A 72,089-nucleotide genomic window follows, 5' to 3' on the forward strand; every position below is an offset into this window, starting at 1 on the left:
ACATGGTCAAGTCCAAAGTCAAGGGTAAGAGGAATGTACTCCACCTATGATAAGGCCATGGCATGTGCACGTGTGGATGCAGGGAACAGTGAAGAATAAGAACTATAATGAGATCTAACCCATTAATCAATCTTTTATTTTTATCTTGACTGTCTCTTGTCCTTAAGGCAGAGATTACAAATGTCACCGTCCCCACCTCCTACCTCCATGACAGTTGTGGTGCACAGGGTCCAGCATGCTTGATGGAGGATCTGGAACACACTTCAGACCTTCTCTCAACACAGTGCTCCACAGTAAATTGATTGGATCTGGAGAAAGAAATAAACCACATTTTGAGTAAATCCTATCCCAAGAGGCTTCTTTGTCTTCAATCCAATGTCCTGTTCCCCATCATGCAAAACTCTCCTGGCTTGTCTTGACATGTCAAGGTGCTAAGATGAGAACAGCAGAGGCTGCTGATACAAAGGTGGATGAGAATTACCATTTGATCCATACGCATCATTTTTTTGTTTATTTGTTTCTTCTGGAATAAGGGAGGTCAAACATATTATCATGCACACAAACCATGAACCAAGGAAACACTGCCCTGAGCGCCATGATAAGTCTATTCTCAAAGAGGAGGTCTCTTAAAATCACCTTTCCTTATGAATGGGAGGGGTCAGACTCCATTTAGGATGGAATGGCTGACATACCATAAGTAAGACTGTGGTCCTAGGTCACACGCTCGTGCACACACAGACACACGCCCCCACGGTGCACACTCAGGAGAACATCTAGATTCAGGCACTCAGAGGTGATTCCTAGAAATCACTCATTCCTATTAAAGATTCTAGTCGTGGACAGAGTCCCTTGTTCCTTTGTCCCAATTTTTATTGCCACTCAGTGGGTATTATATACTAAGAAAATAACATACTTGCTAAAAAAATGAGAAATGTGTTTCCTGACTATTTGTTGTTACTGATCAGAAGTAAACCATTTCCTCAGATGCATGAATAGCTCTTAAAATATAACAGGAAACATTAATTAAGCAGAAGATGCCCCTCTGGGGTGTCCCTCTCCTCCTCAGCCATAGGACAACAGAAGCCAACAGGGCAGGATGGGTGTAGGGGACCTGCACCAGTGAAGGCAAAAGGCAGAGCTTTCCAGGGAGGAGAGCAGCAAGGTCATGTGTCTATGATCTACGGAAGGGGAGGTCAAGGATGCCTCAGAAGATAAGAAAATAAACCCATTTCTGGAATCTGTATCAGATGTGACAGTGACATATGGATTAATATGTTGGTCAGGGAGATATTTACTTTCCAGTCTCCCAGGAGAGCTTGCTTTGTTTTGCCTCTTCACTGTGGAAGGGTTGGCCCATTCCACTTGCCCTAAAGCATGACGGTCATCTCTCGGGAGGCAACTGTCACCTTCAAAGGAAGGCTAACATTGTAGGACTGAAACTTTGCTTGGAACATTATTAATGTCTCTAGGGCTAAAGCACCCCCCTTTCCAAGACAGATTGGATGACCCATCTAGACAGTGGGAGGAGGGAGCATGGAGCTGGTTCTTATTGCCAAACATTCAGTGAAGGAATCTTTAAGACAGACCAGCCAACCCAGCCCAAGTGCTAATTGGTTTGCAGTTCCCTAATTAGTTTGTCATCTACCTGGACAGCTTAGCAGTTGGCTGGAAGCCCAGATCCCGACCAGCCAAATTCACAGCTCCGGGACTTGGAAATGTAGCGGCAGTGACAATTCTGCACTCTGCCCACATGTGGGCTTGCCGCATCCCCCCGACCGCCGCACGTACACACCCTCTTGCTAAAACGTAACGGTGATAATGGATTCTCACAATGCTGTTAACAATCTCATTAGGCTGTTTGGTGTAAGGAGGAAGCAAGAGCCCTTCTAACTTCTCTCTAACACTTTGTGAACAAACTACAGAGCTGCTCAGACCCGTTTCCTCCTTAAGCAAAGGCTGCAGCTATGGTTGAAGGGGTCCAGGAGACTCAGAGCCCCCAAATGTCTCTTCCATCATGGCTGAGAGACTGTGTGCCACAAGCTATTAGCTCATCTGGATTAAGAACCACCTTCTCTCTCCTTCCCAAGTATTCACTACGAAGCCAAGACATTGCTTTCAGCCCCAGAATTTTACACTTGGGTAACATAATGGCCCTTGTCTGAAGGAAGAAAAAGATTGCATGTATGCCAAGCTCTGATATAATTTCTATCACAATATATCTTCAATGTATAAAAACATAAAGCTTTGTATTAACTGTTTATCCTCATGTCTCATATACAACTATAATACAAGACCCATTCACAACTGGAACAGAAACAAAACAACAATAGCCATTACATTTGAATTAAAATATTAATTCAATGTGCGTCTTGTGTTGTGCTCCTGAAACTAAATTGCCATTTGAAATCTAAACATGGCGCACTGATTGTTCTGTTTCGACAGCATCTTTTCTGTCCAGCAAGCTGATGTTACAATGCACTGTGTGATGAGTCAATATCCATCCCACTGTCTCACATCGTTTGCCTGTTTGAGCTGTTACTGAAGCTTTGTCCTTACAAATGGATTGAGGACATTAATTGACCTTCACTTGGAAATGGACACCTCAGTTATGCAGTTAAATCTCTTCTCATCTTTTTTTTTTTTTTTTGATATAAACACAAATGGGGGTACTGGGAAATAAAGGTGTCTAGTGTCTGGTAATATATAAGTAGAGAGCAGTTGTCTCTATGACCCAGAATATATTTGCACTGATGCTTTTTTACTATTATTATTAAAACAATAAAGACACCATTGGTCAAATAATTAACATTGCGGAAAATTGAACACCTGCCTTCTCTCTTTCCTAGGAGGCTCATTTACTCGGCTTGTAAACTGGCCCTCAGCAGTCTTCTGGATCCCCTTAAATATTAGTTTGAGTGTGTCTCAGACTAAAGTTACAATTCCAGCTACACTAGCGCAACTATGGTCTTGGCAAGATTTTTTTTTTTTTTTCAAACCGAATCTTTGCAAAGCCCTGTGTTTTTCTAATCTAGCCTAGGATAGACTAAAGTTACCAAGAAGGCAATACACTTTGAGAGTTTTGAAATGCCAAAATCTGTCAATACATCCCTGAAGAATTAGGCAGCCAACATCAGGATTTTCTTCAATGTACAGAAAAGTCTAGAGATGTTTCTCTAGAAGCTGTGTGTGTGCCCTGAACAAGGGCCAGGACTAGGGTGAGGCAAGTGAGGTACTCACCTCAGGTGTCAAATTTAAGGGGATACCGAGAAACGCAGTATTCAAGATAAATAATAATTTAATGCAATATCTTTTTAAGAAATCAGAATTAATCCAAACAAATCAACGATGAACAGAATATCAATATTTTAAATAAAGACCATTTCTCTGTTGAGTCATATGGAGCTTGAGGCAACAGGAAAAATGTGTGTCTCTATACACATGTTTTTACATATTTTATTAGTGGCTAATTTTTTTGCAGAACATTAAAATAGTTGGGAAAATATTGAAAATTGAAGTGTAAGTGGACTAAAAGTGACATTATTTTCAGTTTAAATGTTTTATTTATACCAAACAATAATTTATGATCAATTTACTTCAGCTTAAGTTAACTAAAAATTGTGTAAGATTGTCACTTGGTGAAGAAAATTCATCAACATGGCACTCTCTCAACTGAAAATGAGACAAGCAATGAAGTCAATTTTGAAAATATTGTTGATGTGTTTGCTTTCATTGAATCCAGGGCACACATACTTCCTTCTGTCTCGGGTTCCAATATGACTTGGCATGGCAGTCCTCTGGGCAAGGCAGAGGATAGATCTGAAGATTAATTAATGCTTGGAACAGAATAAGTATGTTTTAAGTGTTAGTTGTTATTGTTATCACAATCTCTTCTCCTGCGCTCCAAATCAGAAGCAGGACTTCCGGCTGACTCTGCCAAATACAGTTCTGAAGAACTGAGAGGAAGATGATGAAAGCAAGCTGGAAAATAATCCAAGGTTTTCAGAAGTCACCAAGTGCTGCTCCCACCTCGATGCTGTGTTATCTCCATGGTAACCTCAGAAGTAATGTTCCCCACTCCTCCCCTGCCCTCAGATTCTTCAACCCCACTCAGCCTTGTGGGCAGAGGAAAATCCAAATCTTATGGGGAAGAGGGGAAAGTGGAGATAACATGGTGTTGCAGAAGGCTTTGGGTGAGAGACCAGATGGTTTCCAAAATTCTATAACCCTACAGTCATCCTTCTGGAAATGGGGATGTGGAAACGCACTTCCTTAGCAGTGTTCTGTGTATTAAATGTCCCGATTTTTATAGGGTGTCTGAAGCAGTACCCAACACAGACTATGCCAAGAATAAATGTTTACAAATGCAAGAAAAAGGAAGGAAGGAATGTGTGCTGGTTTTCTACCACTGCATAACAAATTACTACAAGCTTTAATGTCTTAAAACAAGACTCATTTATCTCATGGTTTTGTAAGTTTGGAAGTCCAGGGGGGCTTGATTTGTTCTCTGCTGAACATCTCACAAGGTTGAAGTCAGTGTGTCAATTGGGCTGAGCTCTTATCCTGAGACTCTGGAATGAAACCACTTCCAAGTTATTTCAAGCTGGTTCCCTGCAAGGTCCCTTCTTTTTCACTTAATCTTTATAACAACATTATATGATAAGCCATGATCCCATTTTACAGATGAAGAAACTCTTCAGCAATTGAACAATTCCCCCAAGGTTTCAGTGTTTGTAAATCTAACTGATGACTCCAAGTTTTTGTTTGAAAATAAGAGAAAATACACGTTAATGTGGAAATCAGGCAGTAATTAAAGGCTTCATTTCTTTCTGGAAAATGATGTGGCCATTGGCAAGCTTACCAGAGACAGCTACACACCACATTAACCCTGCTTCCATATTTCCACTTGCCTTTTCAAAACCCTTTGGCAATCTCAGGTCTTAGGAATTTATACACAAAAAGCTATACAGTGCCCTAGTCCTTCCAACCACCTAGAAAGGAATGTACTGGGTAGACACCAGGCTGCCTGATGTGGACCTAGGTTAGTATAAGTTTCTAATGCCAACTGAAAGTTGCCTATTTGCATATAACTTTATTTTCTAGTCCTCCAGTTTGGAAGCTATAGTCCCAATGCCTAAATACTGGAAATTCAGGGATCTACAGAAGTTTTAAGGAGGGTGTTCTAAGAAAATTCAAGTGCACATTCACTAGGTCACATACTCTATTCCAGACTTTGTATGAGCCCCAGGTGATTTGTCTTTGACCACCACAGGCCTATGCTTAGCTCTCATTGAGACTGTGAGATTGTGAGGCTATACTTTTGTCCCTTTCCTAGAAGTTGAGACAAGAAAACATTCACTAATTCAACAAGACATCCCCCACCAAAGGCTTTCCCTAAAAGATAAAATTGAAGGATGGTGTAGTCATCAGTACCCTGGGTCCCTGTTTTCTAACTTGGGCCACATAATATAACCCGTGCTCAAAATTAAACTTGGTGTGAAACTTGGGGTCTCTTTAAACTATTTACTTGGGGCTTCCCTGGTGGCGCAGTGGTTAAGAATCCACCTGCCAATGCAGGGGACACAGGTTCGATCCCTGGTCTGGGAAGATCTCACATGCCTCAAAGCAACTAGATGCACCACAACTACTGAGCCTGTGCTCTAGAGCTCGCAAGCCACAACTACTGAGCCCGTGTGCCACAACTACTGAAGCCCTCGTGCCTAGAGCCCGTGCTCCGCAACAAGAGAAACCACCACAATGAGAAGCCCGCGCACCGCAACTAGAGAAAGCCCGTGAGCAGCAACAAAGACACAACACAGCCAAAACTAAATAAATAAATTCATTAAGAAAAAGAAAAAAACTGTTTACTTGTTTAATCTTTTGGTCTCTGTTTTATCCTTATTTCTCAGTGGAAATTCTTTTTGAGAAATTCTAGTCTCTTTTGAAGAACCAAATGGGAAATGGATTTTTCCCCTTTTTAAGTCAGGATAGACAGGGAAGCAATGTGACCCTAACTCATTAACTGGCTGTCTTTGGGAGAGGGCCAGTGGCCCAGAAGAGAAGCCAGACGGGGTCAGAGACCTCAAACTGACAGATGTGGCAGTGGAGGATTCCAGGAAGAAAGGTCAGAGGCTGGCCAGGAACTAGAGCCATTTGCCCAGATGCAGAACCCCAGAGGGGTGAAGGTAAAGGCTTGGGCAGTGTTTGGACTGAGTCATGGGGGAAACTGGTTAGCAGCTAGGGTCAAGTTTGGGACAATGGGGCACTGTCCAAGGAACTTGAGAAAAGAGAGGGAGGGCAGGCAAGAAGGCGTTGGTGGGACTCTGAGAAGTTAGTTGGATCATCTATATAAATGGCTTTACTTAACCCCTCTTGTGGTCCCCATCATGTATGCCTAAATGTGACAATATGCTGTCAAAGGATAATGGGGCAGCATATAGATCAACTCCATTGTATAAGGATCAGGGAGAAACAAACAAAACCATGAACTTAAAGAACAAAGAGAATTAGTAGGAATTGTCTGTGACGATTGCCCACTCTTCCTCAACTGTGTCATCACAATATCAAGTATCACGTGGGCAATTTACTGACCTATGAGCAAAAAATGGTGCCTGATGTGACGCAGTCTTCCATCTCTGACAGAGTCAATGCCCTCCCACTGAGAGAAGAGACAATGAAGACTTGACCCTGAACCCTTTCCTGAGCTTGGAAAGGGGTCTTGGACCAGTTTATTTTGACAAATTTTGCAAAATGCCTTTATCCGTGCTAATTTTTTAAAGACCCACTTAACTTGCAATCCATTTAAAATTTATTGAACAACACATCCTATTATGTTGGCAGAATTTCCTCTTTAAAACAATGTCCTCGCTTCAAATATTTTAATGATAACACCAAGTAAGTAACTACTAAAACAACTCACAAAATAATGCCTTCTTTGGACCAGACTGAACTAGGCAAAGAGGACATGGATGAAGAAGACATGCCAGAATTCCAACTAATAAATAGAGAAGGAAAGATGGAATTAGAAAATCACCCCTTGGCTACCACTACAATAATAATTGTTTCAGGCAAGGATCATTAATGGATGCTAAAATTAGTGGGTGTAAGTACTATGAGAAACAAGATATTTACATAGTCTCAGAGTATTTCCCCACAAGATACTAATTAATTACAAAAAGAATAATAGTAACTTTACAGTGGAGAAGCCTGGCAGACAGCACCTAAATAAAGCAATGAAAGTAAACATCACCAAAAAATGGGGGAGAGGGGGTGTCAAATCAACATCATTTGTCTCGTGATATGAAGCCCTAAGAAGTACATAACATCACTTCTGTGGTTTTCCTACCAAAACGGCATAGCCTGAATCTAATTATGAGGAAACCTCAGACAAACCCAAATTAAGGGGCATCCTACTGAATAACTAATTTGTACGGTTCCAATATGTCAAGATTATGAAAGACAAAGAAAAGCTAAGGAACTGTTCCAAATTAAAGGAGAACAAAGGGACAAGACAGATTAAAGGGACAGGACAACTAAATGCAACTACGCGCGCCCAGATTAGATCCTGAATTGGTCCCAGGATTTAGTGGGATGACTGTTGAACTTTGAATAAGGCTGCAGATTAGATGATAGTATTGAATGAATGACCATTTCCTGATTTTGATAAATGAACTATGTAAGAAAATGCCTTTGATCTTTGATAACTCACACTGAAGTATTTAGAGGCAAGGAGGTATCCTTCATTCAAACATTTCAGAATAAAGTGTATGTGTGTGTGTGTGCATGGATGGATAGATAGATAGATAGATAGATAGATAGATAGATAGATAGATAGACAGATAGATATAGAAAGGGAAATAGATAAATAGAAAGGTAGATAGGTAGATAGATAGGATAGAATGATTGATAGAATAATAAAGGAAATGTCAGTTTTTAACATTTGCAGATAATCTAGGTGAAGGTCATATGGAAATTACTTATACGCTTCTTTAAACTTTTCTGTAAGTCTGAAATCATTTCAAAACAAAAAGTGAAAATAAAAATAGAAAGTTTGTAAAAGAAGGCGTGGTCTCTGCCACCAAGTATCTCATAGCTTCATGGGGACAAATGGGCAAGTCATCATAAAGAGATAAACATAGTTCAGTAAACTACAGGGGGGGGCAAAGCGGATGGGATATAATTTCTGGAAGTAAAAGAGAATAGACATTTTCTAGAAAAGACACTAAGTTTCGGTTAGGCAAACTCATTGCCTTCCTAGCCCTTAAGAAAAATATTCAGGCTTATCATTTTGAAAAGCCAAGTCAGTTGCTCCATGTTGTTATAAGAAATGTTTTAGCTTACAGATCACTCTGCCCAAGAGTCCATCCATTTATCTATCCAGTAACATAGCCATTTATCCATCATTGGCTCCCCCAGACTGTAAACATTAATTAAGCCATTTTACACTCAACTTACAGCAGCACTGCGCACCTCTTTCTTTGTTAGCAAAGATCCAAGTATTTTTAAGAGCTCTCCTCTGTTAGTAGTTTTGAAGTATACCATAGGGATAAGTTTCCATGAAGGAGTCCTCAACCTCATTTAACTTTGTTCTAATAAATCCATTTGTGTGCCCCCTGTTTTCTAGGGAGAGAGAAGTAGGGGTCTATAGGTATTAAAGCAGGTGCCTCTGTAAATAAAGGAAAATATTTCCAAGTGATTTCACTGAGTGCACGGATGTAAAGGAGTATTAATACCCCTATCAGTGGGAGCAATGGATATTCAGAAGCCAAAGGAGGAGAGAAATTTTGGGAGGTGACACAGAGAGTTTCCCAGTTTCCTGGGCAGGAATAGAAAGCCCCCGGCAAGCTTGAGCCACGGAGTGCAGGAAAATTGAAGATATGTCTTCTTATCTTCAATCCAATACCACTGTTTTACCTTTTCCAGAATCATTGGCCTTGACTGAGTTAGTAAATTAATTAACTTCCAAATTCACAACTAGATGATGTGGCAAACAAGATTTGGAATCAAAGCAGAATCAGATGTTTCCTGATTTGCACTGACCCATCTCTAGTCAGTTCCAGGATGACACCCTTATTTTTATCCCTGATAACTTCCACAAAAATCATATATGACCAATGACTGCTGATCATGAGTGCTGCCATGTGACATGGCATGAATGTTTTACTTAAAATCAAATGCCTAAGAAAATATTCTTGTTTACTCATTCAGCATCCATTCATTCACTCAATAAGACTTCAGTGAATGTCTATTATGAACCAAGAGCCATGTTCTTTTACAAAAGGTGGTCAATTGCAGACTTGTTGACATGTCATCCTAAGTGAGGAAAAGCTGGACTGAGAGTCAGGAGGTCTGGTTTGGACTTCGGTTATGCCATTATGTACCTACATGTTCTTGGATAAATGGTGTCTCCTCTCTCAACCCTGGTTATCTCATCTGTAAGGTGAGATTTCTTTAACAGTAGCTCTTTGGTACCTTACAGTACTATGTTGTTAATGGCTAGCCTTGATGGTCCACCTAATGCCCCCCCCCCCAAAATATGACCTCAGACTGAAGAACTCATTCAAAGGGAAATATACTAAAGAGGAAAAAGGATGGTCACTGTCACAAGATTACCCAGTACAGGTAAGAGTATGGTTTTGCCAAAGGTGAGGAAAGATTCTCACAGAGGAGGTTATAAGAAAGATAAACTTTGGGAGAAGAGAGACTCTAATCCTGTCAGAGAGAAAGTTAAGATCTTTTCAGGTGAGAAAGTGGTTGTCTTTTCAGATATCTGGGCAAGACAGACACAGATAGGAGTGCAGACTGGAAACGAAACACAGACTATTGTTCACTAATTGCAATGGATGCAATTAGCCTTTAACATTTTTACAAGGGAAACTTTACCCCTTGTTTATAAACTAAAGAAAAATTTTGTTGACTTGGGAAAATGACTGAGGGATGACTTGTAAAGTATTTCCCAGGTCTAAAATGCTATGATACAATTCACCAAGCAACCATGTTGTTAACATTGGATTCATGGTTCCAGAGGGAAAAGTGTTTTCCTTAAAGACACTTAGGATGTTTAGACACCTGATCTGTCTCCTTTTCCAAATGTGACAAGACTTTGAGTTATTGCTTCATGAAGGGACTGGAAAACACCCTGAGAAGCTGTTTATTTCTTAACTGCTTTGCTGTAAGCTGCTGTCTTAAATTCTAAACAGCTTAATAAAACTTTCCAACAATTTCAGCGTTTTCTAAATTTAAGAGGCCATCTTTATGGTTTTTGGAAGAAAGGCCAGCAGTATTGTCACTAAACTATTTCAGGAGAAAACCTAATTTTAACAGATGAAATAATAAAAATTGAAGTGATGTAGTTTAAAACCCCCTAACTACTCAGTGTGCAAGTGACTAACACCCCATTACCTCACCCGGCTGATTCAGAAATATGAGTGTGTTAGACTGGAAGATTCATCTAAATGTCAACCTCAGCTGCTTTGCATCAAGAGAGAAACTTACTAAATCAGCTAACGCATTGAACCCAAGACTGTGGACATCTAGGGGCCCATATCGTTTTGGTCCAGAAAAGGACCTAGAGGAAAGCTCTCATATGAACTCTTTCATTCCTTAAAACTAGATGTTTGCTAAACAGACGTGGAGGCAAGTGTAGGGTTTCCCAACATCTATGGCAAAATCACTCCATTCTCATAACCATGCAAGGTAGACATTATGATTTCAAAAGACACAGGTTCAGAGGGTGAAGTGACTTATCTTCAGGCTCGGAACTTGCAGAGCTGGAACTTGAACCCAGGCTAGACTCCAACGTTCTTTTAGAGACCCAGGCTGCGGCCCCTTGGGGTGCTGCTGCCCTTTGTCTGGGCTTCACACTGAGACCTTGCCTCCGTCTAAGAGTACTATGCCCCTCACCTCTCCTCTAGTCATCCCTACTCCTTTCCTTGGCTTCTGGCAATCGTCCCATCTCCTTCTTCTTTGGGCTATAGTTTCTGCACCTATTCACTCGTTCTCGGCCTTGTGATAAGTCATGTGCAGAAAGCAGAAATGCACGCAAGCTTTAAATGGCTGATCTTGGCAACAAACCCATCACAGAATCAGCCCAGAAGCTATTCCTGTGCAAATTAACAGCTGAAGCAGACAGCCGAGCAAGCACTGTCCAGTGTGCTCACTTAGGGCGATCTTGATTTTCAGTAGATTTCTCCTTCCTGTTTCAAATGTCATTATTGGCACAGAAGGAAATAGGGCCATAAAGGTTTGCATTGTGATTAAGACTTGGCAGGGCTCAAATTCTTTGAGTTAAATATTTAAATGTCCCAGATTTCCCCTACTGTTTCAGAGCTGATGGCTCTTTTCCTCTGGATTAAAGGCCATAACAAGCACCTGGCAAGAAAGTATACCATTAGAGGGAAATAGGTCTTTCCCCCTTTTCTTTTCATAGGAGACAGTGCAGGTGCATCAGAACCCGTCCACTGAAGCATCAGCCATAGTTTCTAATGTCCCCAGTGTATGAGATAAAAACCCCCAAATTCAGGAGCAAGTCCTCCACACCACCATCTCCCTCATCTGCCCCCATCATAGCCTAAGCATTATAGATAAAGCCCTGTGGATTTTACCTCCCAAACCTTTCTCAAACTCACCTACCCTTCTCCATTTCTATTGCCACCATCCTATACCCAATCATCAGCATCTCTATACTGACTGACACAGTTATCTCCTAAATGGCCTCTTTGCCTTCACTTTGCTCCTATAATGATCCATTCACCACCCCACGGCTGGAGAGAGCTTCTCAAAATGCGCACTCCTCTCTTTGCCCTACCGATGTTGACATTTTAGTGATTCCACACTGATGGCAAGATGAAAACATAAACTCGGTGACACGGCCTGCCTGGACCCAAAACGTGCATCCCCTATCTGCCCCCTTAAGTCCATCGCACACTGCCTCGCTCATCTGTACTCTCTTAGCTCCTGCCACACCGTCCACCAAACTCTCCCTGACCCCAGGCCTTTACACAAGCTCTTTCCTCTGCCTGGAGTAACTACTGCCCACTTTGATGAGTTCTCAGCTCACCTGCCACCTCCTCAGAGAAGCTTCCCCTGGCCCTTCAGATGGGACCATGCTCTCAATTTTATTCGTTCATTGTGCTCCGGACCTCCTTGTCATTGCATCTATGACAGTTGCAGTTTTAGTTCTTTGTGGGATTATTTCCTCGATTTTTGTCTCCCCTTGTCAGACATTTGGGTTCAGAACCACGTCTGATTTCTACTAACCATTGAATCCCTAGTGCTGTGGAAGATTATGAGATACCTTAAAAATTAATCTCCTTATGGTATTTTTGAATATTTACTTGTATAAATGGATGCAAGGAGGAAAGCCTTGAAGAGTATTGCTAGTCCAATACCACTGTTTTTCACAACCTTAGTGATGTCTTAGTCAATGGGTTAATGAACACAAGATAGTTGAGCACACTTCAACTCATGACAAACAGTATTTAAATTGTAAGTAAATAAATGTAATTCTCTATAACACTCCAGCCAACATATAAATATCATTTTCAATAGCTAACACAGAGATCTGAAGGTTACAAGTCAATATTCTTTGCAGATACATTTCAAACAAATCCCTCAATGTTATAGGAAAGCTCTTGTGCTTTCTAGTACATTTGCTTAGACAAAAAACATTACAGTGACAGGATACAGAGTAAGTGTGGATTTAACTGCAAATACAAATTCAGTAACTGATATGGACACATTCTTTAATCTTCTTCCTTATCTTTCTAAAAACATTGAAAGGCTAACCCAATGTATTGCATTCTCAAAGCTATTGGTGTGTTAACCACTTCATCACAGAAAGTTTCTCCATTACACACCCCTTAAACGTGAAGCTTATGGGTTTCAACTACTCTTTTGACAAATATTGAATCAAATCATTTGGTTTTTTAATAATGTATGTCTATAGAAACCAATATAGTGTTGGCCATTTAGTTTGCACTTAATAAATATATGTTGAATGAATAAATGGCCAACTAAGCTGTAAAGTGGCCTGGGTGGGACAGGACCAGGCAGGTGATTACATAGATAGCCAAGCCGTTCCTCTGTAGCAGAGTTTCTCAACTTCCATGCTATTGACATTGGGGACTGGGTAATGCTCTTTGGTGCAGGGATTGTCCTATGCATTGTAGGATGTTTAGCAACTCCCTGAATCTCCACTTATTTGAGGCCAGTAGCACCCCACACCCCAGTGGTGGCAATCAAAACTGTCTCTAGACATTGCCAAATGTCCCCTGGGGGAGGGGGGCAAAATTGTCTCAAGTTGAGAGCCACTGATCTAGATTTACAAAGTGAAAATCAACTTGCTATTCACCATAGCTCAGCCAGAAGTGATTTTACAGTAATTACGTGGACAGCATTCACATAATCCTCGACCTTGTGAAGAGTAAGAGAACAGGACGTGTTCATGATTTGGCCTCTTGGCACAGTGGAAAATTCAGAGACTTTGGAATCAAGCGGGCTTTTGTTTGCATCCAGGGTCTACCTACGTACTGGCTCTGATAGTGGGCAACTCACTCAACCACCCCGAGCCACAGCACCCTTGTCTCTCAAATGGAGAGAACAACAGCAGAGTGGTTCCAAAGATTATATAAGCCAATGTGCACATGTGAAGCAGTTATAGTCTCTGATGCAAAGTATGGACACGGTAGTCCAGTGGTTGCCATCAATGTTATTTTGATAACACTGCCTCCTACCTCCACCTTCCTTTCCTTGCTTGAACCCCTCTCAAGGCTCACCTTTCCACTTCACCAGCATACATACGGCTTCAGCCCTTTATAATCTCTGCCTCTGACCCCCTGGACCATCATATTTATGCTTTCGGGAACATTGCACATTACTTTTCGGAGTATTTAAAGATAAGGCTGTGCAATAACATAGCTGTCTTTGGGGCCCTGGAACCTTTCCCTCTGCCACCACTATTGACTTGCCTCTGGTTGTAGTTTCTGACCAAGAGCTGTGTCGTTGGCGTGCCTTCTCGTGTTAAGAGGTCTTACGGTAACAGGTATCCTCAGTCTTGGCCCACAGCGCTGCAATTTAGCAGTTGGCAATAGGCTGTGGATGTCATTAAGCCAAGTGTCTCCTTCCCCAAACAACACACAGCCAGGCTTCTAGGTCACTGTTACGTGCACGGAGGTGTAGGCATGAAGAGGACCCACAGAATAAGCTCAGGATCTACAAGCTCGGGGAAGGGAGTGTCCTTTGACTAGGTTCTCAATGTAATGGGGTGATGGGGAGCACAGAGGCAGGCAACTTCATTGGGCCTGACCTAAGGAACCCACTCACTTCCACGCAGTCTATGCGCTCTTGCAATTGTGCCTAGAGAGAGCTCCACTGGCCCCTCCCATTGAACCATCTCATGGGGGTGAAGGAAGCATCTGTGATGGAAAAACCATAACACCTGTGTGCACTTACAGGTGCCAGAATGGTAGCAGCGGCCACAGTTCCATCAATACCCAAGACCTCTCTGAATGATAGGTTCTATCCATTTAGATTGTTGAGTCTGATTTTCCACTTTGTATATTTAGAGAAGGGGGCTGTCATGTTAATCATTGGTTTTCTAAATCAAACTTAATCTTACACATGAGTCACATTAATTTCCCTTCATCTCATGTGCTCTGAGGGGCAAGCCTAATTCCATTTAGAATCCACTAATTCATAATTCGTGAGTGTGTAGCAGGGGCAAGGCTATATGAGGAAAGCTTTGGGGGAAACTGATATTTTAGGAGACATTTAAATAAGTAATGCATAAACTATTCTTATTCTACTAAAGATGCTGTTTACATACAAGTAGGAAACTGTCCTCATCTCTTCATGAAAGAAAGCTATAGAGCAGCACTGCCCGTAGAAATATAATGTAAGCCACATATGTAATTTTATTTTATTTTACTTTTTAATTTTTTACTGAAGTATAGCTGATTTACAATGGTGTGTTAGTTTCTGGTGTACAGCAAAGTGATTCAGTTATACACATATACATATATATATATTTGGTATATTCTTTTCCTATTCTTTTCTATTATGGTTTATTACAGGGTATTGACTATAGTTCCCTGTGCTGTACAGTAGGACCTTGTTGTGTATCTATTTTATATGTAGTAGTTTATCTCTGTTAATCCCAAACTCCTAACTTATCCCTCCCCCACCACCCTTTCCCCTTTGGTAAGCATAAGTTTGTTTTCTATGTCTATGAGTCTGTTTCTGTTTTGTAAATAAGTTAATTTGTGTCATACTTTAGATTCCACATATAAGTGATACCATATGGTGTTTGTCTTTCTCTGTCTGACTTATTTAGTATGATAATCTCTAGGTTCAACCATGATGCTGCAAATGGCACTATTTCGTTCATTTTTATGTCTGAGTAGTATTCCACATCTTCTTTATCCATTCATCTGTTGATGGACATTTAGGTTCCTTCCATGTCTTGGCTATTGTAACACCTGTGTAATTTTAAATGTTATAGTAGCCACATTTAAAAAGTGAAAATAACAGGTAAAGTTAATTTTAATAGTATCATTTATTTAACCCACTAGATGCAAAATATAATCATATCAATATGACATCAATATAAACATTATTGATATATTTGACATTCCTTTTCTCATACTAAATCTTTGAAATCATTGTATGCATTTTGCTCTTACAGCCCATTTCAATACAGACTAGTGACATTTCAAGTGTCTCCTAGCCACATATGACTAGCAACTCTCATATTGGACAGCACAGTGCCCTAGAAGGATCCATCCCATTTCCTGTCTTCTTCCGCCTCTTCTTCCTCCTCCTCATTGCCTCATGAGTCATCAGTGTAATAGACCTTCTGGTTGCTATTGTTCATGCATTTCCAAAGATAACATATATTAACTTTGGTACGTGCATTCCCTCTCTAGAATCCTCAGTGGGAATTAGTCATAATGTATACTAGGTCCATATTTTTCAACTCCCAAATGTGAGGTCAGGGTCTGTCAAGTTCAAGTAAAATAAAGGGAACATAAGAGTGAATTTCTGAATTTAAGCATATTTTGCAAACTCTGGAAAGGGTAAATTGTTATAGTGTCTTTGGGATTTACAGAAGTTTAAGCTCTGCCACACTGAGTTCTCCCAAACCTTTGGATATGGACAGCCTGAAACTTTAGCCTAGATGAACTTTCACCTGAGGAGCTACATTCCCAGACATCATTCCCAAGTCCATTAGCATTGTCCACACTGGTCCAGCAGACCAAAGTATTAATCTATCTAGAAGGAGAAGAAGCTTGAACACCAAAAAACTGAGCAACAGAAAGCAGCTTAATTTTCTCACCTTCGTGAAGCTGATGAACACACTTCATTTAAGAAGTAGATTTTTTGATGCTTATTTCATCTGCAACTTTCTTGCGACCACCATACAAATGTAATTAAGCCACAGAGAAAAAAAATATCGCCAGGTGAAAGTTCAGATTAAGATTAGACTAGTGTTCAATCATTAGCAATAACGAGGAAGATCTGTGTGTACAGTAGGTTAAGATGTTCATGATGTTACCAGATAAGCAAATTATAGGTCACTGTGTATTGCATGATCCTTGGCAAAATGTATGTTTAAAGATGTAGATGAGGGCTTCCCTGGTGGCGCAGTGGTTGAGAATCAGCCTGCCAATGCAGGGGACACGGGTTCGAGCCCTGGTCTGGGAAGATCCCACATGCCGCGGAGCAACTGGACCCGTGAGCCACAACTACTGAGCCTGCGCGTCTGGAGCCTGTGCTCCGCAACAAGAGAGGCCGTGATAGTGACAGGCCCAGGCACCGCGATGAAGAGTGGCCCCCGCTTGCCGCAACTAGAGAAAGCCCTCGCACAGAAACGAAGACCCAACACAGCCAAAAATAAATAAATAAATTTAAAAAAGAAAAGATGACTACTGTCTAAAAAAAAAAAAAGATGTAGATGAGTTATGTAGATATAGACATGGGGATAGATGAAGATATGGCTATGTCTGTAAAGTCAGGGAGATGAGGCACCATAAACTGAGAGTGTTGCTATGGAGGGTAAAATTAAATGAGCAAGTGGGCACATTTACTTCTAACTTTGTTTAAATTTTAATATTGCAGCTAGTCGGTTATTTCTTAGAATTATTAACATTATCAATATTATAATATTATCAATCACCATTGGTAATAAAGGTAGTAAAGTACTAATATGATGAGAATAAGTCAATTCTGTTCTAAAAAAACTCAAGTGACAAGAGTCTCTGGTACTGAAACATTTACCCACTTGCCCTAACCTTGCCTTGACATTGACCCATCTGATGCTGACCTCAAGCGCTGGCTAATTCAGCGACTAGAAACTAGGTGATAATTAACATCTACTGATCATTCAGTAAGAGCTTCACTTGTCTTCTCTGAACTTGTTTAACAGTTTCATGGGGTAGGTATTACAATTCCATTTTACAGATGAACAAACCAAGATAGAGAAAGACTGAGTCGTGTCACCGAGGTCACACGTTGGCCAGAATTAGAAGCACCTTGTGGTCTGGCCCTTCAGTGATGGCAATGCTCTTGACTCTGGGATTCTCACACCATTCAAGGGCCTGTGAGCAGCAGTACCCCCCAGATGTTGAAACTTCCGCACATAAGCCACTTGAATTAGGTAAGATATATGTTTCATTTGGAAGAAGAAAATCTCTGCTCGAGCTCACCCGAGGATGGGTGGTTGCCAGAATCAACAGCCTCCTAAAATTGCCCGTAAAGCCAGGTGTCAACTTGCTGAAGTGCAAGCCAGAAAGAATAGGGCACCAAGGGAGGGTGGATGTGGGTGTTTTCAGCACGTTGTCAACATTCTAATGACTGCAAGTTTTGTTTTAAAGAGGATTTGAGCTGCAAAAGGTGTCACCACCAACAGGCTGCAGTTTTAATGATTTAGCTTTAATTGCAAAAGTGAACCTCATGCTTTTGAGAAGTGTGGATTCCATAAACAGATTGAGCGTGTTATCTTGAGTGCTGCGTGTCTAACAGTTGGTGGGGTTCGGTTTATGAACTGCTTGTTTAGCATTGATTTGGCTGAATTTTTAAAGTTATTATTATAATTACCCCCAAAGGGCTTCAAGTCACAATCAAACACCACCAAAGGCAATGACAGACGATGACAAATTATTAATGTCTTCTTTCTGTTCTTCACTAATTTCATAATGTTATCTGCGCAAGCATCACCAGCCAACATGTATCCACCCTGAACGAGCTTTGGTGTAATGTGTTTTTCCTACACTCCGACACAGATATGTTTTGAAAAACTTAAAATAAAAACCTATGCAGTGAGAAGAGGAGAAAGATGAATACGATGAACACAGAGGAATTTTAGAGCAGTGAAAATACTCTATATGGTATTATAATGTTGGGTATGTGTCATTATACATTTGTCCAAACCCATGGATTGTACAACTCTGAGAGTGAACCCTAATGGAAACTAGGGACTTCGGGTAATTATGATGGGTCAGTGTAGGTTCATCTCTGGTAAAAAAGAAGTGTCCAATTCTGGTGAGTGATATTGATCATGGGGGAGGCTATGCATGTGTAGGGGCAGGGGATATATGGGAAATCTCTGTGCCTTCCTCTTAATTTTGTTGTAAGCCTAAAACTTCTCTAAACAAAAAATGAAGTCTTTAAAAAAACCTATGTAGCTAAGAATTTTAAAAGATTACCCCCCAAACATTTTCTCCTTATTTGTAAGACTCAGCTATTTGTTAAGAGTAAAGTCAAGCTGGCCATTTTAATACCATTACCTCCCCTCCCCTATCACAGCACCCTTCCTGGCTCCAGATTAATTACAGCCCGGATCTAACCCTCAGGCTTGGAAAACACTCTGCTGATGAAGTTTTCAGCGATAATGGATGGTTTGTAAGTTTCTTGTACAAATCGCTTCATTTTAAGTACCCTGGTCTGCCTACAAGTACTCCAAACCCCATAACTGTTTCTTGATTAGTCTAAGATATTTCATTTTGACTGCAAATATGCTGCTTCCTTGATGTATTTGAACAGAACATCTGGTTGCATCTAAAATGTACCAGTTCCGTGATTTTTGTTAAGCGTGTCAACTTCCTCTCCACGTCCTTCTTTTTTCATCTGTAAAATGGGGATAATAATCCATATTCTGCAGAAACGTTGATACAATTACAGGGGATGATGGATATATTATGTGTTTAGCACAGGTCATAAATTGTTTCTTTCTTCTACTAGTTCACGCTTCAGAAAAATGGAAATTGATTCAAGAAGGAAGAAGTAGAGTATAAGAAGCAATGTTGGGCTTCCCTGGTGGCGCAGTGGTTGAGAATCTGCCTGCCAATGCAGGGGACATGGGTTCGAGCCCTGGTCTGGGAGGATCCCGCATGCCGCGGAGCAACTGGGCCCGTGAGCCACAACTACTGAGCCTGCGCGTCTGGAGCCTCTGCTCCACAGCAAGAGAGGCCGCGATAGTGACAGGCCCGCGCACCGCGATGAAGAGTGGCCCCCACTCGCCGCAACTGGAGAAAGCCCTCACGCAGAAACGAGGACCCAACACACCCAAAAATAAACATAATAAATAAAAAAAATTTAAAAAAAAAGTATCCCTGAGTATTAAAAAAAAAAAAAAAAAAAAAGAAGCAATGTTAAGAAAGAAACTGGTATGGTAAACTTAATGGAAATCTTTTAAAATTTGCTTTAAAATCTAATAATTGTAATAATAATGCCTTTTTTAGGGGATAGCTGATAATGGGGAGAAAGTAAAATACTGGGAACAAGTAGTATAGAAGATGAAGATGGAAAAACCCCAGTTAAAGAGTTTCACAGGTCTTTTTGATGCCAAGAAAGGAGATAAGTTGCCTAACATGAGACTTTAAGATAATTAGGCATGTTAAAAACTTTAAGGATAAATACTAAAATAATAAGCAACATATAACTTCCAAACGAGTAGCGAGAAAAAGGGGAAAAAGCTAGAATATTCTAAGAGAAAATAGAAAATCAAATGGGGGCAGAGGCACACAAAGAAAATGAATTATAAATAGAAAACGATAAAACAGGTTCAAATCTATCAGATTGATATAAATTTAAAACTCATCCCCTACACGCAAATAAACAATGTATGTAGTAAGTCTTAGAAATACTATTCAATGGTCAGGAAGGAGAAAAAATTGCAGAATACTAGCTGCCTTTGGTTTTGAGAAGGCATTTATCAAAGAAAACAAAGCTTAAAGGAGTAAAACAACTAGAAAGAATTCTTTCAGTCAGATACAGCAGCATGTGGAATTAGAGGATACCCACTAACACTTCACTGATACTTTCAGGTTGATAAATATGTGATCCAGCATTCCCATGGAACAGAAGTTTAGCTCTGCCTGTGAGTTAATTTCAGACCCATGCAGACAAGTCTGATGAATTGCTTGGAACCACCTCTTGGCTGACTATAAACACTGCTTGAAGGTAATAATTACAAATATAGAAAACCCTTAAAGAGAATTGCCACTTTTCCTAAGGCCCTCCAAGGAATCAAAACCCATTCAGAAGTCCCAGTGTTTAAATCCCAAGACCCAAGAGTATGCGGCTTCATACTTTGCTATTCCTAGAACTCACAGCTCTCTTCCACCAAGGTTCGTTGTTGATTGGGCCCAGAGGGTTAGACTCTTCTCACTTTTATGCTGGAAACATTTGTTTTTGGATTTTTTTTTGTTTTTTGTTTTTGCCTCCACTATTGCTCCCTGAAATTTGTTTCCTGGTGTTTCACCTGCCATTCATATCTCGTGACTCTTGACTCTCTCTTGAGGAGCATGCCAGATCTCTGAGAGCTGCCAACTCTAGGCGCGTTTGCTTCAGTCAGTGCACCCTCTTCCCTCTGTTATGTCCCACAAAATGCTTCTCCCTGATTGGAGGAGTTAGTCACAAATGCAGATGCTTTCAGGGGCCAGGCAGACAGAACAACTAGATAAGGGAGCCCGAGCGGGAAGCAGGGAAGGAGGTGGGCATCTGGTAGTTCATCTTAGAGTTTTATCACTAGGGAATACGGCATAAAATAAACAGGGGTAGGGCAGAGGGTTACAGGGGACACTGATTATCAAGATGACTGAGACTTCCCAAGAGACTACATCTAGCCAACCCCTTTTAATTCTCTTGGGCATATTCCTAGGGGTAGAATTGCTGAGTCACACGGTAAATCCACGTTTATCATTTTGTGGAACTGCAAGACTGTTTTTCAAAGCAGCTGCATCATTTTACATTCCCACCAGCAGTGTATAAGGGTTCCAATTTCTTTACATTCTCACCAACACTTGTTATTGAATGTCTTTTTGATTATAGCCAACCTAATTGGTGTGAAGTGGTATCTCAGTGTGGTTTTGATTTGCATTTCCCGGATGACTAATGATGTTGAGCATTTTTTCATGTGATAATGGCTCATGTAATTTTTAATATTGGATATAGATAGTTTCCACCAAAAGGGACAGTTCTCTCTTCAGGGGGGTCCCACGTGTCTGCTCAGGGGTATGCTATTCATCCAGGCTTTGAAACTCACTAGTTACTCATTACCACACATCTGGGCTGAAGAGAACAGATTCCTAAGAAAGAGGCAGAAAGCCAGAGATTTATGCTTCTGTCTCTCTTTTCTCCCTTTGCTGTCAAGGGCAGCTGGGTCTCTCCTGGAACAAATTCTGTCAGAGAAATTCTCCACCAGACCAGCAACTCAAGGGGACACATGAAGAACTTGTTGTTAAGAATTTGAGCCAAACCACCGGAGCTTCCTGTGCCAGGTAAGCATGAATAGGGGCCGAAATCACCCATTACTAACCCCTCACCCATGACTGCCTGAGAGGTATTTCTCAGGCTCTAACCATGAAACCTGTTTCCTCTCGCCCCTCCGAAGCTTAGCCCAGAGAGGCATGATAATATCACTCAGCAAATGGAAAATATTTACTTTATGCTTATTCTAAGAAATGTGATCCATCAAAAATGAGCTGACAAGCCCTTTCATTTCCAAGGACAGTGTCCACACATTCCAGGCTGCCTCTGGACCCGGAATCAGACAAATCCAAGCCAGAGGCCAGTGAGGGCCACACAGATATCTTTATGGGTGATACTGCAGCATGAACTTAAGACACCATCTGCAGACTCAGACACCTAGGTTTCAGCCCAGCTCCCTCACCCCCTGGCTGTGAGATGCTTACGCATCTCTTAATGCCATTTTCTCCACGATAAAACATCAATAATAATAGTCCCTTCTTCATAGGACTGTTTTGAGAATTAAACAAGGCCATAACTGCTTGGTTCTCAGCAAAGGGCCTGGAACATACCAATCAATAAAGAAAAATTAGATATTCATATGATTTGGTTGTCAACTCTGAAAGGGAAGGCCATTGCATTTCTCAGATCTGGTAAGTTTTGTCAAAGTTCTCATTAAAGCGGAAACATAGACTATTACATGTAGTTCGTTTTGACCAACTTACACAACTCATGAGTTAACGAATTCATACTTAGTAATCTGAAGGAATTGGTAAAATCTTTGTTTAATTCCAAAAGAAGCAACTGAACAACTATGGGGTTGGGAAGATGGATCTAAATAGTCCCCAAATCAACTCTGAAAAGGATTTAGAGTCTGTGTAAACCCCAAATTCAATAAGCTGCCCACAGTCTATGTGGCTTTGGTCTACACAGTGACTAGCTCTGGGTAGGGCTAATTTTGCTGTATATTTCCTTTGTTAGGTCACAACCAGAATAAAAATGAAGCCAAAGTTGCAGGGATCCCATTTATTGCAAACTAGATAGTGAAACCAAGTTTTTAAAGTATCAGGAAATCATGCTAAAAATGAAGCCAGGTGTAGCAAAAAGCAATTCATTTGGAAACAGAAAATGCAAAGAAATAATGTAACTAATCTCACTATTATTTTCCTGTTTCTGCTGTGACAAATTACTACAAATTTAGTGGCTTAAAACAATGCACATCTATGTCTTAGAATTCTGGATGTTAGAAGTCTGAAATGGGTTTATAGGCTAAAATCAAAGTATTGGCGGGGATGAACTCTTTCTGGAGCTTCTAAGGGGAAATCAGTCCCTTGTCTTTTCCAGCTTCCAGAGGCTGCTTGGGTTCGTTGGCTCCAGGCCTCCTCCCAGCTATCACATCACTGCAGCATCTGCTTTTGTCATCACATCCTCTTGTCTGACTCTGACCCTCCCGCCTCCCTCTCATGAGGACCCTTGTGATTACATATCCAGGATACTCTTCCATCTCAAGATCTTTAACATAATCACATCTGCAAAATCCCTCTTGTCATGTAATGTAACACATTCACAGGTCTTGGGGATTAGGATGGGGACATCTTTGTGGCACCAGAATTCTGCCTGCCATACTTCCCTACCTGAAGGATTATTATGTGAAAGAGTGATAAGGGCAGAACTAATACAAATGGGTGGAAGTGGCAAGGATGGGGAATTTGGCCCCAAACAGAAGAATCTCAGTAACAATAAGAGGTGAATTAAGATGATAGGAGCTTTTGTGGGGGATGTGGGCTCTTCTTTATTGATATTGGGTCCCCTCTTCTACACATTTATCCACTCAGCCCATGCTGGGGGGTTGGATCACCTGGCCTCTGAGTCTTTCCAACTCTATGTGTCTAGATCTTTGTGAGTGCCTCAACACATGTTGAGGATTTGGAAGGTGTATCAGTCAGGATAGGCTATGCTATGCTGGGTAACAAACAACTCCAAGAATCTCAGCGGCTTCAATCAACATATTCATTGTGGGACTGCAGGGGGCCTCTAATCATTGTAGCCTCCCAGGGACTATGAAGCAACCACCATCTCAAATGCAGCTAGCCACTCTGCCAGTGGGAAAGAGAGTTCTGGAGGGTCTAGAAAGAACAATTATGCCTGGCCCAAAGGTGGCACATGTCACTTACACAAACAACTCCTCAGCCAGAACTGGTTGCATGGCTCCAACTAACCAAAATGAAGACAAGAACATGCAATCTGGAAGGCAAAGAGCTAGAAATAGCTGGTGAGCAGAAACAATGACCACAACAGTAAACAAGCTCTTTTCTCCCTCCCCATCAATTCATGAGTTTTAGCCATAAACTGGATTCCTTGTAACCACTAAAGGGTTCCTCTAAAAGGAGCTACTGTCTGTCTCTTAGTTCTGGATTCACTGATGAGACAGGATTATCTTATGCATGCTCTTCGTTAATTTTATCTCCATGGTTAGAATTTGACTTTTAAAAGATTAATAATAAAATGATGATGATGATGATGAGGATGAGGATGAATGTTTCCTGAAAATTCATGATGTGCTGAATGGTGTGCTAAGCACTTTCCACATTTACTTTCCTGGATCTTAGGCAGGGGGCATAAACAAACCATGTTTCTTGTTTCATAGCATACCTCTATCATCAGACTCATGCAAAGAGTGCTCTGTTTTATTCATGTGTCCCCACTCCTCATTTTAGCAATCATAATGCCTTTGATATTATATCTCGATCTTGTGTATGTCTTTGCAAGATGTGTAATGTTATTGTTATGCAGGTATTTTTTAATGCATAAAAATTAAAGTACTGTGAACTTGGTTCTTGCTTTCATACAAGCAGCATCATTTTTATAAGATCTTTCTATGTTTGTAGGTATACACTCACACAGTTTATGGCTTATAAGAACCACATAGTATTCCATAGTACATGTCCACTATATTTTACTTAACTTTTCCCTCAGCAGTGGGACTCCCAGGTGGCCTGTAATACTTCCCTGATACTTTAATCTGAAGGTTGGCAAACTTTTTCTACAAAGATCCAGATAATAAATATTTTTGGCTTGGTGGTCCTTAAGGTCTTAGTTGCAAGTGTTCAACTCTGCTGCAGTAGCGTCAAAGCATCCATAGACAGTACACAAATAAATGGGTGTGGCCAAATTTGGCCCGAGGGCCATAGTTTGACAAGTCCTGCTTCAAACAAGGCTGTGATGAACATCTTCTGTATGTCCCCTTGTGGACTTGTGTCACATTTTCTCTCAAATATACTGTAAAAACGAGAGTGAGACTGCAGCCTAATGGAGTAGACAAAGAATTGCTGGAGTTTTATTCTGAATGGTTGCATCGGTCTATTCTTCTGACAACAGTTCATAGAAACAAAAGATGTTTACCCACATCCCTCCCAACATGACCCAGCTATCTTAATTTTTGTCGATATGATGGGGTAAAATAGTATCTTGTTGCTTTTTTCACTCATATTTCTCTGTTTAGTCATGACTTTCAATATCTCTTTATATATTCATTGGTCACTAGCACTGCCTTTTCTGTGTATTGCTTGTTCATGCCTTTTGCCTTTGTTCTCTATTTCTTGATGATGTGTGGGAGTTTCTTGTGTAGTCTACATATTAGCCCTTTCTCAGTTTTAAAACTTGCAAGCAATTTTCAAGTAATCTCTCCCAATCTGTTAACTGTCTGTTAATCATGTCAGTCATGTGTTATACTCAGGAATTCTTAATTTTGACAGTATATGATTTGGGCTTTTTGAGACTTGGTTAAGAAATCTGTCTACACTCCTAGGTCACAATAAGAGTATTTTCTGTGATTAACCTTAGAGTTTGGCCTTTTATCTTGTGGCCTTTAATCCATCTTGGGGACCCTTTTATTTATAGTGAAGGCATATCCACCCTAATCCATATAGTGAGTCAGGTTTTCCAGAACCATCAGTCAAACCTGATGGATAACACTTTACCCACTTGGGAGTTCCGTAGTGGCCTAGTGGTTAGGATTCTGGGCTTTCACTGCCGTGGCCCGGGTTCAATCCCTGGTTGGGGAACTGAGAGCTTTCTCTTCTGTCCCACCCATGTATGTATCCATTTTGGGGGCCTCCACCATATTGTTTTATTTCTATGGCTTGGTAATATATTTCAATATTTGGTACAGCATATCTCTCCTATTTGCTCTTCTTTTCCAAAACTCACTTAGCTGTATACGGACTTTTATATTTCCATATACAATTGTATGCATTCATCTTGTCTCTAGATCCTTAAAAATATCTAGCTGGAATTTTTATTGAGACTGCATTGAACTCACAGTTCAATTTGAAGATAATTGATATCTTTTCAATATTAACATATCTCCTTCGTAAGAATGGAATATCCCTCGAATCATCTTTTATATCCTTTAATAGAGTTTTAACATTTTCTCCAAATGTTCCATGCATTCTTTGTTAAGCTAATCTCTAGACACTTCAGAATTCTCATGCGTATTTGGAATAGACTCTTCTTTCTTCTTCTTTATTTTTTTTTCTTTTCATCTAGTTGATTTTTGCTGCTATAGAGAAAGGCTATTGTTTTTGTGGCTTGATTCTGCTTTCTTATATTGTAATCCTCACAAGCAGACTTACGAGAGGGATACTCTTATCCCATTTTGTAGGTGAAGTTAGGTAACTGGTCATTCAACTAATAAGGGGTGAAGCTAGTGGGTGATGATAAGCGGTATCTCCCATCACAGGGAGTTTTGACCGTGCCGGAGGGTAAGTAGCGACAGTATATTTAAAACTCCCTGGCATACGAAGAAGTGCTCAATTTACAAAATGGAAACTCCCTTTGCAAATAGTATGATTTGGCTATTCCTCTGCTGACGCCTGCTGACTCCCAGGAACATGACTAATGCAAAGCACGTGGTCCATGTCCCAGTCAATAACAGTGCAAAGAGAAGAGACTGCCTCCTTTCCCAATGGGCCATTCTAACACATACCTCCACCAAGTTAAAATCGGCCTGTCAAGGCAGCAGGATGCTCTGAATAGGGCTTCCCCAGACTCCCTGGCCGGGCTGGCACCTCCTGTCATTTCCCTTGTCATTTTTGCTGAAATCTAGTCCCAGCTGCCACACTAGCTCCCACTTGGAAGTCTCCTGTCTGGAGCCAGTGAGGTTTGTCTGCTTTCTTGGGTTTGGGTAATAAATTGGGATCGTGGGGTCAGGCAGCAGGGGACCTGGCACCCAGGGAGCCCCTGACACAGATTTTATTAGATTTCTCTTTGCAGGGCCCGGGATGCCATCCCAGCAGGGAGCCCACAATCGCTCAGTAACCAAGATTTTGTCATCTCTGGCTTGACAAGGTCATTTTTTACTAGAGAAGGAAAAATCCCACATTAATTATACAAGCAAACTGGGGCCAAGGCCGTTAGAGCTGGCCTCCCTCTTGTGTGAAGGGGGAGTAGGAGAGGAGGTTGGTTTCCTCTGTGAGTGGGGAGTGAAGCCAGGAGAGAGGAGGGTTTACGTGTGGAGGTTGGACTTCCGAGACCCTTCGTCTCTGAAATGTGTATGTGCTGTCTAATTCGAAATGTGTGTTTATCTAAAAGAGACTGCAAGACGACTGAACCACGGAGCAAGCACGATCAAACCCACACTCATTCATTCACTCAACATATGTTCATAAAGCACCTGCTAGTTGCCAAACACACAGCCAGGCATTGAGAAGGAAAAAAATGATAAAAGAAGCATACTTGCTGCCCTCTTAGCAGTTCTGTTAGTATCATAGAGGGCTGGTACCCCGGAGTCTTATGCCTACCTACCCAGACCTGGAAAGTCAAGGTGAGCACACCATCACTCTTCTTGAAAGTTAGGAAACTCTTGCGCCCTTCCTGGTAGACCCCTGTGACGGATGTGCAAATTCTGAACCATTAGGCATCATACCATTTTAGCTCGGGATCGCTGTAGGCATTGAGCTAGCAGTGGTAACAATGAACTCAAAGCCTAAATTCTTCCTGACAACTTGGTATCAACCGCTTGGCTCATAAAGATGGAAGCGTAAATGAAGGCTCTTCTTTCAGAGCTGGTGATGCCTTATCCAGAAGTCACAAAGATTCCGTCAATCTATGAACATTTACATTAAGCTTGTTGGAGTGCACTGGGCAGGTTTCCCATATCCCTGGCCTACATATCCTTGTTCACCATCTTACTCCACGATCTGCCTTGTAATTGGAGACAGTCATTCATCCCCCATCACTACCACTCTCTCTACTGAGCTGTCTGTTTTGAAGTCTCCGGGAAGCCCATGGTTTCTTGTGTGCAGATGCTCCAGTAGTTACAACATTTGTACAATGGGTATTTTCCACCTCCTGAAAGACTTCCCTTGACTACACTAGTTTACTTCATGTCCTTTCAGCAAAAGAACATTTCTTCTTCTGCCTGTGTCTATATCCCACTCCCTCCTCTCCTCCTCTGAGACTAGACCCACCATGCCCGCTACAACAGTCTCTAAAGCACTCTTGATACAAAGCAGCAAAACAGCTCTGGCAGAGAACGCATCTTCCCAAAAAAGCTTCCGGAACATCAGTGTGACTCCATGACTCTAGGACCTGGGTCGGTTTCCCAAGTCTGCCATGTTTGACCTGAGCGACAATCAGCTGGTAACTTCATCTCTCTGAACATTGTAATCTTTATCTGTAAATACAGATAGGAATAAAAAGCTCTCACGAGGAGAGGATCCGTGAAAGTTACTGACGATTCATTGTCTTTGACAGCACTGGCACTCTGGGAAGCCTCTTCCTATCTCACTTTCAGCAGATAACCTGAGCAATTGCTTTTACAAAATGACCAAGGCTATCTGGTATGAGTACAGCATCTCCCCTTTATTTCCTTCTAAGTGTTGATGGAGGTGCATTCAGTTAAAGGTCAGGAATCTGTGCACAGCTTAGATGGGTCCTTGGCTTCATGGTGTCTCAAAGTACAATCAAAAGTGTCAGCCAGGATTGAGATCTCATCTGGTGGCTGCAGCAGGGAAGGATCCACTTCCAACCTCATGTAATTAGTGGTAAAACTCAGTATAAGTTCTGGGTACATATCAACCAATGAACCATCTGGGAAAAGCATATAGAAAGCAGGATGACCAAAGAGGCGAACATTGTAAAGGTCTAGGTAAGAGAGGTTCAGTGGGGAAACATTGGGCCATCACCAAGTACACCAACTAAAATCTCCCTCTGCCTGTTTCCTCTTCTGAAAATGGGAATAATAGAGCCTACCAGATAAGGTTATTGGAAGGGCTGAATGAATTAGTCCTTTTAAAGTGCTTAGGATAGGGTCCAGCACAAAGTAAGTTTTCTGTTGGCATTAGCTATTTTATTATTATTATTTATAATCCAGTTCACCTGGCTTTGCCTGCTCTGATTCATATCCTGTTGTTTTTCTGCTCTTCTGTGGTCTTTCCTGGCTCATAAACACAGTGAGTATCTCTTCCCTGCTGACCCTGGGATCCCCTGAAGGCGGCTTTGATGGGTCTGCCTTTCTGCCCAATTTCTCTGCCTCTTATGTGGTTCCGCAGGAGCAAACCAGAGCATCCCAGACTGGTCGTCACCTCCAAGCTGAGCTCAGCTCTGGGCTTTGAGAGTGAGTGACTGACTCCCTGGTCGGGACTTTTATTGTGGTTTCCTGATTGGTTCAGGATGGCTGGGCCTTTGCTACCCACCCCCATCCCCAAGTGAATTCCCAGTCCTGCCAGAGGCTGAAAGGAGAGTGACTTAGTCATTTGCTCCTCTGGCAACTGCTCCTGGCAGCAGTTCAAGGCAGCTTAGAAAACAGGGCAACAAGTGGCTGCAATATGTATTTCAAAAGCCTAGCAGACAAGAAAAGGAAATGAAAACCAGAAAAGCAGGGATAGTAATGTCTGAACCTGGAGGTACATCTAGACACCTCTAGGCACTGCACACAATGCTCCCAGGCCCTCCAGGTAAGGGACATAGGAAGGCAGTACCAGCAAATGAGCTGGGGCTGAATGGCAAGGTTGATGCCCAGGGCCTCTCCTGCCTTCTCTGAGATGCAAGTCAAAAATGAAGGCGGAATTTGTGTGCATCCTGGAGGACCATGACTAGGTATACCTGGCTTGGGGTCTGTGTTCAGAGCACAGGAAGGACGGCTTGTCCTCTGCCAGACTCTTGCAGAACTCTTTGACACAGGCATGTTGAGATCCAGGGACTCACTGACCTGGACCACTAGAATCCCGCCTTTCTTAAGGAGAATGTACATGGGGAACAATGGTAAACAGTGATAAATGAGCTGGGATCTCTCCAACTAATTCCATCGTAGGACATCTGACTCTTATGAAAAAGGTGGATGTTGTCACTGCCTCCATTTCACGGATGAGGGAGGAAAACAAGGCACAGAGATGTGTAGCTGTTGAATTAATGAATTTTTTATACGACTTCTGCCTCTCTAACCAGAAGAGAAGTTCCTTGAGAGCTGAGATTATCTGTCTTGTTCATCGTTTTATTGCAGGTATCTAAAATGGTCACTGAAATATAGTAGATACTTAAAAACAAGTTTTTTAAGTAAGCAAACTTATCAAAGATCAAAGAGCATTTAAACCGTATGCCCCCAACTCTTATAGGCTACACTATATTGTCTCTGATTTGACGTGTGCTCTAATGTCGGTTGTGGTGTTGGCAAAGTCCGGGGCAAGGTTATGGGAATGTGTTCCACAATCACATTGCCCCAAATGACTCTCAAATTTGGGAGTTCTTAAGAAGGACCCCTATAAAAAGTGAGATGACGATGTGTGTGGTTTGAATGTGGGAATGTTCCATTCTTCCAGGACCCAATGTCCTGCCTTGGGTTGACCTTAGATCTAGACGGAGATGGTCCTCTATCCCTCTGCAACTGTATATCCACTCCAGGGAAAGGTTCTGATTGGTTCTATGAAGATAGGCTCATCCCACAGACTAATCACACCTACAAGGGAGTGAGGGACTGACATCAACAGTCTCACTAAGAACACTCAGATTGTGGGAAGAATGGTTTCACCTAGAGATTCTGGACTTAAAACAAACAAACAACAACAAAAAATATGCCCAGCAGGATTTCATACCACCAAGGTCTTAGTCATGACCTTTGGAAAGTTGTTGGCATAATGACCTCTATTTACACTGCCTCATCTCCCTTTCACCATGCTCAAAGCATATACTGATAATTTTTCAGCGCATTCCTTCCTGTTGAGCTCAGATGTACCTTTAAAAATAATGCCTATGCATCTCCTTTACGTCTTTATCTTTTATAAGTCCTGGCACACCCATCAGACCCATACATTGCTGATCTCTTACCTTCTCAGCTTCCCTTTTCCAGGTCTGGCCCTAACCTAGAATGGTTGAATGAAGCAGTGACCCACATAATGTAGTTGGGGGACAGTGAAAAACTCCTGTAAGGCTACAAATAACCCAGTAACTCAGTCATTTTTCTGCCATCTCTCTTACTACATTGGCAATTTTTTAACTGGAGTTAACATCAGTCTAAATGTGACGCAAACTTTGGTTCTTGCATTTAAATCTGATTGACTTTAAACAAGTCATTTAACATTGTTGAACCTCACTTTCTTTAAAATGTGGATAATATCTTCGGTCATCTTTCCTGCTCTCCTCCTAGTGGGAGTATTCCAACTTCTTGGGGAAATTTCAAGGTATTCATTTTTGTCTTCATTCTTTGTTCTTTAGCACATTACTGTCTATAATATGAGTTACAAATAATGAGTAAATGTCCTGCCATTCCCATCCTCTGTGCATGATAAACACAGCTGATAGATTATAGCACTCTTCCTTGCTGAACTCAAATAGGTCCTCAGTTTTCTTCTCAACATAGGGTCTTGCCTCAGAAATGAGGCAAAATTAGCCCTACAATAAACACTGCTGTGGTCATGTCTAACATATCTTAAAAGCAAGATTCAAAAGATCTATCTACCTGCCTACTTGAATACACACAGATCAAACACTCAACAATAGTAAACTTCATAATGCCTGCCATTCAATTAAGAATTAACAGACATGCAAACAAAACATAAAATAATGAGGAGAAAAATCAATCCGTTGAAACTTACTAGAACTGACACAGAGGTGAGAATTAGTAGACAAGAACATTAAAAGTTGCTATAACTCTATTTCATATCTTTAAAAAAATTACATAGAGACAGGTAAGATATAAATATAAACCAAATCAAATTTGTCATTTAATCTAAAATGTTTGAGAGAAAATTCTACAGTGTCTGCAGATTAAATGTAACTGAAAAAAAATTAGTAAACTTGAAGACATAGAAATAGAAATGAAGCCCCAAAAATGGACAGATTAAAAAGTCTTAAAAAAATGAAAAGAGCATGTGTGAGCTGTATGAAAAATCCAAGTGACCTAATATACATTAATGCAGAGTACCCAACAGAGGAGAGAGGGTAGAGAAAAAATATTTGAGGAAATAATGACAAATTTTATTAAAAGTATAAATACACAAACTGAGAAGTTCTATGCATCCTAAACATAGAAATACAAAGAAAGCTACACCAAAGCGCAGCATACAAATTTCTCAAAACCAGTGATTAAGGGAAAACTGCAAAGTAGCCAAAGAAAAAGGTCATGTTAACCACAAAAGAGCAAACATAAGTATTGCAGCAGATTTCATGTCAGAAACAAAAAAGACAGTGGAGCAGCATTTTGAAGTACTGAAAGGAAAAAAAGAAAAAGAAAAACCCATCAGTGTAGAGTTCTCTACCCAGCAAAAAACATCTTTCAAACATGAAGGAAAATTAAAGTTTTTTTTTAACATACAAGCACTGAAATAATTTGTCACCTGAAAATGTTAGTTATACTACAAGAAATGATAAAAGAAAGACTTCAGGCAGAAGAAATGTGAAGCCAGATGGAAATATGCATCTAAACCAGTGTTTCTCAACTGTTTTTCATTATCATCCCCCTAAGGAGTCTTTTGAACCTTTTTTCCCTAATTGCCACCTCATAAAATTTCAATACCACAGATACAATGTATACTTGTTCATGCACTGCATGTATATCTTGGCTTTCTACATTAAAAGCCATATTTTTTGCCCCCACCCCCAAAAATCAGTTTCACCCACTTGGAGGTAATATCATCTCCGCTGATAATGCATGATGTTTCACTTTTCTGTTGGTGCTGTAAAAAAAATTACCACAAACTTAGTGGCTTAAGGCAACACAAATGTGTTAACTTACAATTCTGTAAATCAGAAGTCTGAATAGGTCTCACGAGACTAAAATCAAGATTTCGGCAGGGCTGTGCTCCTTTCAGAAGCCTCAAGAGAAGAATCCGCTTCCTTGTCTCTTCTAGCTTTTAGAGGTCACCTACACTTCTTGGCTCATGATCTCCTCTTTCATCTTTAAGGCATTAATGCTACAACGCTCTGACTATTATGTTATAATCATACCTACCTCTGACCTCAACCTCTGAATTCAGCCAGGAAAAGTTCTTAACTTTCAGGGAATCATGTGATTAGAATGGGAATCATGTGATTAGAATGGGTCCATCAGGGAATCATGTGATTAGAATGGGTCCATCCAAATAAACCAGGATAATGTTCTCATCCCAAGGTCCCTAAACTTAATCACATCTGCAAAGTCCTTTTACCATGGAAGAAAAATATTGATAGGTTCTAAGAATTAGGACATGGACATCTTTTTTTTTGGGTGGGGTGGAATGGGCATTATTCTGCCTACCACACATAATTTAAACAAAGAAATAAGTATAATAGTATAGGAAACAGCGACTATGTGGATAAACGTATATGATTTTGTTCTTATTATGTAAATCCTTAAAATACAATTGACTGTTAAAACAAAGTAACCATGCAGTGCATGGTTTATAACTTATATAAAGGAGAAATGCATTATAAATGCATGAAATCTAAGTACACTTACATTTAAGGTTCTTATAATATACATGACGTGTATAATATCACTTTTGTTAAGGATGTATACTATAAACCCCAAAACAACTACTAAAATAAAATAATAAAAAGATATTTATAATTAATAACTAAAGGAAACGAAATGGAGTCATAAAGAATACTTAGTTATCTCAAAAGAAAGCCGAAAAAAAATCAAAACAATAAGACAGAAAACAAAGAACAAGGTAGTAGGTTTAATGAATCGTATAACTAATGCCAATATTCTGATTGAGTCAGACCTAGGTCACATCTTAAATCCGAGTTGGAGCCAAAGCACATGAGCTTAGAGTGGTGAGGAACTGGTTCCCCAGAAAGCAATCTTGGTAGAATTTCTACAAGAAGAGTGAATGGACACTGGGAGGACACCAGGGGGAAAAAATCAACAGATGGCTCCTCTTCCTAATGTGGAAAATAATATTCCTCCCTTCCTATTTTTTTCCAACAGAGGACAACTTTGAATTAACTCCTCCTTTGGCCATTTTGAGAGGTTTTTATAAAATAAATTATCTTCCTCTCTTCTCCTCTTTCCCTGGATCTTTATCTCCTCCTTTCTCACTAGGTTGTCATTTGTGTTTATCAGTCAGTCTGTTTACCTTAAGAATGAAAAAATTATCTAATCTGACCAAATGTAACCTATGAAATCTTCAAAAAGAAGTAATATCCTTGACTGTCTCTCCTCTAGACTGCCAACTACACAAACTATACTATTTATCCATCTCCCATTCATTCATTCTTTCACTCATTTATGACCAAGCTCAAATGTCGCCACCTCAAAGAAGCCCCGTGTGGTGCTGGCCACACTTTCCTCTGTGTTCTTGCAACATGTTTGAAATCCTATTTGAAATGATCTGTGCTTTCTTTCTCTCTTTCCCACAATAGTGAATTATTTACAATAGATATGAAGCTGGGCTTCCCTGGTGGCGCAGTGGTTGAGAGTCTGCCCGCTAATGCGGGGGACACGGGTTCGAGCCCTGGTCTGGGAGGATCCCACGTGCCGCGGAGCAACTGGGCCCGTGAGCCACAACTACTGAGCCTGCGCGTCTGGAGCCTGTGCTCCGCAACAAGAGAGGCCACGATAGTGAGAGGCCCGCGCACCGCGATGAAGAGTGGCCTCTGCTTGCCGCAGCTAGAGGAAACCCTCACACAGAAACGAAGACCCAACACAGCCAAATAAATAAATAAATAATTAATTAAAAAAAAAAAAAAAAATAGATATGAAGCTTTTTAAAAAAGTTTTTATTTTATTATACTCTTTATTTTTGGCTGCATTCGGTCTTCATTGTTGCGTGGGCTTTCTCTAGTTGCGGTGAGCGGGGGCTACTCTTCATTGTGGTGTGCGGGCTTCTCACCGTGGTGGCTTCTCTTATTGCAGAGCAGGGGCTCTAGGTACGTGGGCTTCAGTAGTTGTGGCCTGCAGGCTCAGTAGTTGTGGTGCACAGGCTTAGTTGCTCTGTGGCATGTGGGATCTTCCCGGACCAGGGATCGAACCCGTGTCCCCTGCATTGGCAGGCGGATTCTTAACCACTGCATCACCAGGGAAGTCCCAAGCTTTTTTATCTTTATAGTCCCCAGTGTCTAGCAGGAAACCCAGTAGATAGCCCAGTAGTAGGATCATAGATTCTTAGTAATTATTTTCTAAACTAATCAATACAGAGATGAATGAATGAATGAATGAATGTCCCCTGCTGCATGGCAATGTCCCATTGTCCCTGCCTGCCTCTGTCTCCCAGATGGCTAACAGGTTTCATCTTTACAGGCTACCATGAATAATACATAGTGTCTCTCTTGAGCTTTGTCTTAATAAGGATCATCAGGTGATGCCTGGGTTCAGTAGAAAGAACACCACAATGGATCAGCAAAGTCTGGCAGAGTTGCTGGAGTGGTGAGAAATAGCACACGTGATGAACCTCTGCAGCTGCTGTCTTTTGCTGTATCCTCTGCTCAGTTTTGTCTGTCGGTCAGTTTACCGGTCACATTCCAGTGCTGAACCCAGCAGGCCCCATGGTAGCCACAGAGATTCTGGTCAAGGAATGGCCAAGATCATCAAAAATCAAAAGCCATATCAGATCAATTTTCTTGTAAATTCCTGATCAAGAAATGTGCTAGAGTCACTGATCTTGACATCACTAATCAATCAGTCTGATCCCCTGACACCAGAGTCCAGCTGAATCCATGCTGGCTCCTTCCCAGGTTTAGCACGACCCACAGACAAAGGCAATTGCAGCCGGACATTCACACCCCCAGCCGATTCTCACTTTTTATACAAATTACAGGGCATAAATCATTTCCTGTGAATACCAAGCCCTGCTCAAATTTCCTTTCCTGAGAGGGAAACATTTTTTGACTTCCAGCTGAACAGTTCTCTCCTTAATACCAATTCCATCTCATGGAGCCAAGCAGAAAACTCCAGATACATCTAAACCTTCCCGGTGCAGGCCCTGTCAGAGCATCCTTCAAAGCCAAGAGCAATCTCACTGCAGATGTTCTCTCCCTGCACCACCCAGCATCTCCGTCTCTGCCCTGATCATTTCTCCTCCTCACCTTCCTTCAAGTCATACCTGACTTTCAGGTGCTGAAAAGATTCTCTCTTTATAGCCTCCCCAACCATTCTGCCCAGGGAGCAGTTTGAGGTGCCCATCTCTGTACACAACCCACAGGCCAGTGGAATTTGGGGCACATCTTTTGTTTCTGGAGGGTATAATGAAACAGTGTGGATCCTGTGTTCTGCGTGTCCCTCACCACCCGAGCTTTCTTGGGTGACTCTATTCCCTTCTTGACTGCTGCAGTGGGTATTTCCCAAGAGTACGTGCCCTTCCTGTCTGTGGCCCCAGAGTTCAGTCCTTTTTCTGTACTAGCACTGCCCATTTTAGTGGTGATAGTTCATGCTCGGCAGAGCACACCTGCTCTGGATGTTCCTGACAATGTTCATCATGGGTCTACCCAGCAGACACCAAGTCCATCCCCTCCAGATCCCTCACTTTACCCTGACCCTTAGATGTGCAGTTCTCATTTTCAACTTAATTATTGTGATACTCAGGAAGGAAGAGAGAAGATGCAGTAATGGACACCGCCGATGATCTGGAACTCCCACACGTGCTCCACCCTGAAGAGTCCTAGACACTGAAAGATGGCAGTGCTGTGTTTTCTTCCTACTATTAGGACTGGGACTTCCCTGCAAAGTGCTCTCCACTGATTTCCCTGATACTGTGTGTCCCCTAGAAACTAGCTTCTCCTTTCCTTTAACAGAAATGAAAAAAATAGTTATTATTTTCCAGAAAGATGAAATTCTTGTGGCCTCATGTATAAATGCACTCAAGGGGGGTCTAGTTAAAGTTTTAAAAAGCAGACCAAGACCAGAAATCTGTGTTGGCACAGGACCTGGCACATCAAAGGTATTTAATAAATGTTTGTTCTATGAATGAGTGAATGAATGAATGAATTGATTAGTGCCTGTAAATGTCTAAAGAGCTATGTTTATATCTGACCTACTTCTGTCTCTTCTAACTGGTCTTGTGCACAGCTACACACACACACACACACACACCCCTTCTACTGAAATTGATTAAATGAGTCTTGAACCTGATTGCGCAATCTCCCTGGTTTTCCCTTGACTGCTGCTGTCCTACACTCTGTGCTCAGCTCAGATTTTCTACACCCTGATTCTGATCTTCCCTTTGCCGGTTATTTGTGCTTTTTCTCTTCCCAAAGAAATACCTACCAGCCACTGGGGGAAATGTGTTCATAGCCCTCTGTTCATTCAGGAAGTAAAATGCCAGGCTTCTGTAACTATGTATATGCAGAGGGAGGGATATCATGCAGATAAGCTCTTACACCCTGCATTCTGGATCACTTCAAGATCTACTTGCTATTTTAGATCCATCGCCTGGATCCACTGACATTTTCCTCTTGAGACTTTGAAGCGTTTAATCCTGAGCTAATTCTATCTAAGGGTACCGTATGTGAGTCTTGTTAACCATTCCACAGGGTACACATAAGAGAAACTATAGGAGTTCTAGGGCAGAGCTCTGCAAAGCAGAGGCCTTAAAATAGAAGCATCAGAGAAAGCAAATGTGTCTTCCAAGTAGAAGACTGGGTTCAATCCTGGTCCTACCATTTACTAAATGTTTTCTCTTGGGCAAGTTATTACCCGTCTGGGACCTAATGTTTTCATCTGAAAAATAATAATCATAATAGTACCAACTTCAAAGGGATGCTATGAAAGTTGAATTAGATAGTCTGTACAAGCACTTAACACAAGCACCTGGCACACAACTAATGCACAACTAATTCCTTTAGGCAAGGAAATTCACTAGTTAACCACCTACCTGAGGAGCAAAATGTCAGAACAGTTTCTCACAAGAGTATCAGGTAGAATCTGAGCGTCCTGACCACATCCTTGGGATAGAGCTGAGATGAAGATGCTAGGAATAGACTGTTCTAGAAAAGAGGACGTTAAAGTTAGAGCTCAAATTCCAGGCTATTTTAGTAGACACATAACTCTCTAGGTCAAAAGGTAAATACTGACACATTAAAAATAAAATAGACTAAATGCAATGTGGTACCCTGGATTGGATCCTGGAACAAAACATGACAATAGTGGAAAAACTGGTGACATCTAAATAGAGTCTGGAGTTTAGTTAATAGTAATTTACCAATGTTGGTTTGTTTGTTCTGACATGTGCACCATGGTTGTGGAAGCTGTTAATATTAGGGTAAGTGGAGTGAAAGATATACAGGAACTCTCTACATTAGCTTTGTGACACTTCTCTAAATCTACGGTTTTCCAAAATTTAAAAGTTAGTTTAAAAAAAATCGAATAGATCCCTTTGGACTTTGGAGAACTTTCCATAATGGACTCACTTAGACTTAAAGCCATGTCTTTAATTTTTAGCTTTCTGGGTGATACCTGGAAGGGACGGAGGATCTGAATTCCTTCTCCCTGGATGAAGCCAGCATGAGAGTCACTCGTGCTGCCTTATCCTGGATGATTTTCTCACTCCTCTAAATCTGGCTTAGCAGGGGAGGGGTCTATTCCAGGCCAGAGCCTGGTCGCCAGCTTAGCTTAATCTGAAAGAAAGATGAGGTGTCAGAAAGGAAAAATGGCCAACATTTGGTTTTCCTGAGCTCATTTTTCTCAGAAAAGTCAATGAATGTCTTATGACTATGCCTCCTCTCCCCTTCACACATTGTCTCCATTGAACAATGTTCCTGGCTGTAGTTGAGAGAATTCATAATGGCTTCTGGAAAACCCTGATGCAGGTCCCTGGCTCTCCAGCCCTGATGGCTAAGACAAGAGGTAAACACAGTATTTCATTAAGCAATGACACTGATTCAAGAATGATTTAGAAAGTTTTACATACTTAACTGAAGTCTCATGCCATGAAATGAGGAAACTGAGGCTCAGCAAGTCTAGGGGACTTGTCCAAGGCCACATAAATATATATGAGGAGCCATACAGAGGTGGAGCCGCATAGAAATTCCACTTTTTCCCTGTTTCCCTCAGATACGTGCACACATGCATACGTATATACATGCCTTCCCCAGAGGTCAAACTATCTCTGACTGCATGAAATATGGGCCAGACAGGTGTACTAAGTGCTTGACACGCATTTAATTCTAACACGTATCCAGTATTAACCTCGTTTTACCAAAGGGATAAAGAAAGCCTACGGAAGTTTATTAACTTACGCAAGGTTTATATAATTTATAAAGTGGCAGGGCTAGAATACACTCTCAGGCAATCTGATTCCAAAGTCTAAATTTTCAATCACTTCACCACTCAATAGATATTTGTTGAATGAATAAATGAATGAAAGAATAGACAGACAACTTTGGGGGATGAGTGCCTAGTAATCTCAATAATACTGCACTCTGGATCCTATGTCTAGAACATGTGAGATAATTCCAACCCCTGTTAGAGAGTGAGGTGAAAGCTATGGACCTTTCTAGTCTTGGCCAGGATTTGAGGGGGATACGGAGGAATGTGAAAGCACCGGGAGAGAATAAATAAATAAAGGACTTGTCACCACCATTGAATTAAAAAAAAAAAAGAGCTGAGCAGTGATGACAGTTATAAACTGAGTACACCTAACTTTTGAGTGCAGAAATAGTGGAAAGAGTAAGAGAAGGTCCGAAATCCCCATCTCCCTGTTCTACACTCCTATCATGTGCTTCTCACCAGGCGAGATCTGGAAACGACAGAAAAACTCTCCAAGAGGAAGGCTCCAGGTTATCTTTAGAGACATGGTGGAGATGGGTGAAGCATATGGACTCGAGATCAAACCTCTGCCCTGCAAATCAGGTGGCAGGAAGATATCGTATCAGATGGCGTAGCTGAGTGTTATCTCCTGTAGGTCTTCCTTTCATTTCCACTGGAGTGGACGGTCCCTGCAAGACTAGTGAACATGCTGCTCCCCTGGGTCCCTTGTCTTTTTGTCTTTTCTCCCTTCTCTTGGAGCCTTGACAGGTACTTAATGTATGGTAAGGAGAATGATACCACCTGAAAATATTTTAATTGATAGAGACAAAATGTAAAGAAAACCTTAGTTCTGTTTCTCACTAGCTGTTGAGTGTTTGACTTTGGGTAAGATGTTCAACCTCCCTGGGCCTCTTTCTTTATCTAAGAAATGAGATAAGAGTCCCTAACTACCATGGTTATTAGGAGAATTAGACATCATCTCTCCAGAATCCCTTATGCTGACAGAGTAGATGCCTTATACAACTTGTTTTTATATTTTTATCTTTATTGTCTATTTTATAAAACCTGTTTACATCAGCAGAGTCTCACAGGCACATGCCACCCAAACACAAGGACTGAGGCCACATGTCCCCCAAATCCTGATACCACCCAGGCAGATGAAAGCTTGAGCCTTAATAGGGCTTATCATCAGAGTGGAGAGAGGAGAGGGTTCATCTGGGCTGGAAAAAGAAATAATGTGTCCAACTTGGCTGAAAGAGTCCCTTTTGGAGCCTCTAAGTTCATTGCCTGATGCAGTCAGCTAGAGGGGGGGGGGGATGTCATCTCAGGTTGGGTTGCTGTGAAAAGATGGTCTTTGTTATCCACAGTCAGATTGTCAGTGAAATTCAACCTGAGCTCCAGACATGGACAGACTGATTAGCAAGAACACCCACCATCAACAAACAAAATTAATTAAACCTTATCTTTGGGGATATTACCTTGGATTCTTTTTTTCTGCTGCTTGATCCACCTTTAATGGATTTGGTTTAAAAATAGGACAAAACAGGCTTCCCTGGTGGCGCAGTGGTTGAGAGTCTGCCTGCCAATGCGGGGGACACGGGTTCGGGCCCTGGTCTGGGAGGATCCCACATGCCGCGGAGCGACTGGGCCCGTGAGCCACAACTGCTGAGCCTGAGCGTCTGGAGCCTGTGCTCCGCAACAGGAGAGGCCGCGATAGTGAGAGGCCTGTGCACCGCGATGAAGAGTGGCCCCTGCTTGCCGCAACTAGAGAAAGCCCTCGCACAGAAACGAAGACCCAGCACAGCCAAAAATAAACATAATAAATAAATAATAAATAAAAATTAAAAAAAAAAAAAAAAATAGGACAAAACAGTGTATTAAAACCCCAGAGCCTGTCCCAAGACTCCAGGAGGAGTGAAAAAGGCTGGAGAGAGCCTCGTTGCTCTCATTTGGGTGCACCTCCTGGCAAGAAATAGGATTGTAATCATTGGGATAATGACCAGTGCCCCGATCACCCCTGTGCATACAGGATACAGCTAGAGGATACAGGGCAGGGTTTTTGATGGGGGAATATTCCCTAAGCGAGGTCCTTGGGAGAGAGGTAGGTATCCTTGGAGTTCAGGGCAGGAGTTTTCTGAAAAATGAAAGGAGAAAACTGCGTAACGACATCACCAGCAACAATCATGGTGACTAAAAAATAATGATACCAACAGCAAAAACAGCAATAGTATCAACTATCTAGACGGAGGTTTAACACCAGACCCAGGGAAGAAGAACAGCAGGGAAGAAGGAAGGAAGTAAAAGGGAAGAAAAGGAGGTGATGGAAAGAGGGAAACTATTTTTTTAAGTCCTAATTTTATACTCGATAACAATGCAATGATTTTTTACATCATCATTGTTTTTTGTTTGTTTTAAAATAGAAAGTCTTTTTATTTATTTATTTATTTATTTATTTATTTATTTTTGGCTGTGTTGGGTCTTCGTTTCTGTGCGAGGGCTTTCTCTAGTTGTGGCAAGTGGGGGCCACTCTTCATCGCGGTGTGCGGGCCTCTCACTATCGCGACCTCTCTTGTTGCGGAGCACAGGCTCCAGATGCGCAGGCTCAGTAACTGTGGCTCACAGGTCCAGTTGCTCCGCGGCATGTGGGATCTTCCCAGACCAGGGCTCGAACCCGTGTCCCCTGCATTGGCAGGCAGACTCTCAACCACTGCACCACCAGGGAAGCCCCTCATCATTGTTTTTTAATCCGCAGCACTACCTTATGAGTTGTCTGCCATTTTTCATATAAAGAAATTGAGACAAACAAATGCGACAACTTCTCCAGTCTCATAGCTAGTAAGTGTGAGAAGTGGAACTGCTGACCAGGCCTCCTGGTACATTCTCCCAGGCTGGTCCTAGGACTGAGTGTGATGCAGGGTGTCAGGCTGGACTTAGTGATTGTCTTCACAAAGTCATGATCCCACCCCAAGGAGTGATGGCCTGGTTTTCCTGCCAATTCACACTGGTAAGGAGAGGTTTCCAGCATTCTCTGTTACCCCCCCATCCTACTGTTACGAGTTGTTTAGTACCAAAACACACACTGAGGTACATGCAACTTGCAATGGCCCCGTTCCTGGGTAAAAGAAAGACGGAGGCTAGGGTGCCCCAGACTTTCATTCTCTTGACCCACTTTCTGCATAATTATGCCCTTTCTTCTTTCTTCCTTCTTCCTTGTTTTCCTTGCTATGATTCTCATCTGGCTTGCTTTTGTGTCCTCTCGTCTTCTTTCTTCTTATGCCGGGAGTGTTTTTTTTTTTTCTCTCTCTCTCTCTTTTAAGGCAGTTGTTTCCAATAAATCCTCTCTTGTTTTCTTTAAGTTGTTCAGTTATTTTAAGTTTCCTCTTCCACAACCTTCTGTCTGCACTTCTGCTTTCCATCTGGGCCACTTGGTCTTCTCCATTTCTGGAATGAAGACAAAGGAAGGTATTAGAAACTTATAGAATCTGGCTTGGTCCTGGGAACAGAAAGGCATGGCCAAGGACTAAATCACATCTGCCTATCTTTCCAGCACTTTTATTATATCTCAGGTCAACTAGTAACACAGTTGGAGGTACCTCGACTGGCCACTAGGGCAATTAGTTTTCCTGGTTTCCGTAAAGGCTCTCCAGTTATACACTGAATAGGGACCTTCAATCTGAGCGCTTCTATGTGTGTCTATCAGTTGGAATCATGGAAGAAAGCAAATGGCACACTGTTTAAATGGGACAACTTAAAATGAGTTTAGTACAAGGATGATTTACAAAGGTGTAGGCAGGCTGTGGACAAATCACAAAGGGCGGGGCAGTGTCCTGTGGATAGCAGCAGCAGAGCTCTATTACCACCTGTGGTCCTGAAGGGAAGGGGTTGGGAGCAGCACCCCCGAGAGAAACGGCCATGTGATGGGATCTGCGATCTTAGCGAACAGAGGTGGCAAGCTTGGTACTCCCAGGAAGGGAGATGAGAGAATACAAGCTTTCACCTCACTCTCCTTCTTCTCTGAACTGTCCTGCTGGAGCTCCCCATTGGCTGCCCCAACCAGAAGCCAGAAGTCAAGAAAACCCGTTGAGGTGGTCAATATTGGTCAAACTTCTGTGTCACAGTGGGAATGGGTGGAAAGTGGATCAGGAAGGCCAAATAGAAGTTACCCAGCAGAGCGAGCATGCAGGTACATAAACTTCTGTGCTCACATATGCATGCATATATGCACATGAGTGTGTGCTAGGCTGATGAAAAGAAACTTGATTTTGTTTTAAGGGACGAGTCATTCAGGGGCTACCTCTTGTTCTGTTTGGCCTATATTGGTCACTGAGTATCTTGTTTTCTTCTAATTCTAATTGCTGAGTGTTTGAAGAACAGGGCAGAGTGCTGAGAAGTGGGAATCTCCTCTGGGATCATATGTGTGGAAAGCTATCTTCAGATAACAAGATGGCAAATGTTTACTATCTCTGGGATGAGCTACATCAAAAGGAAAGACTTAATCCTGCTTCTAAAGAACTCATTCCAGGAGAAGTAAAAGTCAAATCAAAGGTGAATGCTTCTATTAGAAGAGGTACCCCCCAACCATTTCACCTGAGCAGATGATAGAGCCTTATCCAACTGATGGGGCATTAGGGAAAGAGAGACTTTTTCTGGGAGCTTTGGGTGAGAATGAAATCAAGGACTGGGTTGAATCAAAAGCTCAGTAGAGACCTAAAGTGGAATACAGAAACTCTGAAAGAGATGCTAAGTTGGTAAGTCATACAGAGTAGGTATTTCATAGTTGGCACATTACACAATCTTTTTCACACAGCACATTATCCATATCCTAATTGTAGCACTTATAGTTTGGGGTGTGTTGCTGGCGTGTCTCTATCATTAGGTCAGGAAGGTCTTGTTGACCACCATATCCCTAACACCTATAGCTTGGCACATAGGTGGTTCACAGCTTTGATCTACTGGATGAATGATATTTGTCCATTTCGAGGACTTTACATAGCACTAGGGTTTGCCTCTGGGTTCCATTAAGTTGGAATACACAATACAGGCTTCACTTTAGCCAACTGCTCCAGAAGGTTGGGGTCATGAGTTTACCTTCAGACCCAAGGGGAGGCTATTTCTCTCATGAGTTTTCAGGTGGACAAGATTCACCACATTTGACTTGGATTCACCTGCAGCTCCTGTATCCTTGTTCCAGCCTTTTCCAAGGCCCAGCTCATTAAGTTCTAACGTACTCCCCTGCTTTTACTCCACCTACATCCTCCTACCTACATGCTCTTTTGAATCCAGGCTTCAGATGGATGATTCCACATATATCGCCACTTTTAAAAGTCACAACTAGTTTCCTTAGTTTTCTTATTCAAAAAATATATTTATTTAATTCCATTTTCTAAGGAGTTACAGATACTTGAGACAGGAAAAGGAGATATAAATATTCATTTGGTTGGCATTTGATCCTTGCCCTTCCATTTCTACAACCACTCTACTATTGTAATTCTCATCTTATAAAGGAGTAAGCTGATCACCACGAAAATGACTTATCCAAGGTCTCATGGTGAGTCAGCGGCAGTTCTACCATGATCAATCTGTGACAAACCCTGCATTCTTCCTGTTCTACCAATAACGATGGACCCCACTTCATCCCAAGTCCTCCTGTAACTGTGTCACTTTAAAAGAACTGAGAGGGAAGGAAGGGCACAACTGTCTTTCCTTGGCAAACCCTGTTTCCATTAGAATTTAATTTAGATTTAATAAAATGCTTAATGAATCTTAATTAAACCCAAATTGAAATTTAAAAAAAGGTTTAACAAGGTTTAATAGTGATGTGAGAGATCACACAATTCCACTTCAATAAATATTTTCCTAATAACAAATAACCATTTCATTAGTGAGGAAAAATGTTGCCATTAAATCTAAATTAAATTAAATTATCCATAATTTACTGGCATAGTTAACAGTATATGTTAATGAAAAATATGTAAAGATTTTTTTCCCCTGCTTGTTACAAATGACTCCAGTTGAGAGAATTTTAAAAAGCCACTTGAGTAGAGTGCAGTGGGCAGATGGTCTAAAGCCAACAGAACCATCTCTGAGTCTCTGTCTTCCCACTCACAGAGACAGGGAGGTAAGGGAAGAGGAGATATGGGCTTTCCACAAATGCCACCTGGATTTCCACCAATGTCACAAGCATAAAGTGGGGTATTGATCAGAGTGGGTGGAGAGACTGTGAAGCTAGGGGATCTCTGGCTCAAGAAAAAGGTGAAGAGAAAATTCAGACCATATAAAATGGCACCTATCAGATATGATAAGGAAAGATTGAGGATGCAGGATGTGAGAGGGGAAAAAAGAGCCAAACATTCATTCCTGTTGCACATGCATGTGTGTGTGTGTTTATACTTCCAACTTTTTATTTCTTCATGGTTGAGCATGAAGCATGTAAGGAAAAAGATCGGTGGGAGCCTGTACCAGGGAGAGAGAGACAGAGACAGAGAGACAGAAAGAGAGAGAGATAGGTAGATAGATTTCCAGAACAGGGGATCAAGTTCCAGAGTGGGAGATAAGTTTCCAGCAAAGAAGATAAGGCTTTAGGGAAAGGGCAATGGGTTTCCAAATAAGGCCCTCATTTGTGTTCCACTCCACAATGCTGTTGGGAGGGATGTGAGCTGAGTTGTGTAACTTTGCAGCAATTTGAGGAGTGTCAGAGACAGCGTATTGCCAACCAATATTATCATTCCAACATGTAATTAATATGAAGATATTAATGCAATATTTTCATTCTATTTTATATCAAATTCTTTAAGTCTGCTGTTTTACATTTACAGCACGTCTCAGTTTGGACTGGACACATTTCAAGTGCTCACTAGCTACATGTGGCCACCATATTGGACAGCATGGATCTAGTAACTTCCAAAGTACAGCACAAACATTTAGGGACATGGGGCAAACACTCAAATTTGTAGATGGATATTGAGCCAGAAATTATTGTTTAGTTGCAGTTATTGAATATTGTGAAAAAACTTGATTTAACTGAAATTATTCACACATTAGTTAATGATGGACGTGAACAGTGCCAATAACAACAAAAAAAGAGTTAATAGGGAGTCAGTTCATGACAGTGGATTCTATTAGAAAGACTAGTAATATTTTAACATTTGAAAAGTGATAGGATAAAAATCTCAGAGAAAATAAAGACTGGGAAGTAGCATCATAATTAGAAATCATTCTCTCTTCTTCCAATGCCAAGAATTGCCATTGGCATTAGAAATCTAGGATAGGACTACTTAGTTTCTTAGGGTTTATAAACACTGTGAGGATGGGTGTCAAATCTGTCTTACCACTGGAGTACCCTCATTGCTTAGTAAAGTGCCTCTACCTTAGTGGATGCTCAGACAAAATGTTTCTGGAATGAATAAAATGAAAGACAGGAGAGTAGACAGAAAAAGCACGTGCAATTTTCCTGAGAGTTGAATACAGAGATGCAAAGCCAGAAAGGAAAATCCCACGTGAGGAGAGGGGTTAATGCCACCTCTCTCCAGCTGTGCCTTGTCTTCACTTTCATTCCAAGGGGATGAGACAATTAAAACATTTATAGTTTTCCTGCCCTGAGATGTCTCATCCTCTTCCCTGGGGCTGCAGAAAAGGGTTATACAACAATCTGGATGATTTCTCCAACCTTCCGATTTCTAGTTTTACTCTCTCCAGTCTATTCTCCAAACTGACCCCAGAGTATAATTCTTGACAGCATATGACTTCCTCTAGGGCAAGTTTTGTTCATCTCCATGTACCCAACTCAGTGTCTAGTGCAGTGCCTGTCACTTAGTAAACCCTCCTAAAACAGCGGTTTTGGAAGGAAGGAAGGAAGGAAGGAAGGGAAGGAGGGAGGGAGGGAGGAAGGAAGGAGGGAGGGAGAAAAGAAAATAAAGGAAGGGAGGAAGAAAGTTAACAAAAAGTCCCATCAGCATTTTCAAGGTGTCTTTGTACTTTAATGGGACATTATTTTGGTAAAACCTAAATTTGGTATTTTTGACATTATCTTAAATACACATTCAGGTCTGAAGTATTTATCTGCCAAAGCAGGGGAAATGCATTTGCTCTGGTTCACATGTGCAAACACAACATTTCTGTAAAGGGTTTTTTGTTCATCAGGGCAAAGTTCTTAGGTCCACACATCACTAAGACATTTCTGAATGTGATAATGGTTCTGTTTATTCTGTCTCCCAGGAGATCTAGAGACAACTTGATATTTGCAGTACAAGAGACCCTCTTCTTAAGGCTGAATGATCCTTAATGGTTCTGTATTCTCAGACACAGATGCTGTTCTGTATGGCCATCAGCTCTGTGTTAGAGGAGCTGGGCTACAGACATTTTAAAAGCCTCATGCCCTAGATAAGAATACTGTGTACCTGAGCCATTCTGAAAGGGGAAACAAAGTAATCTAAAAAGGCATTTTTGTAAAAGACCAATTTGTAGAAGTACTAGGTGTTTTCTCTCTAGAAAAAAAAAAAAAAAAAAGCATGTCATTTACTGGGAGGAAAAAAGATTGAAGGCCCTCCTGTCTGGGCTTTGTTATCTATTATTAGTTTTTTCTGGTGGAGAGAAGTGAGGATATAGAGTTTTAACATTAAAAAAACTAATAAGTATTTCAGCTGTCTTGGTATTGTGAGCTGAAGACATCTGTATTTTTAATTAGTCCTTTCATAAATGTGATTATGGGATGTCATGTGATCACTCTTGAAACCAACACCTGAAACTTTGAAAGGACAGCCATTCAGAGTCCCAGGGCTTGGACGGTGCACACAGGGACGTCCTGGTAATTGCATTAACAGTGTTATCAAGGGGTCTCCAGATCCAAATGATTGTCCTGTCTGTAAATTAAATAATAATATGAAAACAAAATCCACTGGGTCCAACAGGAAAGCACAAATATAACAGTGAGAATTTCCTGTCACGAGGACATTTCAAACCCCTGTAATCAAAAAGCCTCCTGAATGGAGCCTGATGAAGCCCTCAGCCTCAGAGAATAAGTCACAGGGCACTCAGAGCTTTTGCCAGTTTCACCAGGATGAAGAGCTCAAGGTCCCACAGGAGCCAAAACTAAGCTTGAGGAGAGAGGGTGCAGGGCATCAACAGTGATTCTATGAAAAGCCCTCTTGGACATTCTGGCTTCTAAATTTCCATGGAGAAAGCATCCTATTCAGTGGTTGATGTAATTAAACAGTTCTTGGCACTCATGAGAAAGTATACATTTTAGTTTTGAGTATACGAAGGGCAACAAAGGCCACCATCAGAAGCTCATAGACTGGCGATTGCTCATTCTGATTCTTGCAAGTCATGCCAACCTGATGAGGGAGAGATACAGCCTTTGCCGAACTCAAAACCCCCTGGTTCACTGTGACTTGATGGCTAAGGCTTAGAAGGCTAATTGCCTTCAATCCATTCTTTTTCTTACATGAAGGGTTTTCTTCTTTACGTCCCAACATTTGTCCTTATCATTTCTTCTTAATGGTGATTAATAGAGGAAAGTCTATGCAAACCTACATTAGGTGAAGGTTCCCCTTCTGGTCAACTTCCCATGTCAGAGTGTGTAACTTGGTATCAATGCTATTAAGTCTCCAAGAGTACTGGGAAATGTGGCTGCAGGTGATGAAGTCTAATGAAGGATTACGAATAACTTACTCGCTTCTCCATGTGAAAGGTGGGATGGGTTTAAAATTTAAGTATTAAAAGCACAATAAGAGGTATACTTTTGAGAACTGATGCGTTTATTACCAACAAAATGATTTTAAGTAAAAAAAAAAAAAAAAAGACATTTTGGATATCTGGTGGCTTAAATGCACATTTATAAAAACCTGCACGAAGATAAAGTCCAAAATTTACACTACAAACTCCAGTTATTATCTGCCCAATACAGCACATTTTAACAAAATTGAAAGAGAGCTTTGGTGACTTTCAAACAATCCCTTACTCGAAAATCTGGCAACGTATTTCAGGAAATAAATGCAAGAAATTCTGGGAGTCCCATAAATGTTCCCAAATTTAGAGGGATGTTGCTGGAGACATGGGAATAGGATTAGAAAGTCAGAGGGTATCCCTTAGAGGTTTGTGCCCCAGTCTGTATGTTTCACGGCTTCATTTTCCCCATGGAAGGTGGGTTCTTCTCACCCAAGTTAGGACAGCAGAATAGTTCCCTAGGAGTAACATCTACTGGCTGGAACCAGACTCCACCAATAAAAGCGAGAGGTTCTTCTTTACTCATATGCAGGCAAACATGCAATCTCCATTCTTCTTTTGAAGATGCACAAAATGCAAAGTTCCCTAGTAGAATACACTTTGTAATGAAGGTCAAAATAAGGCTGTCTTCAACTTTGCCCTAAATCTAAGACTTACCTTAGCCAATCAGCCCCTAAGGGGCAATCACTATGTTATCATTATGTAGTAGCACTGAGGGAAGGAAAGAGCTAGAAACGAGAGAGAGAGAGAGAGAGAGAGAGAGAGAGAGAGATGGAAGATCAGTATACCTGCCATGGCTTTGCTTATTACCTGGGAGCCAGAATGTGAAAAAAAAATAAGGGTCTGAGGGTCCTGACCTATAACTAACGGTCACCATCCCCATTCATAAAATGTGGTCCCAAGAATCAAATTCTTGGTTCCTCAATACTTAGAGTAGAGCTTGTAAGGAAGATATGGCCAGAGATGTAGCAACAAGAAAAGAAATGCTCTCTCTCTCTCTTACTATTGATATTATGGGTCACTAGCAACAGTGTTGGAATTGTTATACAAATTGCATTAGCACAACTCTTGGACTCCTTCTGTTATATCATGTTGTCTCTCATTCACAATCAAGGGGTTCGTTCGTTCATTCATTCATCTTTCTATTTGGAATAAACATTTCTCCTTCAGAGGCCCCACCCTCCCTGTAAGCCAATGGGACTTCTATGTGACATGTTCAGCCTAGATTAAACTGATTTGAAATAACCTTAACTGTAAGAGCAAACTTGTGTCTTGTGGAGGGTGGTGTACGAAAACTTCACGCTTTCAGTTAATGTTTCTACCCAATCTTTACTCAAAACTCAGCCTCTGATGAGAATAGCAGCATTTCTCTTTTTAGGTAACTTAAGAGATATAATGTGAAATAAAGATACTCCTAAAATCAAGGGCTAACTGATACAACTTTCCGCCAATGTACTTATGATCACATTATAAATAACAGGTCCATTTCATTTAAAATGTATGTTCTTTCAAAACGGCATCATAAAAGAATTATTGATTCACATAGACAATTGACTAATTTTTTTCACAATAACGAAAAGAACTAAACGCATGGTAAAAACAAACATTCGTTGGAGACACTCAGCTATTCGGTATACACTTCCAGAGTAATATAGCAGAATTAATGTTTGGCATCACCTACAGGGTGCATCTTTGTTTTTTTCACGTTGCATTTATGTGGCTACACATGTATAAGGCCCTTTCTTATGAAGCAGTAAATAATGGAGATTATTTATACAATGTCTATAGAAAATCAGCCCTCAAAAGTGACAGGAACATAGCTGGTGCCACAATTATGAATTTTTATTAAGAATCAATTCAAAAAAATTAGAGGGGGAAAAAGGAAGTGAGAGCTGTTCATGGCAAGGAGGAAAGGAGACCAAAATAGAACAGATCCAGAACATAGGTAGTTTTGCTCCAAGTCTGCTACAGGGTAAACACTACAGTCTTTTAACAAGAGTATTTTTGTATTACATTCCTAGTCTTCTTTCTTGTTGAATTTTTCTCATGTCTTCCTTCTCTGAAGTGAATTCAGAGAGTTTTGTAAAGGATAAGTTAAATATATGAAAGGCTTCTGGCATAAAACTACGGGAAGCTAGCCACTCTTTCAGGATCCTGGGTGGTGTACGCTGGAAGAAACCTGAGCGAGCATATAATTCAAGCATTTTAGGTTTTAACTCTGATCAGTACATCACCGTCATTTATTATGGGTGTGCTGAGACTGTACTTTGGCTCAATCGGAAGGAGAACAGCTATTGATTAGCAATGTCTGCTATAGGCATAGCAATCCTGAGTGATAATGTGCATCCTGATTTAGTCCCAACCCCGCTGTTGTATAGATGTGGAAACCGAGGCTCGCAGATCCCTAAACAGCATGTCCCAACTCTCATAGGAGCAAAACTATGACAAGAGTCCCATCATCTAAGCACTAGAAACAGGTTTAAAATTAGACTCCAGACATCCTGATTCTCAATCCTATACCTTTTCCATTCTTCCCCACTCATCTTCCCTTTGCAAACATGTTCTACTAAATCTGTTATTTTTTCTAATAAAAACACAGTGCCAATTTTATAATGTGAATCAACCAAAAAAAAAAAAAAAGAAAATACAGCCAAACTTTGCTGTAAAGCCAAAAACATCTGTAAGAGCTAATCTTAAAATGAAAAAACTCAAAATTATATCTCACTGTAAACATTTCCCACTGTGAAAATGAGGAGTGGGGGCAGATAAAGGACAAAAGTCATCTCTATCTTCTGCAATAGAAGGTATTGATCTGGCAGGGCCAGGAGCCTGTCAATGTTATATATGGCAGCGAACCGGATTGGTGCACAGCAGATCGTATTGTTCAATAGTAATAAATAATAATTATGTACAGGGATTGTCTCACTGATGCTCCATTCTCCTGCCTTCACTAATAATCAGAATCTGGTTCTTCCAGAGACCGCCCTTAACTCTTATTCTAACAAGGCAGTAATTCATTCTAGGTCCATGGAAGGTCTATACATCTCTCCTAAATGTCCCTTCTGCACAGGCACGTAAGATGATCATAAGTTTAATTAAAGGTCACGACAGCATCCTGGCCTCTTGTCCTCTTAATTCCGTATTGTTCCTTGTCACCTGCCCTGACACTGGATGCCTGGCACATCCAGGGATAAGAGTCAAAAAGCTTCCATGTCCATGCTGCGATCTCTTATCTCCCCAGGAAAAAAAGATTCTCAACAGACTTTATTTGCAGACTTTGGGTAAAGGCTTAAATCACCATCCAGGTGTCACATTTTCATTGAAGGGCAGCAGTGCCGAATTCTTTCAAAATATTTAGCGTGATTGTAAGAGCCATACTAGAATTAAATGAGGGCATTTCAGTTAAAACTCCTCATGGTGGGCCAGCACTCTGGTGATTAACACTCGCGTCACTCCCCCCTTGAAAAATAAAAATTGCTAGAGTTCCATAAGCGGTATTAAGTATAACATGCCTAAAATAGAGCACAGCTTAATCAGATAAAGACCTAAAATCTCAAATATCGTCATACATGCCGCCTTTCATATGGAGAAAAATAAGTTACTGTGTCAGATGGCCTAGCTTTGCATCCTGTCTACGGTTTGGCTAGATTTATGAATTACAAGTCATTTCTTTTTCCTCCCCTGTAAATGGGAATAATAATAGTTATCTCGCAAGATTGGTAAGAATAAAACAAGAATACATACCTTTAAGGAACTTATAACTATACCTTCTGCAAAACCACTGAATCATTTTTAATTATTTTGATTACCTGTAAACTGTATTGATATTAATATGATTCAGTCATATAAAATGAGGTCTTAGTAGCATGATGCTGCAACATGCACTGTAGTTGGCCAAAATGCTAACTTCAAAATCGAAGTTTCATATTTTCCATGTTTCCTAAATCACACAAAAACTTGAAATCATAAGAAATTAAAATCCAGGAGAAGGTAAAGTTGGTAAATTGAGACTTAGGCTTTGCCAGTTTGAAAATGCTTTTCCTAAAGGAATATCTGCCTTCCCAGGAGACAAGTATAGTTGTCTAATTTAACTTCAAAATCATTATTCCCCCCACCCCACCACCAAAAGAAAGACTTGCATGTGTAAGGCTGGCTTGTACAGAGTATTTGGGAGCTCAACCATGGGATACTGGGGAGTGGGGGGCGAAGAGGGGAGGCAGAGCAGGCAGGAGACGGACAGTCAGCAGATCAATAGAACCACTTTAGGATAATGGCTGCAGCTGCAGAGGAGGAGAGGGGTTGGACCACAGGCCAGCTCCATCACTGCCAGGAAAGGCCCATTTGCAGGAACAAAGGGCTTCATCTGTCCTGTCAGGCCCAAGACCTAGCTCAGCGGCTCAACTGCAGGACACTTCTCAGTGACCCAGACTACCTGCCGGCTCTGCCCTGTGCCAGCCTCGCAGCTCTTCCCTAGAAGCACGTGGAATGGGGACAGGGAATGAGGTGGGTCAGGGAAGCACTGACACAGGGGACAGACCAGGGAGAGAGGGATTGACATCCCAGGCCTGCGAGGCCTGAGAGCTTCATGGAGGGTGGGATTAATGAATGCCTACAGACAGAAAGCAGAGCTCCCACTTTAGCCAATGGATGCGGACTCCTTCCCTCATTCCACCTTTTGACAGAGCTACTTTTAAAATGTGGAAAAACTGACTGGTTTGTTTTTCAGTCTTTTTTCCTTTCTCAAGTCCCTCTATAGAGTGTGTTCCTGAAAGGGAAACCGGCTCCATCCAGTTTGGCAAAAGGGGAGAGGGAAAAGCCAGAGGCAGGGAAGCCCCATATACGCTGGAGGAAATGCCAGCTGGGCAGCAAAGTGCCAACCTTTTAGGATAAACTCAACTGTATAAACAGCTAACAGCCCTGGATCACATACCGTGAACCAGGCATAGGGGTTAGGTATTGTCACTATCTGCACAATTTTCTAAATGAGGACGTGAAGCCTAGAGGGGTGATGTGATCTGTTTGAGGTCCCATTAATCTAAGTGATAGACCTAGAGCTCAAAACCAGCCAAGTCTGTCCAACATCATAGCTCATGCTTCACACCATCACCCTACACCAGTTACAGCAGGTTTAGGTACTTGGCGAATACCACAGTAATACTCAATGTGTTTGCTCCCTCTTAAAATGTGACCAGTGAGTGGGTCTTCTTATATTAATCAGGGTTCTCCAGAAAGCTAGAACCATTAGGATCTAGATAAAGAGACAGAGAGAGAGAGAAAGGGAGAGTTTGTGAGGGATTAGCTCATACAGTTTTGGAGACTGAGAAGTTCAGTGATCTTCTGTTGGCAGGCCGGTGGCCCAGGAGAACGGACATTTGAAGCTCTAGTCCAAACCCAAAGGCCTGAGAACCAGGGAAGCCAATGGTGTAAGTCCCAATCGGAGTCTTGAGGTCCCAGAACAAGTAGCACCAATGCCCAAGGGCAGCAGAAAATGCATTTCCCAGGTCAAGCAGAGAGAAAATTTGCCCTTCCTCTACATTTTTATTCTATTCAGGCCCTCAAGGGATTGGATGAAGCCTGCACTGGTAAAGGAACTCTTTTACTCATTCTACCAATTCAAATGCTAATCTCTTTCAGAAATGCCCTCAGTGACACACCGACAAATAATGTTTTACCAGCTCTCTGAGCATCCCTTAGGCCAGTCAAATTGACACAGAAAATTAAACCATCACACTTCCTAAGAGCTCTATTTGAGTGGACTTCATGGCTGTAACTTTTGTAGGTTGTAATACAGATTTCTGGAAAAGATGTAATTGCTCTGGAGGGAAATGATCACACTACTGGAATACATGTCCTGGCACCAGGCATGTTGGGGAGATGACCTGGAGTAGTAAACATAAGAATGCTAATTGTGTGAAGTATTAATGAAGCATCTACTATGTGCTGAGTACTTTACATCCAGTTTTACAATTAATCTTCACAACAGTCCCTCTGAGGTAGATACTATTATACAAATAAGGAAAGAGCTTTGTCATGTTTAGTTGCAGAAACTCTTTCAGCTGGCGAGTATGGTAGCCAAGATTCAAATGCTAAGACAGCCTGACTTCAGAGCCTATGCTCTTAATCACTGTGCCCTACTGTCTATTATTGGTCCATGCATTTCTCCTCTTTATCATGGATGTGCCTGGCAAGTACATGTTGTAAGAAAGAAACAAGTGGATTATCTCAAAAGCAAGGGGCCAGGAAATCGCTCCTCCACGTGGAATTCTGTAGTGTCACTTTGGCCTCTTAGAATGGAGGACCTGCCTTATAATACTTTTCCTCAAGAGACCTTTTATTGAACCAGACATGTTCTGAGAACTCACTGCCTGGTGGAAATTATACTAAAGGCTGGAGGCAAGATGAACCAGAAGAACAAAGCATCTGCCTTCAGAGGCCTCATAGCCTAGTGGGAGATACAAGCGTATTGAGAGATGTTTGTCATACAGGTATAACAATAGAGGTATACACAACGATCTGTGGGAATACACAGACTTTTGTCAACATACTCTATTCGTGGGAGTAAGGGACACCTTCAAGAAAGAAGAGACAAGGTTTGTGAATTTTGATATATGAGTTGGAATTTGCTAAGAAAAAGATCAGGAGAAAGGCATTCTTAGAAGAACAAAGTGTATATAAGATTTTGATTTTGAAATGCAAAGAGACTTCTGGCTTCTGCTTAGGATGTCAAAAGCTGAAAAGAGGATTGCTCCCACTTTACAAACTAAAAAAATGCTGTGTACTCTACAAAACCCTAATTTTTCTTGAATCCACCAACTAGTCTGAAATTTCAGTAGAGACAGGTACCTCCAAGGAAAGACAAAACACATGCACTGGTTTGCTTGGGGCATAGCATGGAAGGAAAACAAGGCTGCCATACAAGGGAGTAAGAAGCTAAACTTTTGAAAAATTGCTCAAGGCTGCATGAAAATTAGCACAAGAGTGTAGAAACCCAGTATACATGAACAGTGTACATGAAGGCAGTTTGCAAGCACTCATAGAATCTTTTCCACAGACCCCACTGGATGTTGGGGAGAAAGAATAGGGGCAAGCAGGAGACTGGAGAAACCATCCTTTATATTCCAGGACAGGGGAAGGAAGGAGCCTCTTCCTTCCCTGTTGGAAAGAAAAGAAACCCCACTCAAATCTTTCACCTTGCATTACTTTCCTAGGGCTGCCATAACAAAGTATCACAGATGGGGTAGCTTAACAACAGAAAATTTCCTCTCACAGTTCTGGAGGCTAGAAGTCCACGATCAAGGTGCTGGCAGGGTTGGTTCTTTCTAAGGGTGGTGAGGGAAGGATCTGTTCATGCCTCTCTCTCCTTGGCCTGGTCATCTTCTCCCTGTTTTTTCACATTATCTTCCCTTTGGGTGTGTCTGTGTCCAAATTTCCTCTTCTTATAAGGACACTGGTCATATTGGAATAAGGCCAACACTAATGACCTCATTTTAACTTGATTACCTTTCTAAAAACCCTATCTCAAAATAAGGTGACATTCTGTGGTACTGGAGGTTAGGACTGCAGCATATGAATTCTGGGGAGGACATAATTCAGCTCAAACACACTCCCAATAATCAAGACTTCAGTCATTGGGGGAAGGCAAAAGACTTTGTTAAGCTGATGAAAAAACAAGCCCCAAACTAGGAGAAAATGCTTGGAAAAACACACGTCTAATAAAGTATTCGTATCTAGAATATGTAAAGAATTCTCAAGACACAAAGATAACAAACAACCTAATTTTAAAAATGGGCAAAAGATTTGAACAGATATTTTACAAAAGATGATAAACAAATAGCAAATAAGAACTTACAATGATGTTCAATATTATTAGTTATTAGAGAAAATCAAACTAAAAGCACAATGAGATAACACTACCAAATTCTAGTAACACTGTTACCAGAACTTAAATTTTGGTGATAGGAATTCAAAATGGTGCGACCACTTTAGAAAATAGTTGGACATTTTCTTGTAAAATTAAATGATAAGCTTATCTTACAACTCAGAAATTTCCATTCTAATACAAAAGTGAAATGAAGGCATAATCTTGCACAAAAACCTCCATGTAAAATGTTTATAGTGTCTTTATTCATAATTACCCCAAACTACAAACAGTCCAAATGTCCTTCAATGGATGAATGGATAAACAAGCTGTACTACACACATAAAATATAATACTACTCGGCAATAAAATGAGTCAACTACTGACACAGGCAGCAAGACAAACCTCAAATGCATCATACTAAATAATAGAAACCAGATTCAAAAACTACTGAAAAGCCTGGAAATTTCAAAACTAAAGGGATGGAAAACAGATTTGCGATTGCCGGGGGCATAAGGTGGTGGAAGGGGGCATGAGGTACTTTTTCAGTATGACAGAATTGCTTTGTATCTTGATTGCGGTGGTGGTTACATGACTGCACAATAAAGGATGAATTTGACTGCATGTAAATTATATCCCAGTTGAAAAATACTTAAAAAATATAAAGATAAATAGGTGCGAATTGTAGCATTGGAGAAGTGTTAGATGTTCCAATTGGTGGAGAGGGTTGTGTATGAGTGTAGTGGAGACAATAAGGTGGGAAGTATGTGACTAAGAATGATCTTCGGTAAACTTACCCTTTCAACTGGACAAGGGCAGTTCTCAGACCTAAAACTTTGAAAGAGATGGGAGCAATTAATATGCACATGGGAGGAATGGTTTCATAATGGCTTTGATTATAAGGAAAATTAAGTATCTGCAAGCTTCTAACTTACCAAAGCAACAACTATAACATGTGTAGTAGAGGGTAGGCATGACAGAAATACGCATATGTTTTTATATGTATAGCGGTGTGTTACACGAAAAGAACATGTTGTAACTCTATGAATGTTCATAAGAAGTGTTCTTGATTCCTGATAAATTTCATTTTCAGACCTTACAGCTCTTTCCTGCTTCAAAATGCCTCAAATAGGTCTTTAGTAATTTAGCTGTTAGTGAGTTGATGATCTATGTCTTTATTATGAATGTGGTTATTATATTTGAATATTTAATCACTGCTTTCCATTGCTTATAGTATTGATTATCCATTTCTCCATATCATCTATAAGAGACTCTATTATATGTATATTGACACTTCATGCTCAATCTCAAATTTTCTAACATTCCTTTCATTTCTCTATTATTAATTTGTGCTCTTGATTTGTTTCTTGGGTTTAGCTTCTGCTTAGCTAATTCAATTTTCCACACTGTCAATTCTACTTGTTAATATTTCTAGTGATGATTTTAATCGTTCCATACAATTTTAGTTCTCTTCCACTGCAGTTTCCCTCCATCTCCTCTTGCTTAATAGAAGTGATATCTCGATTTCTATCTTAGGGAATGAGTCAAAACATACTGTTAGAATCCAGAGTGTCACGTGTTAAAATTAAATTTTATTTCAAGCTATAGTTTCTCTGTGCTCTTTCTAATTTAGAGCCCAAGGGACCTATGTTCCAATGTTAGTTCTGCTTCTTACCAGCTGTGAAGATCTAGAGAAGGTAGCTTTTTGCATTTTAATTCTGTTGTAGTAGATGCTGTTGATGGCCAGCTGTTGATTCCTCAGCCCACCAGAGTTCCCAGTTTCATACATAAAGTACATACATCTTTCATCTTCTCTGTCTGATGTCTCTCTGTAGGCCACGGGAGCTTGCTCTGCCACACTCAGGCTCAATGCAGAAGTGTGTGCTGAGGTGGGACAATGAATATCCCCAGAGGAAGTCTCAACTCACGGGAAATGGGAGGCAGTCATCTGGCAGTCATATATCTGAGATATATTCTATACAGTTATTCAGAAGATCTTCAACAGGAGAGTATTTATTGAGTTTTCTACCTTCCCTGTCTTGCTTTCTCCATGTCTATACCTGTGTATTCTAGAATCACCTTCCAAATAAACTATCTGCATCCAAGCTTTTGCCTCGGGATCTTGAAGGAAACTAAATTAAGACATGCATCTGTCTCCTACCCTATTCTTTGAGGCTCCTCTGGTTGGATGCAGAGAAATCATTTGTCTTCTTCGGTCTGTCCATCTTTCCCATGGAAATCCAGATATCATTCTATCATGTGGTATTCAAGTGGTCCATTCCAAGATACCTGATAATTCTCTATGAGACTGGATGGTGAGGCCCCCAAATTCCTGTGACTAAGAATCAAGCTATGCCCAGCTCATTCAATGGCAGTAAGGAGTAGGTAACTAGTTGATAATCAGATAATACAACAACCTCTTTTCACTTAAGGAGCTCTCTCTTCTCTCTTATACCTCAATTAAATAAACTTCTATAAATCTCTTCAGTGTTCCATGGAAATGGCTCTCCTCTCTCTTTTTGTAAAACAAGAAACAGAATAGCTACAAATTATACCATCCCAAAGAGAACCCCTTAGTTTTTTTTTTTCTTTGACCAGGATCTCCCTTGGAAATCTGTGTGTGTATATATGTTGAACACTGAATGAAATGGAGAGGAATGAAGAATCTGAGGTTAAACTTTCATACTCTCCCTCCCTACCCCCAGAATAAGGAGACTGGGTTAAGATGGTACAAGTTAATATCTCCAAGATACATCAGCTAAGAGGTTTGTGAAATATCCTATACATTCCACTTAATCTGGGGAATCACGAATTCTTCTGTACAGGGTAGTACTGGGCTTCAGTTCTTGCCTTGACATGTTTTTCTCCTAAAGGAGCTTATCTTCCTCCCACCCTCAAATGAATTCCTGGAACTCATAATGGGTAGTGGATTCAACAGCCCCAGCCTTAGCCTTCTCGCTCCCATATTTGAAGAGTGAGGGGAGGTGATGGGACACTAAACACAGTTTGTATTTTTGTTTGTTTGTTTTTTTGATAATTTAAAGATGTATATAAATATAAAAACACTTCCAGACTAAATTCAAACACATCCTCTTCGTGACAATAGACAATGGATTCCAGAAAATAATCATAATATTGCCTAAAGATTTCTATTGGTTGCTAGTAATTGCCATTAGGTTTATATGGCTTTGCATATGTACTCACTGCAGGACTTGCTTTGTAGTGTGTTTTGTTTTTTTCTTTCTGAAGACAGCTCTTTACCTTTAACCCTTATCATGTGCCCACTGTGGATCAGGCATTGTGTTGTGTGTTTTAGGGAAATTGTCTGATTTAATCTTTATAGCAACTCTGGGGTGTAAATATCATTTCTCCCATTTTAACAGATGTTAAACAGAGATGTTGAAAGTTGAAGTGACAGAGTTAGAATTCATGTGTAATTCCTCTTGCTCCAAAGTTCATGCTTTGTATACTACACCATGCTCTTCTTTTGTATTGAGAATTCAGGTCTACTTTAAAGAGTTCACTGGACATTGTCATGTACTGGTTGGGTCATGAGTAAATCCCAAGGTCAGCCTTAAGCTCAGTTTCTCTGGACCCAGTAGGTAGATGCAGATGAAATATAGAAGCTTGATGAGCCATTCGAGTTGGAAACTTGAGTGTATATACTCTGGGATCCCCTATATGAATCCAGGCCCTACATTAACTCTTCCACTCACTGGCCCAGCATTGGGATAGGGTGACATAAAATGTGATCGAGCAAATAAAATACTTTCTCACATGTTTTTTTCCATGTGGGTTTCTGCCTTCTACATTGTAGGTTGTTCTGTTGATTGGTTTGTAAAGAAAATGTGCCAAATGTTTTTGGAAAATGTATCCCCTAGGACATATCTAGAGAGATTGGGCAAGTAAGAGTCATATGTGACTGATGCCAATAACAATTCCCTCTCTCATTTTCCAAAAGATGAATTCTCAAAGGTTTCAACCCCAGGCCTGTTTATTACTAAGGAGGCTTCCAAATGACATTGGCAGATACCCATCACTTATTATCTGACCCCTTTCTCTAAGGAGTTGAGGTGTCAGTGTTTATTATCCTGGGGACTGTGGCTTTAAGAATTGTGTTAAACTGTAAAAATAATCACTATTTTTTTATATGTTTGGTGATTTTATATATATATATATTTGTGTGCAATATAGGGTCCGAATTTTTCTTTACTTTCGTAAAGAAGTCTATGGCAAAGAGTACTAAGTTTTCAGAAAATCAATTTCCCTCTCTTCTTAGGTACACAGTAGATTATATCCCTGGCCTTCCTTGTAGGTAGGTGCAACCATGAGATTGAGTTCTGGTCAGTGGAATTTGGGTAAGTGATGTACACTTCTTTCAGCTGAGTCTGTAACACTCCTTTGAAGTCTTCCACTCTCTCTCTTTCCTCATCTGGCGGGTGGATGTCCATATGCAGGGTATCCTTGGAATTCACATCTTAAAGATAATAAAACCCTTGGCAGGCTGGGATGCTGAGTAACTGGATACAGACCCCTTCACTAACTGAATATGATGTAGACAGAAAATACACATATATTGGGAGTGTTTATTGGTTACAGTGGCCAGCATTACCTTAACTATAGGGTCAAAAACTCAAAAGAGGCAAGAATGAATGCTAGGTTTCTTTACCACGTCAGCGCTCAATGTGTCATACCACCATGACCAGGATCCCCAGTGAAATCAATGCTCTAGGCCTGTACCCCATAGATAAAAGGCTACATTTGGCCAATTTTACCCCACTGGGTTGGGAAGGACCTGGACCTCCCCATGTCTTCTAATTCCTGTACTGTTTCCATCGTACTTCTTACTTCCCTGTTGTTTCAAAGGAAAAATCAGGAGGGGAACTCCTGGCCATCAGAAAAGATGGGCATATCAACAAAGGAAGAACACTGTAACTTATCGAAAAGGGTTATGTTTAAGATTCTTAAGGGTTTTGCGGTCTTAGGATAATATTCATCAAGGTCAACATCAATAAGTCAGGGATTAAATCTGTTTTGTTCACTATCAGTCATATCCACAAGGACTTAACTGTGCAGCAACAGTATAGGTACTCAATAAACATGTGTTGGATGAAATGTTCCCATGTGTATATGGACATATGCATATGTCAGGGAAGAATTGGCTCCTATTGGTTAGGTCTGAGTCTCCTGTGGCTGGAAAGATGTTCGCATACACTCTTAAAGCACAAAGGAACTTGCCTTTCCCTCCTTTACTCCCACGCCGAAGTGCTTACAATGGAGCACCAAACCCTGCGATGGAACAGATGCCGGAGGAAGGGTGGGAATTAACAAGTGCCCATTATCCCTCCAGAATACCAATCATGAGGTCAAGAGCTGTGGAGATGGAGGAGGGGGGACATGAAGTGGCACTCAAGGAATGAGAACTGTCTATACTTTCCCACAAGCCCCTTCAAGGAGTTTGGATTTAGGGCAAGATGCAGAGGTTGCCACAGGAACAGTTGTGACAATAGCCCAAGAGGCCTTTTCCCTTGCCAAGCACACCTCCCCTAGATCACCCCTGACACCCAGAGTTCTAGGGCTTAGGGATGTAGGTAACTGAAATGTGAAGTCTTGCTGGAACTGCAAGTGTGGAAAGGAATGGCAGGATATAATGATGGAAAGAGAGGCTGGGGTCAGGGTTCAAAAGACCTTGAGTGTGAGGGCAAATGATTTCAAATTAGAGGTTTTCAGAGGATGAAGTTGTCATAGTTCACAAGCTGACTGCCTCTGGGTTCACAGTGTCTCATTTCAGAGTTCATGTACTCCAGATCTTTTATGGCCAGAAAGTTCTCTGTCTGTCTCTGCCCCCAACTAAGAGGGAAACAGCAGAATGATTTCTTGAGCCCTTAGACAGTCTTGTAGCCTGATGCAATCTCCTTTACTCTAAATACCCACCATTCCAACGATCCATCCAAAAATCATAATCCCAAGGCTCGACTGTTTCCTCTCTCAGAAACATCAGAACAGGTAGCACTGAGCACTGAACACTGAGGTGAGATGTCCTGTTATAGACATTTGAATTGGGTCACAAGTTACAGGAGCAGACATACTAGTGGGGTAATCACAGGAACTGTAGCAAGGGCTGAGAGAAAGTTACATGTCTCATATGAGAGACTGCATGACAGTGGCAATAGGCAAGAAAGGGAATCATATGCAGAGGGCTTGAAACAAGGCTCTTTGGTGGATCAGTTATGTCCCTTATATTTGAACGATGAAAACTATGTAGGAAAATAATAATAATTTAAAAAAAAATAATAATGGCAACAAGACTTAGAGCTATCTATGTGCCCAGCTCCGCTCTAAGCACATTGAATGCATGACATCACTTAATCTTCCCAACAATAATATACTAGGAATTAATATTACATCCTTAATAGTTAGGTATTTCCATTGTTCCTCTAATAGTGTCTTATACCACAAATCTGTTGGGAGGATTAATTTAAATAATATAAGTTTAAAAAAATGAATTGCCAATCATTATTTTAATAATTGTAAATCACATTCTATACTTGATTACATCTATCTATCTATCTATCTATATGTCTATCTATCTATCTATATGTCTATCTATCTAAAACATCTCCTTTGACTTTATATTGCCCTGGTGCATCTACTGTGTCCCCACAGCATATTTTAAAAGATATTATTGGGGCTTCCTTGGTGGTGCAGTGGTTGAGAATCTGCCTGCCAATTCAGGGGACACGGGTTCGAGCCCTGGTCTGGGAAGATCCCACATGCCACGGAGCAACTAGGCCCGTGAGCCACAATTACTGAGCCTGCGCGTCTGGAGCCTGTGCTCCGCAACAAGAGAGGCCGCGATGGTGAGAGGCCTGCGCACCGCGATGAAGAGTGGTCCCCGCTTGCCGCAACTAGGGAAAGCCCTCGCACAGAAACGAAGACCCAACACAGCTATAAATAAATAAAAAAAAAAAAAGATATTATTATTACACCTAAGAGCATTATTATTAATCTTTGCCTATATCTCTTTCCCATGGTTGTGAATTCCACCAGTTTATTGAACAACCATAGTTTATATATCTTTATACCTCCAGTAACTGGAACACTTTAAGCATTCTATAAATGTTTGAGATCTTATTGTGTTTTATCATATATTAAGTACTTACTATATGTCAAGCACTATGCTAAGAACTTTAAATATATTATTCTGATATAGTCCTTTTTACAATGCTATCAGTTCTCACATTTAAGCATGCATCAGAATCACTTAAGCAGGCGTCAAGTCTTGTTAAAACACAAATTTCTGAGTCCCACTCCCAGGATTTCTGATTCAGTAAATCTGGGGTGGGCACCTAAGAGTCTACACTTCTAATAACTACCCAGGTGACGCTGAGGCTGCTGGCCCAGGAACCGCACTGAGAATCGCTGCTAAAATTACCATTGGCATTTTAGGGATAAGAAAGTTAAATCCAGGGCTCCCCTGGTGGCGCAGTGGTTGAGAATCTGCCTGCCAATGCAGGGGACACGGGTTCGAGTCCTGGTCCGGGAAGATCCCACATGCCGCGGAGCAAATGGGCCTGAGAGCCACAATTACTGAGCCTGCGCGTCTGGAGCCTGTGCTCCGCAACAAGAGAGGCCGCGACAGTGAGAGGCCCGCGCACCGCGATGAAGAGTGGCCCCCGCTCGCCGCAACTAGAGAGAGCCCTCGCACAGAAACGAAGACCCAACACAGCCATAAATAAAATAAATAAATAAATAAAATTAAAAAAAATAAACACAGTATTTACTTTAAAAAAAAAAAAAAAAAAAGAAAGAAAGAAAGTTAAATCCAAAAAGAGTTGTGTAACTACCTGTATGGGTTTTCTCCAACAGCCATAACAAAGTATCATAAACTGAGTGGCTTAAACAACAGAAATCTATTGTCTCACAGTTTTGGAGACTATAAGTTCAAGATAAAGGTGTGGGCAGGGTTGAGAAGAATCTATCCTGGCCTCTCCCCTCGTTTCCAGTGGCTTGTGGACAATCTGACATTCCTTGGCTTGTAGAAGCATCACCCCACTCTCTCCCTCTGTGCATGTGTGTGTCGAGATTTCCCCTGTATAGAAAGACACCAGTCATATTGGATTGCAGTCCACCCTAAAGACCTCATACTCACTTGATAACCCCGGTAAAGACCCCATCTCCAAATAAGGTTGCATTCTTCTTTCAGTACCGAGGGTTAGGACTTCAACATACGAATTTGGGGGGAACACAATTCAACCGTACCATTAGCCTAATTCTAAGGTTACACAGCCAGTAAGTGTTAGAGGGAGAACTGAAACCCAAGACTGTCTGATTCCAGAGCCCATATCTGGAATATTTTCACTAATTGGACTCCCTTGGTGAATGAAATAAGTGAAGATATATACAAGCGTATTAAAGAAGTTGCTAGAGAAAAGCTAACTCAAGCCCTGCTTTTATGTCAAGTGACAACAGAAACCCCTTTTCCATGTGCCCTCTAAAGCATATGAGAGATACTCTTGAGTTCTGGAATTCTAATTGGCCTGATGGATGATAAAAGGGTGCAGATGTAGACATGACTGTCCCTGGCTTACAGCCGCAGTTCGAAATGCCCCGGTCAAGAAATAAGACTTTTCTGTCTTGCTTGTAAAGAACACAGAATGTTCAGGACCTCGAATTAGAAAGTTTCCATTTTGTCAACTTTTTTGGACCTTCCTGCACCTAATCAGAAGGGATGCCTGGCCATTTCAGCTGAACCTGATACAATGCTAAAGGTAGTATCCAGTACCCGGTCCTCTTCTGGGACAGCTAGGCAGGGCTGGGAATGGAAAGGCAGCAAGAGAGGCAGCAGGCAAGGTGGGGATAGAGCTAGCTAGGTCAAATGGCATGGCTGCATTTTCTCCCTCACTCTTGAAGCCTGAGATTTGTGGATAACATAAAAGGTTACAGCCCCTCTTTGGAAGCCATAAATAACCCTGCTTGGGCTCTGACAGCTCGGCAGCCCTTGACGTGCCATTACACATTTCTGCCTGGGATTCCAGCCGTGCATTCGAGCAGCTGGCCCCAAAGTGTTGTCTCCACGGAGCATGTCGTAGGAGCTCTGGGTCACTGGGGAGCCATTCCCTCCTATGACTCAGTGCCCAGAGACACAGCTCGATCTAATGAAATTATATACTTTCTGGAGTGATTAATAAACATGGTCTATTTCTCCATATGGGATGAATATTCTTAAGTAAAAGGAACGTGAGTACATAGGGGTGCACTCATGTGTAGACCTACCTCTGCCTAGCAATGGCTAAAACTCCATGGCCTTGGCACAGAGACCCTAAGGAAAGAGTCCCTAAAAATAGAGGTAAGTCCCTACCACACGCACACACAGAGTGTATGTAAAGCCTGGCAAAATCTGAATAAGTTTTGAACTCAAGTTAATAGTATTACATCATGTTAATTTCCTGATTTAGACATAGTACTATGGTTATGTGCAATATAATTATTGGGGAAAGCTGGGTGAAGGGTACACAGGAGTGCTGCACTATTTTTGCAGCTTCTTATGAGTCTTAAACTGCTTTAAAGATTACTTTCACAGTGAGAAAAGATATAATGAGACTATTGCAATTACTATAGCAGTAATTACTGCTGTAGTAGTCACTACAGCAACCACAACAAAAAAATAGGTAAAAATACTCTAGTAATTGGCATCATAATCATCCATAGAAGTCATTAAAGTGTTATAACAATTTCCAAAACATATGTTGATTTTGAGAAATGGCTGGTGTCATCTTTTGTCAAATGTGGGTCTCTTGCTAATGGTGTCTCTGTCTGAGCCAGGATTTGACATAAGAAACTGCAAACAAAACAAAACAAAACAAAACACAGGGCTTCCCTGGTGGCGCAGTGGTTAAGAATCCACCTGCCAATGCAGGGGACACGGGTTCGAGCCCTGGTCCGGGAAGATCCCACATGCCGCGGAGCAACTAAGCCCTCGCACCACAACTATTGAACCTGTACTCTAGAGCCCGTGAGCCACAACTACTGAGCCCGCGAGCCGCAACTACTGAAGCCCCTGCACCTAGAGCCCGTGCTCCGCAACAAGAGAAGCCACCGCAATGAGAAGCCCATGCACCGCAACGAAGAGTAGCCCTCACTTGCTGCAACTAGAGAAAGCCTGTGGGCAGCAACAAAGACCCAACGCAGCCAAAAATAAATAAATAAATAAATAAAATTTATTTAAAAAAACACAAAAACCACGTGCACTGACACCCCCCCCCCCGTAGGTAAGTCATTAGGTTATTGACGTTCCGCTCACTGCCTCCAGAGGGCAGCCGAGTGCTGACTGCATGGCGCACCTAGGCCCACCCCTGGATGTCAGCACTTTCCACATGACCCAGACCCAGAGTGCCTGCCCTTTGATCCATCCGTGCAATGTCACTGCCAATCTGGGTCGGTCTGGAGCAATGGATGGGGATCGCACACTCTATGCTGCCGTCACCTTGGTCCACTAAGTAGCCGAATGGGGTTGCCAGAATCCACGTCCGCACTGCTCTCAGGACATTGTTGACCTAAAAATTAATAAAGAGACTGCCAGTTCTTTCTCCAGCAAAGATGGCTTTATTCAAGATCAGTAGAGAATTGCGATTTGAGGTCTGCAACCATGGCAAGCCACATGCAAGTCCCCAAACAGCAAGGGAAGGAGAACGCTTTTACGGAGAGGAAAAGGAATTTGGGGAGGGCTATAGTAAACGAAGAGTCCATGACTTTTCATTGGGTGAGTCCTTGCCAGGAAAGAAGAGGTGGCTTTCTTCTTCCTGCTGGGCTCTTCTGTCCTCGCAGGCACGAGAGCAACCCCTTCTAGTCTCCTGACTCTATTTAATTGAGGTTTGTCTACTAATTTTTTTTTTACAACCTGATTTCATGGCCACCACTATCATGGCATCATTAGATACTTTCAGAATCACTAAATAGAAAATTCCTCTTTACCAGAATGATATTATTCATGGTATAGAAGCCTTTCCGGCTTCTGCTGAATTAATGATTGCTTTCAAAGTTTTCCAATTCTTATAATATTATCTGAGATATTCCATTATCCTATATCTTTATAATCAATTAAATCATTCTGTGTCGGGAAACCTGTTTAACTATGGTCATTGGAACACCCTAAGACAATTATCTTGAACTAATGAATGTATATTAGAAATAATATTATAAACTAATCATATAGTGTCTCACAGTTACTATTATAGTACTTATTAGCTGAAATGGAAGTATTTCAAGATTTTACCAACTGGTTCATTTATATAAGTTCACGTCAGCTAAATATCAGCTCTGCTTGAACGCAACACGTGGTTCTTCTAGGGCTAGGCACGACTGTTTCCATTGTGAAACTACTCTATGAAATTTTCTTTCAGCATATCTGCAATACTCTTCTCACTCTCCTAAATGCCAGGGAAATTCTACTCCTTGAGTCTGAACGAACCTTATGAAAAAGACAATTGAGTAGTCTACAGTGTTGTTAGACCAGACTCCCTAGAAAACAAGCTGATTTAAAGCTTATGCGCTAGTGCTTTGCTAGGAGGTGCAATTCCAGGTCTGTGAGGATGAAGATAAAAGGGAAGTGAGGCAGGGAGGGAAAGCAAATACAAAGTAGTACTTTAATGCCCTGTCCACAGCATTGTGAGAAAACGTATCTGGTTGCTGGTTCATACACATGGCTCTGGAGCTAGTTCCTAGAAAGGAGTCTTAGGAATTTGTTGAGCATTGGAAGTTTTATGTAATTAATCCCTAAAAGTGATTGTTTTGAGGATAATGTTCTCGTGTATAGACAATTTCTCTCTGTTTATTACAACTTTATAATTTTATATTCTCTCCATCCATCTCTGAAGCTTCTCTATACAAACCAAATTTTTACTGAAATATGTTTAAAATTATAGAAGATAGGGCCAACTGGACCTACATATGTGTGCCATCAACCTTAAACTGTTTAAGAGGGTGTGGTGAAATGTTTAGTCTAATCTACTTCAATGTTCACAGGGCAATCTGGAATCATTGGTGTATGCTTTCATTGAGTTCAGTTGGCATAGATGTCTTTGGTGATTTCTACCCAAATATTCAAAGAAGAAAAAAAAAAAAAAAAACAGACTCAGAACACAAAGAAAAATCTAGATACCATAATAGGTAATTGGATGCTTCTGAATACTGATACGGAGTGTAAGAGAGGTAAGCAGGGAATGAAAACTCTATTTTAAAAATCTCTATCAGCTGTAAAGCTCTGTGATGGTTTATTTTCTGTGTCAATTTGACTGAGCTAAGGGATGCCAGGACAACGGATAAAACATTAATGGGTGTGTCTGCAAGGGTGTTGCAGGAAGAGATTAGCATTTGAATGGGAGAATTAAGTAAAGCAGAATTCTGGCTCTCTTCAAGGGCTGTGAGCATCTTCCAATCCTTTGAGCACCCAAAAGGAACAAAAAGGCAGGAGAAGGGTGAATTTGCTCTCGCTCTGCTTGGACATCTGGTTCTCAAGCTTTCTGACTCAGATAAGGACTTACACCATCAGTCTCCTGATTGTCTGGCCTTCAGACTCAGACTAAATTACTATCAGCTTTCCTGGTTCTCCAGCATGAAGACGGCAGATCATGGGACTTTGTGGCCTCCATAACCCTGTGAGCCAATTCCTATAATAAGTATCCTCTTGTATATATCTCTGTGTATCCTACTGGTTCTGTTTCTCTGGAGAACACTGACTAATACAAGCTCATGCCCACTTTCACATAAATGACATACAATGACACTAATCCCTACCTTGAATGCCTTGCCAGATTGATGCGTGTCCAAGACTATAAGGAATCCTGCCTAACAACCCCACAATCCTCCTCTATACCTCTAGCCTATTTCCCAGCTTCTAGCTCTGCCACCCCATCACCCAGCTTCCCCAGCTTCTTCCCAGCCTGGACCCCACTGGCCTGTTGTCCATATGCCCCATTCCCTCATGGCCCCAAATATGTCAGTTACACCATAGCACAAACATCCTACTTAGAACGATAGCTTTCAACCATCGATGTTCATTTAAGCCACCAATGGATATCTTTACAAATACTGATTTCCAGGGCTTCCCTGGTGGCGCAGTGGTTGAGAATCTGCCTGCCAATGCAGGGGACACGGGTTCGAGCCCTGGTCTGGGAAGATCCCACATGCCGCGGAGCAACTAGGCCCGTGAGCCACAACTACTGAGCCTGCGTGTCTGGAGCCTGTGCTCCGCAACAAGAGAGGCCGCGATAGTGAGAGGCCCGCGCACCGCAATGAAGAGTGGCCCCCGCTTGCCACAACTAGAGAAAGCCCTAGCACAGAAACAAAGACCCAACACAGCCATAAATAAATAAATAAATAAAAAATAAAGTAAAACTTTAAAAAAAAATTACTCATTTCCAGGCCCCACCCAACACTACTGAATAGTTCTCCAGGGATAGAAACAGGACAATTTGTTTATATTTTTCAAACCACAATAGATGATTCTGAAGAACAGACATGGTGGTGAACCAATGAGTGAGAGCATGAGATCTGTCTCCTTTATTTCAGTCTTTGAAACTGCTTCAGCATCCTTCCCTTTGCCCTGCTTCTTCTTGCCTTGCCATCCACCTGCTATTCTGGGCACCAATCATCTTCCTTGTTAATTGTTCCTCATTTCTGTCCATTTCACTTGATACCTTGATCTTAGAGTTGGTTGTATCATAACAGCCTAGAATCTCAGAATTAGACAGTACCCAAGAGATTCCTAATCTTACTGTCCTCTCCACTGAAGGAACGTTTTGATAGCCTCTGTATCAGAGATTCTTAACCTGGGGTCTGCAAACTTCAGTAAAAAAAAAAAAAAAAAAAAAAAAAAAAATTACATCTTTATTTTTACTAACCCCTGTGTGAAATTTAGCATTTCTTTCTATTATGACTATAGGCAACAATTACAGTTGTATTAGTGGTACCTTAAACATGGTCAATAATAGATATTACAGATAGTTTTATATCGATGCTGTTATCACAGCTGTCTTGAAATGTTAGGTATACTCTTTATGGCCTCTAAATTATAGAATTACTTGATCTCATGCTAGATCTTGTTATTTAATGTTAATAAAAAAGCACATCCAATAGAGTATTTCAACTATTTTAAATATTTTTTATATTTTTTCAAGATAATTTATTTCCTTATGAATCTATGTATTTTATTCCATATATTTAAGAAAAGTGAGATACCACCACACACACACCAAAATGGCAAAAATTAAAGAGATATAGACAACACCAGCGTTAGCAAGTATGTAGGGTAATCAGAATTCTCATACATTGCTGGTGAGAATATAAGATGGAACATCTGTTGGGGAGGGTCTAGTGGTTTCTTACAAAATTAGGTATCACCTACTCTGTGCCCAATAGCCCCTCTCCTAGGAATTTACCTAAGAGAAACGAAGATGTATGTCCACAAAAAGACATATAAAAATGTTCGTTGCAGCTTTATTTGTAATATTTAAAATAATTAAAAACTGAATGAGCCCAGATGTCCAGCAATCCATCAGTAGAAGAATGAATAAACCATACATGGATTATTCAAACAATGGAGTACCACTTAGGAATAATGATAGTAATAATAATAATAAATGAACTACTGATGCATATCGTAGCAGCATGACTGAATCTCAAAAACATTATGCTGAGTGAAAGAAGCCTTACCCCAAAGAGTAAATATTGTATATTCCTTTCATATGAAGTTCTAGAGCAGGCAAAACCAATCTATGGTGGGGAAAACAACAGTTAGAACCATTGCCTCTAGTGGTGTTGGAGTGGGGAATGGACTGGGAAAGAACATGGGCACAGCTTCTTTCACTGAGCATAGTTTTTTTGTTTTTTGTTTAAAGATGTTAAAACTCAGGTTTTATTATTTTTTTCAGTTATAATGGCAAAGTTTAAATGTTTATTTCTTCCCAGAGCAAAGATGTACTTCTGTTATCACTCTCCTGTTATAATTTTGCTACCCAAGATAGCTACTGGCATGAAGGGAGAGGGAAGAGGGTGAGATGATTGCTATGTGACAGTCCATCTGTTAGCCCAGAGCTGCTGTGAGAGGAG

At 41.1% G+C, this 72,089-nt stretch overlaps 3 long non-coding RNA genes across 3 annotated transcripts; all 3 read left to right on the top strand.

The window, feature by feature from the left end:
- Positions 1–5,852: 5,852 nt before the first annotated feature.
- On the top strand, positions 5,853–19,595 carry LOC309645401. The gene is made up of 2 exons (XR_014254869.1): positions 5,853–7,775; positions 7,812–19,595. It is a non-coding gene; the product is annotated as an uncharacterized lncRNA (long non-coding RNA).
- Positions 19,596–19,639: 44 nt separating this feature from the next.
- On the top strand, positions 19,640–28,811 carry LOC309645403. Its single transcript, XR_014254871.1, has 2 exons — positions 19,640–21,773; positions 22,250–28,811. It is a non-coding gene; the product is annotated as an uncharacterized lncRNA (long non-coding RNA).
- A 6,104-nt stretch (positions 28,812–34,915) lies between these two features.
- On the top strand, positions 34,916–49,247 carry LOC309645389. Its single transcript, XR_014254856.1, has 2 exons — positions 34,916–40,946; positions 41,274–49,247. It is a non-coding gene; the product is annotated as an uncharacterized lncRNA (long non-coding RNA).
- The last annotated feature ends 22,842 nt before the right edge of the window (positions 49,248–72,089 follow it).

This window comes from Balaenoptera physalus, assembly GCF_965194825.1.
Source record: "Balaenoptera physalus genome assembly, chromosome: 16".
Classification (NCBI taxonomy): domain Eukaryota; kingdom Metazoa; phylum Chordata; class Mammalia; order Artiodactyla; family Balaenopteridae; genus Balaenoptera; species Balaenoptera physalus.